This window comes from Eubalaena glacialis, chromosome 20, assembly GCF_028564815.1.
Source record: "Eubalaena glacialis isolate mEubGla1 chromosome 20, mEubGla1.1.hap2.+ XY, whole genome shotgun sequence".
Taxonomy (NCBI): domain Eukaryota; kingdom Metazoa; phylum Chordata; class Mammalia; order Artiodactyla; family Balaenidae; genus Eubalaena; species Eubalaena glacialis.
The window spans coordinates 33,672,081-33,733,028 of NC_083735.1; the positions used below are offsets into that span (position 1 = coordinate 33,672,081).

The 60,948-nt window shown below is 51.1% G+C and overlaps 2 protein-coding genes across 3 annotated transcripts; one reads left to right on the forward strand and one right to left on the reverse strand.

Moving 5' to 3' along the window:
* Positions 1-9,348: 9,348 nt before the first annotated feature.
* GPAT4 (glycerol-3-phosphate acyltransferase 4) lies at positions 9,349-41,231 on the forward strand. 2 transcript variants are annotated; one of them, XM_061177233.1, is made up of 12 exons: positions 9,349-9,575; positions 21,220-22,203; positions 29,944-30,013; positions 30,168-30,468; positions 31,241-31,315; positions 32,099-32,188; positions 32,366-32,459; positions 33,230-33,345; positions 34,295-34,350; positions 34,735-34,820; positions 38,064-38,272; positions 40,576-41,231. In XM_061177233.1, exons 2-12 carry the CDS (start codon positions 22,039-22,041, stop codon positions 40,682-40,684), a joined length of 1,371 nt encoding a protein of 456 aa, XP_061033216.1. In that variant the 5' UTR covers positions 9,349-9,575; positions 21,220-22,038; the 3' UTR covers positions 40,685-41,231. The 2 variants fall into 2 exon arrangements, with proteins under 2 accessions (XP_061033216.1, XP_061033217.1); XM_061177234.1 differs by having other exon boundaries at positions 9,349-9,571.
* Positions 41,232-56,552: 15,321 nt separating this feature from the next.
* Positions 56,553-60,432, reverse strand: NKX6-3 (NK6 homeobox 3). Its single transcript, XM_061177371.1, has 3 exons — positions 60,051-60,432; positions 58,068-58,237; positions 56,553-56,774 (listed from the first exon to the last, which is right to left on the reverse strand). Exons 1-3 carry the CDS (start codon positions 60,430-60,432, stop codon positions 56,553-56,555), a joined length of 774 nt encoding a protein of 257 aa, XP_061033354.1.
* Positions 60,433-60,948: the final 516 nt, after the last annotated feature.

Here is a 60,948-nt window from a genome sequence, read left to right on the forward strand (position 1 = left end):
AGAGTGCCGTGGGAACCCTGGGGAAACTTCTCACTCCTGGAAGCCTGTCTTTCACAGATGAAAGGGGTTCAGTCTCATCACCGTCCTTCCTCTCCCTATCACAGGTGACCCTAAGTCTGCCTGGTCAGGGACGGAGTGCCATCGCCTGCGCAGTGTCTGAGTCACGCTTCTTGTCACCTCCTTTTCATTTCCCCAACCAAGTGTTTAAGGCATGAAAGGCCTGATTGGCTGCGTCCCGGGCCGGTGCTTCAGTGCGGCTGGCCCTCGGCGGGTCGGGAGCATATACGTAGTTCCTGCTGGGGAACCTGGTCTCAGACAAGAGGAGAGACATCTCTGCCACCGCTGCTGCCCAGACCCGAGTGGGGTAAGCGCTCCTGCGTCCAGGAATTGGGAGCTCCCTGGGCGCGCAACGCTCTGCCACTTCCTGCCTGCGCTTCTTTGTATCCAGTTTCATCCGACACATGTGGGCCGGCGACCCAGGGGAGGAGAAGTGCAGTGATGGGGCGAGGGGAAGGGGGTAGGCGGGCTGCAGTTGAGAATGGCTGGCCCTTCTGCCCTGTCATCAGAAGGCCCTTCCTTCTTTTTTCAAAGGTCCCGGTGCTACCGGGTCACCCGCGCGCTGCCCCATGCACCTGTGCCTCCGCCGCAGTGCATCCCCGCAGCAGCGCCCCACGGACCGTCCCAGAGGAGCTGCGTCCCCGGCCATCCTTCCGCTCCTGCCTGGCATCACCTCCTGAAGCCCGGAGACCCAGAAAGCGGGTGGTGTTCGCAGACACCAAGGGGCCCTCGCTGACGTCGGTGCACAGATTTGAAGATGCTGTGGGCGGAGACTCAGAGGAGGACTCCTGCCGCGGGTCCAGCTGCGCGCGCCCTGCACAGCCCAGCTCGCCAGAGCCAAGCCTCTAGGCTCCGGGCTGCCCCGCCACGGGCAGGACTCCGGGATCTCGGGAGGCGTCTGCAGACCCCTCGGGCGCCGGGAGCAGTGCGCGGGGCCGGGGGCCTCCTGCGAGGAGGTGCGGGCGCGCGGGCTGGGATTCCAGAAGGTGTTGCAGATGCGCATCGCCTTGGATGCCTGGGGTCTGTCCTTGAAGCGCCGCGTGTCACACGCCCGGTCCTGGCGGAACGGACAACACGTCGCCGCGGTGTTGCCGCGAGGTCCCCCGAGGCGGGGGGCACCATCCAGTCCTGCTTCTCTTTAGAGTGTGTTCAGAGCTTTCGAGGGACGATGATCAAGGTCAAAATTATTGCTTGGCGCCTAGTTCACAGTCCTGCTCATCGGAATGAAACTGAACTCGGCGAGGGCCCACAGACGGGAGCCCTCGGGGGTACTTTTTATGCGCAAAGCTTGAATCTCTTGCCCAGGACGTGCGCCTTTCCTCTCTCCCCTGGAGCCCATCTCAGACCCTTCCAGCTCCTGCATCACAGTGGGCAGACAGGAATGACGCAACTCCTAATCCTCCAATAAGCCTTGAATGCCTTGCATTCTTATCTCACAAGGTCAGCAAGTAGACCAAAGATATGAGATTTCCTTTAGGAAGATGCCGCCAATGGCGCCCTTCATCCTCTGCAGGGAAGCCTTTGGAGTGTGGAAACAGAAGAAATGTAAACAAAGCTTTTCTATATAATTTGTTCAAAGGCCTGGGAGAGAGTGTCTGTAAGGACGGTGGGGGAGGGTAGGAGGGGTGAGGGAGGGGTTCTTTACATTGAAGGCAGGAGGATGCAGCGCAGAAATAGGCTCTTTTACTTCCCTCCCCGTTTGGAAAGGCCTCGTTTTCTGGTAACTCGAAATCGTCTTGCTTCTTCAACTTTGGCCAAGAGAAATATTTGTTAAAGCATTTTCAAGTTGTAAACACTTGACCTTTCCCCTCTTCAGCAGATAAGAGACAGGGACAAGTTTGTCTACCTTAAAGTAGGTAGACTTTAAAAAATTAATGGTTTAGTACCGTTTCTTTCAAGCCATAATTTACTGAGGCCCAGAAGGCTGACCTTTGCTCCCATGGCCACCCACACTTTCCCTGTTGTATTTACTACCCCGTATTGAAACTGCTGACTGAACTGTGCCTCCGTAAGGTAAAGAATGTTGCCCACCATCCAGCTCTACAAGAATCAAGTCGTTAGCCAATGCAGTCGCTGGCCTACAACACACTCTGAAAGGAATTCAGGGCGAAGATCAGGATGGGGCACTTTGTGCTCTGTGAAAACAGGCCAAATGAGCCCCTAGATAGTTAGAAATATTGCAGGAGAAATTTTTTATGAACCTGGATTCGTGCATCTTCCTCTCCTTAGAAAAGCACTAAAATCATTAACTGAGATACCTGCTCTGTGTAACTAACAGCAACCTTCTGCTGAGATGTATGCTTGAGTGCACATACCCTTTTGCCGAAATCACACGTATACTGATCTTATCGCTTCGGAGCAGGTGCCTCAGAGCTATCTGAGAGGCTGTCTCCCTGGCTACAGTCCTTAATAAGTTCCCCAATAAAGCTGAAACAGCTCTCACGTCATGGGGTTTTATTTCAGTCAACAACTCCCTCAGGTCTGGGAAGGCTGGGACAGGCCTGCCATGTACACTGCTGGCCCCCAGCCTGGCCACCGCTGAGACGCCCAGAACGTATGGGTTGGTATAATACATGAGTATTTGTGCCAAGTATGCTTCTAGCTTCAGTTTACAATATTCTGAGATCTTTAGGCTTTGGAAGATTTTAATCTCTTTTCAGAGTTTGTTCATTCTCTCAGATTATTGTTCATGGATGACAAATTTTAAATAACCGTGCTTTTTAAAAAATCTTTATCTGTTCTGATCCTTGACTTGTTGGGCTACAATTGTTTGTGCCAGTGGCTGGCTGTATAAATGCAGTCATAGTGGTCGAGCAAGCAACATTCTCTTTATTTTTCTCCCTAAAGGGCCTGCCCTGGCCAATTCACTCTGTAAAACAACCAGGTGGTTAACATCGTAAAGAGAGAGGCACCCAAACACACAGGCTTCCAGGGACAGTGTGAACACAGCTGCAACTTCCTCATCTGAAAAGGGATGCTATCGTGACCGCCCCCGTTTCCTCCCCATCCCTATATCCTGCCTCTAGTCCTGACTCCATTAAGGGATGATCAGGAATAGGGTAGGTGGTCCCTACAGGGTATGTTGTCAGGATTGGGGAACGAACGCTCTCTGAAATTAAAGCTGGTAAGACTTGTCCATGAAAAAGTTAATCAACAGTCAATCTAAGAAAGAAATGGAAAATTTTATTCACGCCAACCTGAGGATTATAACCCAGGAGACAGTCTTTTAGAAGGCTCTGAGGACTCTTTCGAAGAGGTAAAGGGGGAAGCCAGTATATGTGTGACTTTGGCAAATGGTTTGTGCAATCAAGCAATCATCTTGGTAGAAGGTTACTGCTATTCATGATGAACAGATATCTTAGTTAATAGTTTTAGTGCTTTTCTAAGTATGGGAAGATGCAAGAAACTGGATTCATAAAATATTCTCCTGAAAATATCTAACTGCCTCAGGGCCAGTTTGGCCAGTTTTCCCAGAGCACAAAGTGCCTTATACTGATCTTCCCCCAGAATTCCTTTCAGGGTGTCCTGTAGGTCAGCGACTGCAGTGGCTAATGACCTGATTCTTGTAGAACTGGGTGGTGGGCAACATTCTTTATCTTACAATCCCCTCCCTTGCGGTCTTAATTTCGACCAAGGTTTGGGAAGCATTTCATGACCAGTTTGTCTCACGTCGCTAGGAATGCTCATTCCCAGGTCAGGCGAGGATTTTCTTGATAGGCCTCTCAATGTGCTATGACTGCATTTGGTCCTGTTAATAGTAGCTCAAAGCCTCTGGATCGCCAGTCTTACTAGTCTCTCATGGTCCAGGAAATGGTTCCCTCTTCTTGCTTCTTCCCTTATCTAGAGTTACAATATATTACAGTCAATGATCTTATAGAACGATATATTTCATCAATCATTTCAAGTCACCTAATAATCATTAACTTTATTGGAGACTCAGTCACACATTTGCAAGAAACAATCATCTTGTAAAATCGGCAGAATACAAGTATCAATAATATAGCTAGTAGCATTAATAAGGTCATAAGTAAGTATTTAAGCTAAGAACTTCCATTAGGTGTGGCCCAGTGTCTCCCCAGGTCATCTGACCAGTCTGTTCTACACCAATCACTATCTTTAAGGGAAACAATCTATTGGCATTGTACAGAAAGCTCACCAAAGGTGTCGGCACATACAAGGTGAGTGGTGGGTCATTATGACCCCTTACAAGATTGAGGAAGGAATGTTATCTTCTAAGGAGTTACATGGCTGGCGCCAGAAGAAGAAAAATGGATCTATATGGCAAGCATTTCTGCCATTGGAGAGGTCTGGTTAGCTCATAATACAGATGCACAGTGCACACTGGAGGGGAGAGAAGAGGCCTCAAAGGACAGATTTTATGTTTAAATTTTGTGGGGTTTTTTTGTTTATATTTATTTTCTATTTTATGTTTAATTTTTTGTTTATTTTCTATTTTATGTTTTGTTTAGTTTTATTTTATTTCAATTTTATGTCTTGCCTTAAAATGTGAATTTTTATTTCATCAGTGTCAACGGAAAAAGTAAGTAGCCAGCTATAAAGGTGACTTACCCCTAGAAATGTGTTGTAATATATTTGTAATGAAATTAAGGTTTCTAAAATCTCATCGATGAGCCTTTGAAAAAATACAACTCATGTCAGAACTCACCACTGGGGAGGGGAAGTCTGGAAGACCACGTGGGTCTGGTCTCACAATTACGGGGACCTGGAATCTAGGCTTTTGATATTATCTCCAATGACGTTATGCATGCCACCACAGCCATAGCTAACAGGATTGAAAAAAGATGCTACTCATCATCATCTGTGAGTTTCCCAAGCCTGTAGTGCCCTTTGAATTAATATTTGGTATTTTATAAAGCCTTATCTTGTAAATTGCACAACTGTGCTCATTGCCCCCTTTTCTGTTAGAATTGTTGATTTTGGAAATACGCACATGTACTATATGTCACAATAATAATCCTGTAATTCTTTCTTTATAGTGACAATCTCAAAAAAAATGAAAGTGGCCCAGGACTCTCTTGACCTCTGAAGACTCCAGACTAAGATAAACTGGTCTAATTTATAACACCCTTTCTTATCTGGGTAATATTTCCATTCACTGAGCTCTGATCTTTTTGCTGTTAAGAACCCCTTTTACTATTTTTCCCACACACAATGTGTGCTGTCTACCAAATTTCATGCATTCAGTACTAGTTCATTTCATGATTTCATTAACTGCGTAAATAATTTGTCAAGTTTCTTATGGTTACATTGTGTAGATTTTACTCATTCAACAAACATTGATTGAGCAAGTGCTATGCGCCAGATACTAACTACTAGGGATGGAAAGATGAATTTAAAAAATTCACAATCCAGTGAGGGAAGCCAGCCATATAAATAGATAATAAAAATGAATAGGGAATTCCCTGGCTGTCCAGTGGTTAGAACTCCGTGATTTCACTGCCAAGGGAGGGAGGGCGTGTGTTCAATCCCTGGTCAGGGAACTAAGAGTGTTAGGGACACGAGGGAGAAATCAGAGACCACTTCCTATTGGAGTTGACCGCTATCACGAGTCACTACAAGCTGAGCAGATGTTTGCCAGAAATTGCATTTTAGTTAGCTTAAGTGGCCTTATTTACATATGTAATTTCCACTAGACTTTTTGAATTAAAGCAACTGAAGCTCCTCTTTTCTTTTCTTGAGACTCTCTGGAAGGCAGCTGTTGCCTTAATGGAGGTGATAATGGCTGATGGGTGTGAATTTTAGAAAATGGAGAGCCTGGGGAAGAGGAGTAGTTTCCCATATTCATCCAAGAGGATGCTTTGCTCCACCAAGGTTTCTTCAGCTACGTGGCAGGTAGAACGCTGTACAAGTAGAATTTCGGGGGTGTATCAAATTGCCAGAGCCTTTTAAATGTTATAGTCAACAACAACCTATTGGTATTGATTTGGTTTCCCAAGTAGATTTCCTACCGCTAAGGGTATGAACTGACCCATGGATTCTATTATCCCAGTTCTATTATTCTATTATTCTAGTTAATTAAGCATTTTCAATTATCCACCTAAATTAATAAATAAGCCTTATCTTGTTATCAGTGTCTCCTGTTGGTTTGATTACTACAGATCAATCCCCAGAGCCAGATCATCCTGCTGTGAATTGGCAAAATTGAGTCTATGTATTTTCAAACTGAGGACCACAGTGTGGATACAAACTGAAAAACCTGTCTTCATTTTGCTCTTAACTGCAAAGTCCTACTTAAGACCGAGTGTTCCTGTATTAATCTGATCCAACATGTATATCATCCATATTCTGATGATTCTTAAATTTATATTACTAGCCTGTATCTCTCCTCCCAACTCCAGACTCATATATCAAAGAATAGCATCTCAAATGGTAGTTCCCCCAAAGTTAAAAAGAGAACCTCCACACAATTCAGCAATCCCATTTTGGGGTATATAACCAAATGAACTGAAAGCAGGAACTCAGATATTTGTACGTTCACGTCACAGCAGCATTATTCACAGTAGCCAAAAGGTGGGAGCAACTCAAATGCCCACCAATGGATGACCAGGTAAAGAAAATGTGGTCTCTACATACAATGGAATATTAATCAGCCTTAAAAAGGAAGGAAATTCTGGATGAAGCTGGAGGGCATTATGCTAATTGAAATAAGCCAGTCACAAAAAGACAAAAACTGTGTAATTTCACTTATATGAGATATGAGTACTCAAACTCATAGAAATTGAGAGTAGAATGGTGGTTGCCTGGAGCTGGGGGAAAAAGATTAGGGAGTATTTGTTTAATGGATACAGAGTTTCCTTTCTTCAAAATGATAAATTTCTAGAGATTGAGTGCACGATAACGTGAATATACTGAACACTACTGAACTGTACACTTAGAAGTGCTTAGGATGGTCAATTTTATGTGTATTTCACCACAATGAAAACATTTTTTAAAAAGAACCCAACTTTTGCTTAATTTGGCCTTTTCTCTAGGGGCTTGGAAATGAGCATCGCTGTTGCTGGTTGTGGATTCACCTCTCAATAAATGTCAAAGGCTGTGCACACATAAAGGTGACTTGGATGGGAGAGAAGTTATACAGCACACGAACGGGATTATTCTACTGGGGGAAGGAGTATCTTTTAAAAGGAGTACCTTCCCAGTTCATAGCACCGTGTGCCACACACACAGCAAACACAGTGATCGCAGAGGCGCATTTTGGGAAGTGAGCTCAAAGTTAGGACGGCGTGGGAGGTTATTAAACTTCTCACTGAGCTCTTACACACTGTGATCCCTTCATCAGGTTTTTTAAATTACTCACGTAATTTTTGTAGTATGAGAGTATATTCATTCTAGAATGTAAAAATACCTTTAACAATAATCTAAAAGTCCAAATTCACCGTGACAAGGAGTTTACTGTTGGATATAAGCTGATCATGCTATAGGCAAGAGGCCTCCTCTAGGTAAGCCTACTTTGTGTCTAACTTTTCAAGCTACTTGCTCATTTTCTCTCTCCCATTTGTATTCCTCATGCCTAGAAATGACCATGACAGAGATGTGACCAGGTCACTGACCTTTGCAAACAAAAGTTTGGAGCCTAAGGGAATTATATTAACCCGGTTCTTATTGGCTTCCTCTTCAGAGAGAAGTTTGATTGCCTTCCTGCACTCAAGAAGTTTAGAGATGGTCTCAGGGAACATGTACATATTCTCTCTCGCGCGTGTGTGCGTGCATGTGTGTGTGTGTGTGTGTGTGTGTGTTGATATCCAACAACTGAGTCTACTATTTGGTTGGGCAAAGAATCAGTCAACACCATTTGTGTTCAGTCTCTAGTATGTGTAAAACATTTTTAAATTTCAAAATTATTATGTACAAAGAAATGTAGTGTATGGTAAGAATTGTGAGGAAATTTAAACATGAATATATATGAGCAAAGCAGGTGAATGGACGACTTCTATATTTTGACTGATTCTGGATCAAGAAAGGAGAGCAGATGTAAGAACCCAAAGAGCATTTATGATGGTGGTGGCCACTTTAAAGCCCTATGCCTCACATTGATGATGTCCAGTTTCTCCTTTTATGGAACTTAATCTAGTTGAAGATTGGACATAGCCATGCATTGTTCGGCTTTGCATCATTGGGACCAAAATTTGTTAAATGAATGGATAAATGATCGAGTTAATGAATATGGGATAAGTCCCACAGGTGTGGTAGCATTTAGCATGGGGATGAGCGGTCCAATGTTTGAGAGCAGAGCCATCATTCTTATACGATGATTTTGAGGTCTAAGAATATGGACTTTACCCTCAAGCCTTACTATCAGATCATTTAGCATGGATTGGCAATCTGACAGCAGTGTGCAGAATAAACTAGGAGGGAGGGCTTGATCTTTTAAGAACAGGAAGGAAAAGGGCTAATTTTTTTTAAGGAGAACCAATTTTAGGACAGATGATACAGGCTTGGGTTAGGCGTTTGAAGTTTAAAGAGATGGTGAGCAATACACATGCAAACTCCAGCAGGCAGCAACTAGAGTTTAGCAGAGAGGTAAGTTACAAGTTGAGGTAGACGTTGGAAAGTTGCAGCTGCGAGGGAACAGGGAGATGCCTACACCAACCCTTGAACTCCTTGGCTTCCTTAGCTGGCAAATGAGACTCGGATGATCGTGGTGGTGATGACAGCTAATATTTCTTGAGCGTGCCGGCCGCAAGCTAAGTTCTTTCCATACCGATCTGTATCTCACTGTATACTCACAACAGCCCCAAGATGACAAGGCCATTTGGTGACTCAAATCTCTTCTCGCTAATCAGGGCTGATTTCACTCTCTCCAGAACCTATAAGAGTGTTCTTTGCGGGAAGCAGCCAGCATTCGGGCCCTGGCGCAGCTCAGAAGCGTGGAGACCTCTCTTTAGGGAGTGCTCCCCTTATCACAGCAGGAGTCTCGGGGGCACGCGCCAGGCTAGCAGCAGGCGACCAGGGCCCGGCGCACACAGTACCGGTCTCTGCAGCAGCTGGCCCAGCCCAGGCAGCGGTCCTCGCCCGCCAGGTGGCAGCTTGGAGAGTCCCGGGCGCGCCCACTTGGGGCTCGTAACGCGGAGCCCCGCCTCCCCGCCTCCTGGGCCCTCAATTCGGCTCTCCGTGTGCCCGTCTCCCCGGCGCCCCGCCCTTCGGAGCCCCGCCTCCCCATCGCCCCTCCCCTCGGCGCCCCGCCTCCCCGCCTCCCCGGCCCAAGACTTGGCGCCCCGTCTGCTCATCTCCCGGCGCCCCGCCCCCATCTCCCCGCCCCTCGGGGCCCCGCCCAGCCCGACCGGGCGCGCGCCAGCGCGTGGGTACGGGGCGTGAGGTTAGATGACGGAAGGGTGGGGACTGGACGCGAGGGTCACGTCAAGGCGGCATAGACAAAGGGCGGGCGCGCGCACGTCCTTACGCACGCCTCGGCCGGCGGCGGCGGCGGCGGCGGCGGCGGCGGCGAGGGCGGGACGGACGGTCCCCGGAGGGATTTGCCGCCTGGAGCCTCGAGGTAGGTGAGTACGGTCCGGCCGGCCCGTTCCTGAAGGTCACGGGCCTCTGGGGGAGCCGGGGTTTGGGCCGGCGCCCGTGAGGGCTACGGTCGGGCGGCCCCGCTCCCTGCGCTCCCACCCTTCGCCCCCGGCGTTGGGAGGCACCATTGCCGCTGCCGGGGGGTTCCCGGCGCCGGAACGTGCCGCCCTCCCTGCGGTGGAGCGGGCCCGCCCGTCCCTGCGGCGCCCTCCGGCCCGCGCCCCCGCGTGTCCTGCCGAATCCCGGCCCCCGCGGCCTGCCTTCCGCGCGCTCGGGAGGGTGCGAGATCACGGGGAAGCGCCTGCACCGTGACTGCTCAAGTTCTTTGGTGTCCCTGGGATGTACGTTTTCCGCTCCTGTTCTCCAGAGGATCCCCATTTTGCTTTCTTCAGGATTTCTTAACCCTCGATATCCCTTGCCTTTCCGTTTTGATTTCACGCCCTGCGAAGCATCCTCCTACCGGAGGGTCTTGTTTATTTCCTCACTCTCGGTGTCACAGAGGGCTTTAACTTTCACAGTTAAAAAAAAGTTAGGGAAAAGATACCATATGAAACATACTGTAGTTCTGTGGAAGTAAGCTCCATGCTGTACTAGATATCAGTGCCTCACTGCTCAAGGCCTCTGTGCCGCGGACCTTCTCGCTGATAAGTTTCTTGAGCTCCGTTGAAGAATTTGCTTTCTGGTTCATTTTTCTTAATTTTGGCTGAAGTTTGAGTACCTCTGTTTAGTTTCATGTTTTGTAGATTCTATCTCAACCCAAGGGAAACGGTATGAAAAGCAATTATCCTTATGCCAGAGATGGTAGAAAAGAGTCCTATTAATGCCAGTTAGGTATTATTTTCTCACTTTGACAGTGATTTTTTTTCAACCTTGTATTATGGAGAATTTCAGACATGGAAGAGTAGATAGAATAGTGAACCAGCATGTACCCATCATCAGCTTCAAGAACTCACCTATGACTGAACATGTCTAATCCACATCCCCCTTCCGCGCGCCCCCATGTCTCTGGGGTAAATCCTTGATGTCAAAAGTAGCTTGAGAGTCAAAATAAAAATCTTACTTTACGACTTTATGGAGTAAAGCCATAACTTACTTTTATTGGGACATAGTCTATTACAAGTCCTTCAAGTCAGAAATACGCAATAGCATTGGAGAAGCACCAGAAAAGGGCATCTAAAATAATTAAGCGGCTGGAGGACAGGTTAAAACAGAAGGTGTGGATGAGAACTTCCAGATCACCTTGTCTTTTTCATTTTTGATGAGCCGTTAAGGCCCAGAGAGGTTCAGTGACTTGTCCAGATCTACAGGGAATGAGAGAGGTCGAACTGAGGCTGGAAAAGACATCTCCCAGCTCCGCATCTAGTCTTTCTCCCGTACCATGCTGCTTGCGTTTATGTTGTTTCCTTTGGGAAAGAGAAATGTGTGGGAGGGCTATGACTGAAAACTCTTCCGATGAAGGGCTTGGGTAGGCAAATAGGAACCTTTCCACCAAAATCTGGAATAATGAAACTAGGGGATAGGCCTTAAATTATTTCTTAAGCTAGATTTGGGACAAGTTGAGGAGTTCTCATCATAGCTTTTAGGAAACATGGGAAGACGCTGACCTTAAAAGTGGAATTCCAAACAGAATAAGCACAAGCTTTAAAAGATTTGGATGACATTCATAGCTACTGAATGAAGAGTGACTAAGGGAAACTGGCATGGTTTTTAGGGGGTGTACCCCTGAGGTTATGCTCTGTGGCCGAGAGAACAGTAGCACCCTGCCATAAAAACATCCTTCCTTGCCGTGAGCAGGTAAGAATCCTGGGCTGGATGCATCATGGGTTAGGCTTTTTTTTTTTAAAAACAAAACCATGGTCTGCATTTTCTAGCACACTTTAGGCAATTAAGTTTCCGTATCTCAAGAAAGACAGCTAAATTCAGTACTTGGACCTCAATTTTTTTTACCCTTAAATGCTGCCCGAGGGATGCTGTGAACAAGGGAATCCTTGTATGTAGACTTCTTGGAGTTTGCTTGTAAGTTCAGTTTATATGATGTGACATAATTGTTTATAAATTTACTTTCAGGATGGACTTTTCTTCTGTGAGTGTGTGACCTAAATACAGTAGTTGTCATGCACATCCAGTTTATGGAAATGCCGCTCAAATGAACAGCATCAGGGTGTCTTGGTAAATCATCGCCCCTGAAGACATGAGGGGGTGGGGGAATTGTATGTTTTGGCGGAGGAGTTGGTGTGTGTTGGAGAATATTTGGTCCTGGTTAAGCTTGAGCTGTACTGCAGAATTGTTTCTTCACGTAAAACAACCTCCCTCATCATGGCATGTCATTTACTTCTTACTGTATCATTATACTCACGGGGAGGACCTGAGCAAATGTCATCAGTTTCCTGTATAATAATGCTTACTCTATAGCATGATGAATACTTTTTAAGAGCACAGAATTTTAGAGTTAGGAGGAGTGTTGTAAGTGCTTGGAGTTTTTCGTAAGTCCTTAAAGGTACTCTCTCCTTTAAAACACATTGATACATGCACACGCCACCCAGCCATACAGGCTGGTTTGCTCTCTCTGGGAGCTCTTTTTATTTTGTGTTCATAATAGTTGTTAGTGTGTTTGCCTTCTATTAAACTGTTAGCTCAAGATCTGCAGTTCTAGAATGATGCTTTGTAAAAAGTAGGCACATGATACGCTTTTGTTGACTTTTTTTTGAATTAAAAAAATAGAAACCAAAAAGCTGGTGAGGAAACTTAAATCCACAGAAGGTGAATGACTTATTGAAGGTCACACAGAGCAGAGAGTAACAGAGCTGGGCCTCCAACCTCAGACGACTCCTGAGTCCAGTTCTCAGCCCCTTCCTTTGCACTGTTCTCTTCACACCTCAGAGGAGTAGGGCGGGGAAGATATTACATGTATGTATTTTTTCCCTTACCAGTTGGAGATACAGTATCTTCAGGGTCTGCCTTAAAAGTTTGTGGTCAGTGCTATCCAAAAGAAACATAACACAAACCACATGTACAGTTTTTTAAATTTTATAGTAGCCACTTTAAAAAAAGTAAAAAGAAACAGGTGAAGTTTAATAATATATTTTATTTAACCCAGATTATCTAGAATATCACTTCAACGTGTAATCAGTGTACAAATTATTAACGAGATCTTTTACATTCATTTTTTTCACCCTAAAGCACTGAAATTCCAGTGTCTATTTTACATTTACAACACGTTTCAGTTTAGACTGGCCACACCTCCAGTGCTCAAGGGTCAGACGTGGTTAGCGGCTGCTGTGTTGGACGGTGCAGAATCACTGTCGGCTGCGCATAGAGATGAAAGAGCATTTTATGTTCCTGGTAATGTACAGGTCTGAGGTTAGAGTTTGTGGTTTTGGTGACTTTTCTTTGCACAATTAGGGTTGTTTCAACCTTGTGGCAAGTTGAACCGAGAAGTCTGATGTTTCACAGATTTTGTGCCTTTGTGATGAAATGCTTTCTCATTGTAAAGAGACTGCTTAGTCTTGGGGGGGGGGAATGTTTGACTTTTAAAAAATGGCTAGTGATAAAACTCAATAATAAAATAACCTGATAAAAAGTAGGCAAAAGATCTGAGCGCTTCACCAGAGAGGATATACAGGTGGCCAATAAGCACATGGAAGATGCTTCATATCATTGGTCATGAGGGAAACATTAAAACCGTGAGATACCACCTAACATCCATTAGCATGTCTAAAATTAGAAAGACTGATCATATTGAGTGTTGGTGAAGATGTAGAGCACGTGGAACTTTCAGACGCTGCTGGTGAGAATTAATGCAAGATGGTACAACCAGTTCAGAAGCCAGTTTGGCCGTTTCATTAAAAGCTAAACGTACACTTACGTCATTCCACTCCTAGGTATTTACGCAGGAGAAATGAAAGTGTATGTCCATGCAAGGCTTGTAGATAGCGGCTTTATTCGTAACAGTCCCCAACTGGAAGGACTCATCACTAGGTGAGTGAATAAAGAAGCCGTGGCCTGTTCTGCCAAGGGAAACAGCTCGGCAATGGGGAATGAACTGTTGACACGGGCAGCAGCATGAATGATTCTCAGAGTGATTATGCTAAGTAAAATAAACCAGACACACATTTTTGAAAAAAGAAGGCCAGGAAGTTGCTTCCAGTTACATATACAATACTCAGATGTCAAAGCACTGATTTTGAAATGGAGCTCTGAGAGCGGTGTTCAGGTTGGGTAACGAAACCTCTTGGCTCTTATAGCCCCAGCAAATGAAATTGTCCTTTCTTAAACTGATGGCCCCAGAATGTCAGTGTATCCTGTATCTTTGTCCTTTTTTTCTTTTCCAGCTATGCGGGTTATGTTGCTTTGGGTTGAACTTGGTACCACGTTTCTTGTTACCCAGGTCCAGCTGACGTGAGGCCTTTCTAGGCAAGGAGAAAGTACGTAGGGTCAGAATGACCTTAGTTAAGACCAAGACCCTGAAACTGACCATGTTCCTGTCTTCTTCCTAGTGAGTTGAGTCATCCTTGAGCCTGACATATCCTGGCTTTGTCTTGGACCATCTGTTTTATCCAGGATTGCTGTCGGCTGTAAGCATGTCCCTGGTTTTTCAGCAGTTCAGGTTCACTTCACCTAGCAGCTCTGTGCTGTCCCAACTCCTTGGAAGCATTTTTACACCTTTCCTCCTAAGCAGCAGCGTCCTATTCAGGCATATTTCTTATACTCCACTACTCTGACATGCTTGACATCAAATTCCCCCCAGCGTACATTTCCTCTGTGTACGTGCATTTATTTACCATCACATCAGAATGGGGGCATTTGCTGGGTCTGTGACCTGACAGAGTAAACTAGGAAAAATGGATGGCTTTCCTCTCAAGTGTAACCTGCCCCAAAGCAAAGGAGAGGCCAGCCTGGGGAGCAGAAAGACCACAAGACGGGGGGTTGGGGGGCAGATGTAAGTTCTAGTCCTGCCTCTGTTACTGGCCAATTTTGTAGCTTGTCTCGTCACTCAACTCTTCCAAGCCTCAATAATTTAAACCATTAGAGGAGCTTGCATTAGAATTCTCAGTGATTCACTAATAAAGTTGTGGTTTGCGCCAGCCACCTTAGGGATTGTAAACACCTTTAGGCAGGCGTGGTGTTGAAAGAGATTTCTTGTCAGTGTAATGTCATGACTTCTTGGGAAATACCTTCCAGTGCCCCCTTCTCCTTCATAATAACAGGAACTTAGTGTAGCAGTAATAACAGTTAATGTATTTTGAACATTTACCTTGTTCTAGGCACTGTGAAATGTGAACAGTCTTTTTAGAAGATGTTGAGCAGAAGTTTAAAGAGATTAAGTAATTCACTCAAAGTCACACTCACACTACCAGTTAAGTGATCGAGTGAGGATTCAAACCCTGATGTGTTTGTTTTGATTCTTGAATCATGAGTCTGTTACCTATTCAAAATGATAAACACAGTTTTAAAAGTACCAAAAAGATAGAGTGATGCCTTCCTTCCATTCCTAGAGGCAGCTGCCATTGCCAGTCTCCTGTGTCTCTTCCCAGAGATGTGTGTCTTTGCAGGTACACACGCACACTGTATGTATTTGTCCTTTTCCTCCCTCCCTCACAGTTGGTATTTGCGGTGGACCTTGTTCTGCATCTCACTGGGAGGTTGTTTCTTCTCGGTGCATATGTAGATGTCTCACTCTCTCTTTTTTTTTAACGGATGACTAGTATTCCACTATATCCTTGACTATCGGATAGTGATGTTTCTCTTGATATTACAGACAGTACTGGAGTCAGTAACCTTGCACATACCTCCTTTTGCACAGGGTTTCTCAGCCTCCGCACTGTTGCCGTTTGGGGCTGGATACCTCCTTGTGGTGGCAGGGGTGGCCTGGGCTGTTTAGGACGTTTAGCAGCATTCCCTGTCCGCAGTCAGCGCTGGATGCCAGGAGCCCCCCATCGCAAGTTAGGACAATCACAAATGTCTGCAGACATTACCAGGTGTTCCCTCCCCAGGGGGCTACAGTCAATCGCCCCTGGTTGAGAGCTACTGTTGCAGTTTATCTTTAGCATAAGTTTTTAGAAGTAGAGTTGCTGGATCTAAGGTTATATGTATTTCAAGTTCTGACGGTGATTGCCGAATTGTTCTGCATAGAGGTTGTACCGTTGTACACTCCAGTCAGCAGTATTTGAGGGTATTCTCTCATTTTCACCAATAGGGTGGGTTATAAGAAACTTTTTTTTGCCCCTCACTGTACTTTTAATTCACATTTCTTGGCTTTACAGCTGACCTTTGTATGAGCACTTAGTGCTTGCTAGGCACCACGGAGTAGTTTTTGGTTTGTGGGTTTTGTGACATACTTTGAAATGCCTTCCTCTGTATCTAGCCCTCTTAAAAAGTGGGGTGCTTAGAACTGCAGGCAGTGCTCTGGGTGTCTTCTGATCGTAATGAAGTGATAATATGTGCCATGTATTGAGATCTAATATATATAACAGACATTGTGCTTAGTGTGCTTTAAAAATGCATTATGCCTGTGTAGCCTAAGCACTTATTTTTAATAAAATGGCATATCTTCTCCTTTTTGAGTTCGTATGTGGCGTGTCTCTGGACATATTCTGGTAGTAGGTATGGTCCCCTGAAGTGTAGGATGTGTCACAGAGTCATGGAGAGCTAGCAGAAAAGAAGTTTCTATAGCTGCAAATCATAATAGTCCCTGCCTTGTGATGAGTCAGAACTGGTTTAGAAGCCCTGATTTAAATTTGTAAGTTCCCTCCTTTATTTTCTCTTCCAGGACTCTTATATTCTTTTTTTTTTTTTTTTTAGTTGAGGTGTAGTTGATGTACAATATTATGTAAGTTACAGGTGTACAAAATAGTGATTCACAATTTTTAAAGGTTATACTCCATTTATAGTTATTGTAGAATATTGACTGTATCCTCAGTGTTGTACCGTATACCCTTGTAGCTTATTTTATATCTAATAGTTTGTACCTCTTAGTTCCCCACCCCTATAGTACCCCTTCGCCCTCCTCACCGATAACCACTAGTTTGCCCTCTATATCTGTGAGTCTGCTTCTTTTTTGTTATATTCACTAGTTTGTTGTATTTTTTAGATTCCACATGTAAGTGGTAGCCATACAGCATTTGTCTTTCTCTGTCTGGCTTATGTCACTTAGCATAATGCCCTCCAAGTTCATCCATGTTGCTGCCAATGGCAAAATTTCATTCTTTTTTATGGCTGAATAGTATTCCATTGTATATATGTACCACATCTTCTTTGTCCATTTGTCTCTTGATGGACACTTAGGTTGCTTCTGTATCTTGGCTATTGTAAATAATACTTCAGTGAACATTGGGGTGCATGGATCTTTTCGAATTAATGTTTTTGTTTTCTTTGGATAAATGCCCAGGAGTGGGATTGCTGGATCATATGGTAGCTCTGCTTTTAGTTTTCTGAGAAACCTCCATACTGTTTTCTTTCGTGGCTGCACCAATTTACACTCCCACCAACAGTGCAGGAGGGTTCCTCTTTCTCCACCCAGGACTCTCTTCTTGTTGGCAGTCATCGAAGTGGGAAGTGATGACTGTGTATGTGCCTGTTTGCTGAGTACTTGTCTCTAGGCACTGAATGCCTAATGCCTAACATGGTGTGTGGCACATAGTATGTGCCCTGATGTCGTCACCCTGAGAACTGAGAAGCCCTGGAAAGTGGGCCATTTGGGGGCCCAGATTTGCCATTCAGTGGGTTGAAGAGTTTCATTAGCTTAGTGGTGGACTGTCACATTCCTAGGATGAGGCCATCTTCCCTCCTAAAAGGCTCAGAACTAGTTGGGTCTTCTGTTTTTCTCTGGACCATGTGGACTGTTGGGGGAACATTGGTCCAAGCGACTCTCAGTGGATTTGGCTGAAAGGTGTGGAATGGAAGAGAAGGGGTAACTAGTGCCTTGAGCTGATAGCTTCCCCTGCCTCCTGCCAAGGAGTCGTGGTTATATTTACTTGAGGCAAAGTGATAGCCTCTCTTACAAAAGCATTTATCTAGAAACTGTGGTGTGATGGAGTTCTCACGTGAGCAGTTTCCCGGTATTTCCAGAGACTAAAGTCTGTGTTAAGGGGCCTTAAGACGCCAGCACCTCTGGCTGTGATGGCTGGTTCGCTAGTCCGGCAAGACGTTTGGAGGCCTGTTTGATAACCACAGCGTGCTGGCCTCGTCTTTGCCTCTAAGAATTCTCGGGAAGATTGTTAAATTTGGCCACAGAACTCATTTGGCTAGTTGCTGTTGCGAGTTCTGGAGTCTCTGGGGGTGCGGGGAGTGGAGGGCAACAAGGGGGAGGTCACTGCCTCGGAGGGGAGGAAAGAGCAGCCGAGACAGAGGTCTGCACACTGTTGCTGTAAAGGTTCAGATAGTAAGTTGTTGAGGTTTTGCTGGCCGTGGTCTCTGTCACATGTTATTCTTTTTTTTTTTTTTTTTTTTTTTACAACTCTTTAAAGATGTAAACACCGTTCCTAGGACACGAGCCTTGTAAAAACTGGCCCAGGTTTGTCCTGTGGGCCTGTTGTGTCCACCTCTGAACTAGGTGACGAGATTATTGCTAACTGTGTTTACTTGGATGTTTTGGGGACACGAACCCAGAATAATCTTGGGAATTCTCAGTTGATTGTGATCCAGAGGAAAGAGATCTAAGCTCTGGCTTGGGACGTCAAAGTGACCCTGGTGTTGGTCACCTTAGGTTCATGGAACTCAAGGTAACCTTGGCTAATGTGACAGCAGCTGTGCAGTGGGACAGGGATGGGAGAGTGGGACAGAGGTGTGACCCTGGAATTAGGCTGGAATTGGACAGGTTTAAGGAATACAGTGACTCAGCGAATTGACTTAAGTCTCAGAAATATATCTAATTTCCTGAACCTCCGTTGGGATGTCATTAGAAATCTGGCATGTACTGTCAGCTTGGCCAGTTTATAAAAATGAACGAGCAGGTTTGTACCTTGGATTCTGAGAACACCAAATTCCGATGTATGAATCCAGATTTGTCTTGTGGTTTTTCTCTGATGGCAAGAAGTTCTATCGAGCAGGCCTGGCGTGAAGGAAGTTTTAATGTAGCTCAAGGTAGTTTGAGAGCTAGGAGGGCCTGGTGATTAAAGAGCCGGGCTGTGAGATAGGCGCACTTGTCCAAGTTCCTCCTGTGCCATTTATAGCTGTGTGACTCCGGGTGACTTTGTCCTCTAAGCCTCCGCTCCCTTACCTCTCATAGCAGTGATGATAACTCCCCTGTGGGGTTGTTGTGAGCCTTCAGTGAGGATGGCGTGTGCACAGTGCTTGCTGTATTAGCTCAGTGTCCGTGCTGTGAGCGGTCAGTAAACATTAGCAGTGATAATGGTCATGTGAAAGTGGAAGAAGTGGAGGATCCCTGCCACTGAAACGTTGTGTTTTTAATTTAATTGCTAGGTGTGTGGGATGTAATGGGAGCCGTTAGGAGTCAGAGAACGGGATCCATGTCTACCTCGCTTAGTTTCCTAACTGGTAAAATGGAAAGAATACATACTGACAGGTTGTGAGATAACTTGAGAAAGGGCTTTGAATTCTAAACAGCACTGGACAGAACTCAAGGTGAAGTCAGTCACCTGTTCATTTGTTCCATTTCTTGAACTTGTAAAAGTATTGGAACCGAGCCAGAAGGTGATTGGCGTGAGGCCAAAATGTTTGCCAGAGAGACGTGATAGGATGCTCCCAAGTTCAGAACTTGGAGTGGTAACTTGTGGTTAAGAATGAGTAATATAAAATAGAAATAGTGAAATTTTAAAAAATAAGTGGCTGTATTAAGTAAAAGAAACCAAGAAGGCTACATACTCTGATTCCAACCATATGACATTCTGGGAAAAGCCAAACTATGGAGACAGTGAAAAGACCGGTGATTACCAGGGGTTGGGGGTAGGGAGGGATGAATAATCTGAGCACAGAGGATTTTTAGAGCAGTGAAAATATTCTGTGTGGTACCTTAGTGGTGGATACATGTCATTATACATTTGTCAAAACCCATAGAATGCACACCACCAAGCGTGATCCCCAATGTAAATAGTCTTAAAGAAAAAAAAAAAGAGTGGCCAGGGTGGCCAGAAAGGCTGGAGTAGTTAATCTTTGTAGAAAATGTGACAATATCTTGTAATATTAAAACTATATTTCCTAAGTCAGAAGCGAAAGACAAAAATTGTGTATTCTCACATAAATGTGGAATCCAGAAAATATGAACTTGTAGAAACAGAGAAAAGAATGGTGGTTACCCGGAATCAAGGGGTAGGAGAAGTTGGGAAATGTTGGGCAGAGGGTGGAAACTTCCAGTTATAAAATGAATAAGTTCTGGGGATCTAATGGACAGTGTGGTGATTATAGTTAACAATACTGTATTAGATACTTGAAAGTTGCTGAGAGGGTAGATCTTAAATGTTCCCACCACACGCACAAAAAAGGTAAATATTTGGCTAATACTCTGTGGATGTCACGTTGCGATATGCAGGTGTGCAATGTGTAGGTGTATCAGTCATGCTTTGTACTCTGCAGACTTGCTCAGTGTTATCTGTCAGTTAAATGTCAGTAAATCTGGGAGGAAATAAATAAAAACAAGAGTTATTATTTTTTTTAAACCTAGATTTCCTTTTCCCCTGCAATTCCATTTCTAGGAATTGATCCTGCAAATATGTTTGCATGTGCATTTTGTATGCTGAATCATGTAGGCACATTCATTACATTATTTATAACAAAAAAAGGGTAGAAACATTGGTGTCCAACCTCAGGAAAGCAGTTAACCAAATCAGGGAACATTCTTACGGTTGAGAACTATGCACCTGCAAAGAGTAAGGGAGCTCCGTGTGCACTGCGGGAACACTCTCCCAAGACATGTTAAGCTACAAAACAAAACAAAAAGCGGTGTTCGTAGTGTGCCGTCATTACTGTTGCCTGGGTGCGAGGTGGGCCGGAGTGATTTCCTCGTGTGCGCGTAGAACGTCTCAGGAAGAACACGAGGCTGATGATGCGGTTGCATCTGTGGACAAGAACTGGGCAGTGGGGGACAGGTGGGAGGCACGTGTACTCCGCTGAGTGTGCCTTCCTTGTCTTTTGAGATGCGTCTTATGTCCGTGTATTTTCTTTTTCTTCTGTTTGAAGTCTAAGGTATTGATTTTTTTTTTTTAATTGAAGTATAGTTGATGTACAATGTTGGGTTAGTTTCTGCTGTGCAGCCGAGTGACTCAGTTATACATACACATTCTTTCTCGTATTCTTTTCCACTATGGTTTATCCCAGGACATTGAATATAGTTCCCTGTGCTCTACATCAGGACCTTGTAGTCCGTCCAGTCTATACGTAATAGTTTGCCTCTACTAACCCCAAATATGCATACATTTTCTATTAGAAAAGTTTGAGCGGCCGCAGGTCGTCGTTTCATCGGGGTTGAAAACTGTATGAAACATCTGTGGTTCTCCTCCACACGCGCGTCTGCCGCCTGCTGCTCTGCGCGGTCCCTTTGACCTTGACGTTGTGAGAGCGGCACAGGCTCTAGGCTGACCCTAAAACGCACCGGGCCCCACCCCAGAGCATCGTGATGTCTCTCCCCTTGCTTTGTGTTTGTGTGACGGATGGTGTTTCTGTCTCCACCTCCAGCTTCGGCAGCATGTGAGCAACTTCTTGCCAAGAACCCGGGTCAGCGCTGAGAAGGGGGCCTTAGGGAGAAAAGTATCCAGAGGAAACCAGCGCCAGACGCGTCTGGAATTCCACGCACCGCAGGCAGCATGAGGCGTGCCGTGCCAGCACCTGCGGCCTCCTGGCGCGGCCTCTAGCTCTCCAGAGAGGAGGGTCCTGGGAGCAGTGCGCCCGGAGCCTCTCCAGAGCAAGCACGGGGCCGGGTGTGAACGCTCTACGGTGGACGCAATTTTCAGCTTATGAAGGAGTTTTAAGGAAAACAGTTATTTAATTTCCACATATTGACGTTCGCTAGCCTTCTGTGGGAAGTGCCAGCGGTCACCCTCCTCCACTGGAGTTATCAGGAATTTTCTGGCACCAAGTTGAACTCTTCTTGGTACTTCTGGCAATGACACATCCTCAGGAGAGATTTATCTGCTAAATGCTCTTGGACAGGAGAAAAAGTAAAACTTCTGGAAGCAGCGCGAGAGTAGCAGAGCCCAGATCGCGCCCTCGCTGCTCACTCGCCCAGACACTCTGCCTGGCCTCGGATGCTGGCACTGAAGACTGACCCTGCCCCGTCCACCCCTGCAGCCCGTCTCTTCTGGGGAGGGCTGGCCGCCTCGGGGGCCCCGTTCTGCTCTCATCCCACTCCCAGGCTCTCTGTTCCGGCCGTCGAGTGACGTGAACTTGGGAATGGAGTTGGTGCCCCTCCCCAGGCCAGTGCTGTCGGAGAGGACCATCTGAGGCCGAGCTTTGTTCGTGGGGAGGAGGGCGCTGGCCTGGCCTGCATCCTCCACCATGTTCCTGTTGCTGCCTTTTGACAGCCTGATTGTCAGCCTCCTGGGCATCTCCCTGACCGTCCTCTTCACCCTCCTCCTGGTCTTCATCATCGTCCCCGCCGTTTTCGGGGTCTCCTTTGGTATCCGAAAGCTCTACATGAAAACTTTGTTAAAGATCTTTGCGGTGAGTGTGCTGTTTACAAACGGTTGCTTCACAGAGGAGGGAGGAAGTGCCATTAGCAATAAGAGTTGTTCTTGTCTGGTTGATTGTGAACTCGCTGCTGGATGTGGAGAGAGTTGGGAGAATGGGAAGGAAGTGGCACTTTGAGTAGAAAGAATAACTAAACGTGAGCTTGTGAAAGCCTTCAGCAGTCTTTCTTTTGAGCTAAGGGACTTGTGTGTTTGGTCTGTCTGAGCAAAGGCACCTACTCCATGACCCCACACCTTGCCTGTTTATTTCAAATGGAGGGACTTAGAATTAAAGAAAAAATCACTGCCGGACAGTGATGTAACAGATATTGCAACTCAAAGCTGCTGCTGGCATATTCCCTGACTGATAAGTATGGGAGAGTCTTTTCGCTCTTTCAAATGTTTATCTTAAATACGTTCTTGCACTTCAGACAAAAAGAAGTAACAGAAAAGGGCATTTGATGAATTTTTCTATTTTCTGAAAGATAGAGGAGGAGAAGTGTATATTTCTTAACATATGTCAGAACTTAAGTCGTTATACCGCTGAACAGAACTGGTCACAGTGGGAAGGAAATGAGTGAGAAGTGATATTTCCTGGAAGTTGATCTCTGCCACAAGCCTTTTAACTATCTCTTCAGAGACGTGGTGATTTATTAACAGGATTTGTTTTCAGTAGTCACCAGATCTTCAGGTTCATCTTTTCCACGGCTGAGACCATAATAGGAAACACAACGCAGTTATATTTGTTCAGATAGTATCTTACGGTTCAGAATAGTCTCACTCATTTTCCTTTGGTTCCCTGTAATTCTGCAGTGGCCCAGGGTATCTATCAGTGATAGATTTAACCAGTGAAGAAATAGTGACTCTGGAAGGTGAAGTGAGCTGTGTGAAATGCTACATTACAGCAGGAAATATTTTTAGGTATATTACTGAATCTTGAGTTTTGGTATTTTATATAAGAATATGACTTTTTTTCACATTAAAAAAATTGAGGTGAAATTGACAGAACATAAAGGTAACCATTTAAAGGGAACAGTTCGCCGGGTTTGCGGTAGTTGCAGTATTGCATGGTCACCACTTCTGTGTAGCTCCACCACACTCTCACCTCTCTGGAAGGAGGCCCCATACTCATTAATTACTTGCCCTCCTTTTTTCCCTCCCCCGGCTCTGACAACCGTGAATCTGTGTTCTGTCTCTGGCTTGACCTATTCTGGATATTTCATTTTCATGGAATTATATAAAGTGTGCTCTTTTGTGACTGGCTCCTTTCATGTAGCATAACCTTGTAACATGTTTCAGTACTTTGGTTTTTATGGCCGAGTAATATTCCACTGTGTGTCTGTACCATAATCCGCTTATCCATTCATCCATTGATGGGCCATTTTCACCTTCCGGCTGCTGTCCGTAATGCTGCTGTGGTGCGCTTGTACTTACTTAAGTACTTATGTTCAATAGTAAGATTTCTGAGCCCTACCTATGGTCTCTGGGGTTGTCTTGCTACTCAGAGAGTGCTCTGAGACCAGCAGCTGAGTGTCACCCAAGACTGGTTAGAAATGCAGGTCACAGGCCCCCTCCAGACCCACTGAATTAGGATCAGTATTCCAGCGAGCCCCAGGTGCACAGTAAAGTTTGAGAAGTAGTAATCTCGTCAGTCTTTAGTGTTTGTTTTAATTAATCAGGAAATGTAATTTTCTTAAACTTCAGTCCCCGAAAATCTTCAGTAGAACCCAGGGTTCCTGTGAACCACGTAACTACCCATGCCCGTTTGCCACTGAAAAACGTACATCAGTATAGAGTGAGTAGAACAGCTGATAAAGTTCTAGGAGACAACAGTGAGTGATGTCTAGCTTTTATTCAAGTTTATAAGCAAGTGATTAATTCATAGACCTATGGAAATACTTATTCTTAAAACATAAAAATAGGAGTAATCAGACCAGAGTTCTTTGGTAGTAGCTAAATTTTTAAAATTTGGATCACTTTGGGTGGAACAAAAGACCTAGAATCCATATACATTCCCTATTCCATTTTGAAAATGTCCCCTCAAATTAGTATTTTAAAGTTCATAGCCAAGTAAATCCTTATTACTATTGACTGTGTTTTTCAGATGTACATTCTTGTGGCTTTTAATGTCGATTATAATTATATATTTTTGGGCCAATCCATGGGACAGGTAATCTTTTTTTTTTTCCTTTTTAATTAATTAATTAAATTTTTTTTGGCTGCGTTCGTTGCTGCGCGTGGGCTCCCTCCAGCTGCGGTGAGCGGGGGCTACTCTTTGCTGCAGTGCGCGGGCTTCCCATTGCAGTGGCTTCCCCCGTGGTGGAGCACGGGCTGTAGGCGTGTGGGCCTCAGCAGTTGTGGCTCGCGGGCTCCAGAGTGCAGGCTCAGCAGTCGTGGCGTATGGGCTTAGCCGCTCGGCAGCATGTGGGATCTTCCCGGACCAGGGCTCAAACCCGTGTCCCCTGCATTGGCAGGCGGATTCTTAACCACTGCGCCACCAGGGAAGCCCTTAGTTGCCGCAGAGCAACTAAGCCCGTGCGCCACAACTACTGAGCCTGCGCTCTAGAGCCCGCGAGCCACAACTACTGAGCCCGTGTGCCACAACTACTGAAGCCCGCACGCCTAGAGCTCCGCAACAAGAGAAGCCACCGCAATGAGAAGCCCACACACCGCAACGAAGAGTAGCCCCCGCTTGCCACAACCAGAGAAAAGCCTGCGCGCAGCAACGAAGACCCAACACAGCCAAAAATAAAAAATAAATAAACTAAAAAAAATAAAATAAAATAAAATACACCTAAACTTGTGGGTGCTTTTTAATAAGGACGAGACCTTTATTTTGCCTTTTTTATCCTCGTCATCCCTTCCTAAACTGGGGTGCTATATGTAATTTTGCAGTTGGAAGGAAGCTCAGAGATCATCTTAATTCCGTGGGTCTCTTCCTAACTACACATCTGAATCACCTGGGGAGTGTTTAAAATATACTTGTTTGGGAGCATTAGGATCTCCCCAGAAATTCTGATTTAATTGGTTTGGGTGGGCATTTTTAAAAAGCTCCCCAAGTGATTCTAACATCTACCATCAAAAGGTGGAGTCTGATTGCCCCCTTCTTGAGTTGGGGACTGCCTTGGTGACTCGTTTCTAACATATAGAATGTGGCCATGACGCTGTGTGACGTGTGAGGTTAGGTTAGAAGTGACAGTGTAACTTCCGTCTGCCTCTGGATACTTGCCCCTGGAGCCTGGCTGCCACTTTGTGAGGAAGCCTAGGCCCCATATAGGTGTTCCAGCTCCCAGTCGCAGGGGAGCTGTGACAACCAGCATCAGCTGACACCCAGCCGATGCCAGACCCTGTGCAGTTTGCAGATTCATGAGCAGAATAAATGGTGGTGGTATTTTAAGCCAGTGTTATGGGGTGGTTTGTTACACAGCAGTAGATGACCAGACAAATAATATAATAGTAAAGAATTTTAAACATTCATTCATGTCTCACAGCTGACAACACCTTAAAAATTTTTTTGTTACCTTTCAGTCTTGGCAATATTTTATGGCTGTGTTAATGGCATGTACATTTAATTTTATGTCTACATTTTCTTTTGGGATCTTATAAGCCGGTTTTACAGTTTAGGAGATAATCTTCATAAAGATGATTCAAGCTGGATGTCTGGTAGTCCGTGCAGTACACATACCTGTGCTTTGGGGGGACCTAGGTCGGCGCAGCTTGACAGATGGTTTCCCATGATCAGCTCATCTCCCCATATAAAGGAACCTTGGGGTACCTGCCAAGGGGGGATGTGTGCGTGGGCGGATCCTCCAGGTCTTTCCTCCTGGAAGACAGCTCAGTGCAGGTCCTTTTAATGCTGAGTTGCGGGAGATGGTCGTGTGTGGAGGGCAGCGTGTTACTTAAAGTACTTTAGTTATCTTAGTGTTTGTGCTTCAGATTTACCCTCAGTACAGCGATGATGGTATTGTTTGGGGTAGAATTCCTAGGAGTGGACTTCCAACTGAGTTGAGAATGATTTGGAAAAGGAGAGAAGAAAGCCTGGGTATAAGGGAGAAAGATGAAAGAAAAAAAAACAAAACAACTTGAGTCTTCTTGCCTGATGTGAAGCGGATTGATCAGGTCAGGTCAGAGAAGATGGGCCAGCTGTAATGAGTGACGTTAAGCTCCACAGCGGAATGGGTTGGAAACCAGTGATGGTTGTGAGGAGGTTGAAGAGACTGAACAGGTCGTGGGATCGTGGTGGGATAGGCGTGACTTTTCTGAGGATTTTTTACCAGCTCTGAAACTTGACCGAAGTCCTCAGACCCTGCAATCTACGTCCTCCTCCGGGGAGTGGGAGCAGTAATGCCTCCTTCACATGGGTGTGGTCTGTGCCCCCGCCCCCCGTCCCAGCATCACCGGGAGTAGCTTAAAGGCCGAACTGAAGGAGATGAGAGTGGGATTATGGCGGGGAGGGTGCTAGGAAGTGGTCTTAGGTTCAGGTCTGTCTTTCATACGGAGACCTTGATGAAGAGAAATATTGGGAGCTGGTGAATTAAATGCAGCCCTTATCGACTGCCTGCGAAGTGCAGGGCGCTTGGTCAGATTCTGCTGGACCGCAGGTATGGCTGGGTTCTGGCTCCTGCCCCTCGAGGCAGTTATAGTTTAGTAGGAAAGACAGATGTCTGCATACAGAACTAATTCAGAATGTGACGCCAGTTAAAATACACAGGCAGAGACGAACTGTGACTGCAGGAATTGGGTAGGTAGCATTTCATGTAAGATTTGGCCTTTGAACTGGATCTTAAAAGGGAGAAAGCATTCTAGAAGTGCAGTGGGTAGAGGCGAGAAAGTGCAGTCTGGTTTAGAGACAGTACCTAGTTCAGAAGAGAAGAGCCTTTGGGTGCCTGGAGGGGGTGAGGTGGCCTATAAATCCAGCTGTTGCATGGTGAGACGGGAGCGCGTGTCCAGATGGCTTGGAGCGAGGAAGGCGGGGGAGAGAGCTGTAGGTAGGAGAAGCAGCGGGTGGACGAAGGGGTGGCCTGACACTGGCAGCCAGGGAGGACCCTTCTCGGGCGGGGAAGCTTGGGGACCGTGGGAGGAGGGCCGGGCGGAGGGGAGCACGTTGGGGTCGGGTGTGTGCGGCTGCCTCTCACTCTCAGGCCGGGTGTGAGGATGGGGGGACTTGCACGCGGTCATGACCAGCAGGTGATTGGAAACGTGAGGTTTATGCCGCTGTGCAGTCAGGATTGTTGATTTGACAGTAGCTACTGAGAGATTCCTGCTGAAGCAGGGAGAGATGTCGTCGCTGCCTGGGCAGCGGACGGTGACGGGTGCTGGGAGCCTGGCCTCTGGGGTCTGGTTCTTTGGGTGTCCCTGGTGCGGTCGTGCGAAGCGCGGTGGAGGCTGACTGAGAGGAGGGGCGGGTCTCCGCTGAGATGAGTGCTGCAGAGACTGTCAGGCCTTCCCCGTGTGCTCGGCCCCTAACCCGCAGTGCTCAACAGAGTGAGCAAGCTGCAAAGATGCACCGTGGCGCTGCCCACACCTCTCGGGGCTGGGCCTGCGTTGTTCCCCTGCGAGGGCTGTGTTGGGTTTACTGTTAGCTCGAGTGCGGCATTATCCTTGCCCCTAACAGTCTCTGTCTGGGAGATGCTGAAAAGGGAATAATTAAGTGATCTGGTCCTGAACATCCCGTATCAAGGGAAGGGAGGAGGCTTGTGGGGAAATGACCTCTGAACCTGGAGCTCTCGCTTTTATTCTGGGCGTCTGGACGCGGTGCTCCTTGAAGTGAAGCCGGAGAAGCCAGTTGCGTAGCTCTCAGCGCCGCTGGCTCCGTCGCCCTCCTGTGAGTCACCGCACCAAGTCACCACAGCAAGGCGAAGCAGCCCGTCGCTCTTCCCCTGCTCTGCTGACCTTGGACAGTTCTCTGCTCAACGCAGAGACATTTTGTGATGTGCCTGAAGTTTGGAAAAGTAAAGCTAAAGTACAAAGCGGGAGGGCAGGAGGAGGAGTATGACAGAGCTAGGGGACTGGAATCTCATGAAACCAGCACCTTTCCAGTTAAAACAGAAACCACAGCCTTCCTGCACATTCCGTCGTGAGGCAGTCCTCACAGACGGTGAGTCCTAGTGCTGTCCTAGCGCTCCAGCGGCCTGAAGGCAGGTGCTCCCTGCCCGTTAAAATCGGATCCAAGTATCAGAAGTTGTCAGTACAGAACCAAGCTTCTCTGGCTCTGTGCTTTGCAGCTCCAGTGCGGAGTCCTGGCCAGAACGGACAACCCTCAGCTCTGGTGTGCCAGGCTTGTTGTAAGCTCTCTCGCCCCTTAGCCACCTCTTCCCTCGATGGCATTCCCAGATGGAATTCATCTTCCTCCATTGTAGGAGCTAGGTTTACATTTTCTTCTAGAAGAAAATCACCCGTGCCAGAAGCCATCAAGGGTTAACTACCTGAAATGGGCTGTGTGAGTTTTCCTGCCTTAGACCTTTAACTGGGTGACTCTGTAAGCTCTGTTTTCTCTAGACAGTGGTGTTTGAAGAAATTTCCAGATGAGGTCAGATGGCTGATTAAGCTCGTGTCCTGCTTCTGGCTCTGCTGCCTTGCTAACACTTCAGGCTCTGCCAGCAGAATCTCACCAGAGGCTGTGTGCCGTGTGGATTCTGCTGCGTCATGGAATGACGGGGTTCTTTTCTACCTTGCAGAACTGTGGAAACAGAAGTTTGAAAACACACCTTTTAAAATGTCCGTTCTGCTTCCTTGACTCACTGCGGTCATAACTTTCTGTTCTGCGGTACCACGTTGCAGGAGGGCGGACGGGAGCTCGTGTGTTGGCCTCTCAGCATGTGAGAGCAGGAGGGACCCAGCCTCTGGCTCTCTTAAGACAGCTAAAAGGTTCTTAATGAAGGAAGGGAGGATCTAGGAAGAGCCTCACTTTCCTGGAGCCCATATTATTTCAGTGGTACTGAGGACAATTCGGGGGGTTTGCCGTTTCCCAAGTTCTGTCACATATGGTCTCATTGGATCCTCGTGAAGTAGGACATTGAAGGACCATCATCCTGTTTTGTGGATAGAGAAGACCAGCATCCAGAGTGTTGGAATGAGTTGCTTAAAAGACACAGCATAACTGTCAAACTTGGGATTTGAACCTAGTTTTGTTTTTGTTTTTTTATCTCCAAATACTGTTTTTTTAACACTTTTTTTTTTTTTTTTTAAACACTAAGCTACTCTCAGGCTTTCTGTGTCAAGTTTGTGGGGTCTCCTGTTAGAGGTTACTCAGAGGGTGAATGGGCAGTCCAGACATATATATTATTTAAATCCTTTATCGACTCGAAAACTAAAATTGTTGCTTTCTTGGAATAATTTGGGAGGCAGGCAGCACCGGGTGGCGGGCAGAAGCTTAAAGGGTGCTTGGTTTTGCTGTTGGTGAAGCGCTGCTGTTTGGCAGAAACGAAGGAACCCCTGAGGTCCGTGGACTGTCTGCTCCTTAAGGACCCAGGAGGCCGTGAGAGGCGAGGCCCGAGCAGCTCAGCCCAGCCCTAGTTCCCAGCTTGTGCCTGCCGGGGACGTGGCTTTCGGTCCAGGTTATCTGGGACGGGTGTGCTCTAGGAGGAGAGGGCTCCGAGTTTCCTTCCAGAACCAGTGCGCTCTCGGCCGCAGTCCGCTCTCGGGGGACCGGGCTTGAGGCTGGCACGGAACGGAAGTGGAGGTGCCCCCGAGCGAGAAAGGGGCTCATCGCGGTGTGTGGCTCTTCCCTCCGCAGTGGGCGACCTTGAGGATGGAGCGAGGAGCCAAGGAGAAGAACCATCAGCTCTACAAGCCCTACACCAATGGTAAGACGGGGTCTCCGTCCCCCTCCCCAGCAGCCCCCCGGAACTACGTGCCTACGCGCTTTCGCCCCGCTCCCACTCGCCACTGGTGAGCACCCTGAGCATTCCCAGCATGCTTCCTCCCAGCGGGCCGCTTGACCGGGCTGTTCTCTTGCAGGAATCATTGCAAAAGATCCCACGTCACTAGAAGAAGAGATCAAAGAAATTCGCCGGGGTGGTAGCAGTAAGGCTCTGGACAACACTCTCGAGTTTGAGCTCTCTGACATTTTCTACTTCTGCCGGAAAGGGGTGGAGACCATTATGGACGATGAGGTGACAAAGAGGTTCTCGGCAGAGGAGTTGGAGTCCTGGAACTTGCTGAGCAGGACCAATTATAACTTCCAGTACATCAGCCTTCGGCTCACGGTGCTCTGGGGCTTAGGAGTGCTGATTCGGTACTGCTTCCTCCTGCCCCTCAGGTGAGGCAGGGCCTAGCCCGACGCCTGATCTGCCCGCCCATGCCCCCGGCCCCTCCGCTTCGCTCTCCCGCTTTAGAGAGGAGGACAGTACCGTTCTGTCCCCGGCCAGGCCATCTGGCTCTCGGAAGGCTGCACTGGGGCTTGTCCTTTAAGGGCCCTCGGATTGCCCTGCGTATCAGACGTAGCTGGGTTTCTCAAAGACAAATTGCTTGTCTGGACTGACTAAACACAGGGACGGGGAACACGATGTTCTTCTGGCCACCCCTCCCCAGGCCTGGCTGATTCTGTTCCTGCAGCTTCCTCTCCAGGACAGAGGCAGTATTGATCTCCCAGTGTTTCTGTACCACGTGCTATTCTGAGTATGTCTTGCCGGCTGCTGGTACCTTCGGGCCCTACTTCCTATTGCTTCACAGCGAAGCTGGGCTTCTGCCAGGGTTTTAAGCCAAAGGGAAGGGTAAGACCACAGGGCAGCAGGTGCCTGAGGGCGGCGCAGCCATCAGTAGACCGTCCCATCCTTCTGGCTGCTGCCACTGCCTGCGGAGAGGGTGTCGGCTGAACGCCAAATCCATGGTGTCCTGCCACTCTGGAAGCAGAACGCCCTCTGGTTCTGATAGGCCTGGCCGCGTTTCTAGGGACCCGGACTCCTGTCTGGGTCCAGGTGATCAGATCTTGCGGGGGGTTTTCGTGATGCCCACTTCCATTTTCACACGTCCAGTTCTGTACTCGGGGCACAGATTTGTCTGCTGTGTTGTAACTTGTCTTCTCGTTACAGGATAGCTCTTGCTTTCACGGGGATTAGCCTCCTGGTGGTGGGCACAACGGTGGTGGGATACCTGCCAAACGGGAGGTGAGCAGAGCGCGGGCATCCGAGTCTACAGGTACTGGGGGATGGCTCCCATCTTGAAGGCCAGGCCACTTCTTTGGGCGTAGCCCAAACCACAGACTCTTAGAGGGAGAAAGTAACCCAACAACAGCAATGACATAGGCAGGAAAGTTTTTTTCCAACTCGTCTTGATCTGTGACTGTGTTCTTTTTGCCCTCCAGCCCTCACACTCTTCCCATTTTAAAGGCAAAAGGGAGAAACCACAAGCCCGTAGTGTCCAGGGCTAGCAGGTTTTATAGCATGTTGTTGAGTTTTGAGCATTCTACTGTGTTGATGAATTGGTAAGAGGATAAGACGTGTAGGTAGGGCCTTTTTGTTTGTTTGCTTTTTTTTTTTTTTTTTAAATAAGAGAAATTGGCTCCTTCTGGGAAGTTATGGGGCTGGCAAACCTCTCTTTTGCCCGGGCTGGTGGGGAGGTTTGACTCTCTGGCCTTTGCCCTGCCTCTGGGTGTTGACCAGCAAGAAGGAAAGGAATCTAGGAGACTCAGGTGTGCTGGAAATTCTAGGGCTGTGAATTCTAAGCCCATTACCTTAGGTGAATTTGAGTAGCCCTCATCATTTCTTTCTTTATCTGTAGACAGAAAGATGCTAATACAGAGTTTTACCATAAACACTAGTATTTATAAAAATACTTGGCAGTCATAAAGGCCATAGGCAGTGATGGTTAGATGGTTGGACTCAGCACCTTTTCCTGTCTTCCTATATGTATGAAAAATAAAAACAGAAATCTCTGTCCTGTTGTCGCAGGTTTAAGGAGTTCCTGAGTAAGCACGTTCACCTAATGTGCTATCGCATCTGCGTACGAGCCCTGACGGCCATCATTACCTACCACGACAGGTGAGGGGGCTCGGGATGGGACAGAGGGGTGGCGCTGGCGGAACACGAGGGGCTGGCAGCCGGCCCGCGGGCCCTCAGAGCGTCGTTAGAGCCGAGGAAGCTGCCGAGGCCAGGTGTGAGTTCCAGATGAATTGTTTCACACTGATTTTTGTTGCTTTGCCTACAATTTAAACGCAGGAAGAACCGGCCTAGAAACGGCGGCATCTGTGTGGCCAATCATACATCTCCCATTGACGTCATCATTTTGGCCAGTGATGGCTATTATGCCATGGTAAGGCCTCTCTCTGTTGCTCCTTTAGGCTGGTCAGGGCTGGGAGCTCTTTCTTAAGGGTGTGAACAGGTAAGCACAGTTTTTATACACGGGCCTGACCTAGGTTGTTGCCTTTGTTTCTGTGGCCTTGGGGACTCCTTGGGACCTGGATGTTGTGAGCAGAGTGAGCGGCGTGGGGAGGGGTGAAGGTGCGGGGAGTGAAGGTGGGGAGGGGTGAAGGTGGGGGGGGTGAAGGTGGGGGGGGTGAAGGTGGGGGGGGTGAAGGTGGGGAGGGGTGAAGGTGGGGGGGGTGAAGGTGGGGAGGGGTGAAGGTGGGGGGAGTGAAGGTGGGGAGGGGTGAAGGTGGGGAGGGGTGAAGGTGGGGGGAGTGAAGGTGGGGAGGGGTGAAGGTGGAGAGGGGTGAAAGTGGGGGGGTGAAGGTGGGGAGGGGTGAAGGTGGGGGGAGTGAAGGTGGGGAGGGAGGATTTGAAGGCCCTGGGCTCGGGGGCTTTGGATAATCCGCCCAGGGAGGGCGTTTGGACACAGGTGTGCTCTGCTTCACAGTTCGTTTTAGGGTTTTCAGCTGTGTTTTTATCAATAGTTACACATCTCTGGTATCACTGATTAGAAGGAGAATTTAAATTGAGAGTCTAATGGTGGTTTCTGAACAGTGAGAGCCTGTGGTTACTGATAAAGCGTTACGGGGTGAGAGGTTGGGGTCCGTGTCTCGGGGGACCTGGGGGCTTGCGTGAGGACGGCTTCGCTGCCCTTGCTCCTTTGTCTGAGAGCAGGTGGGGCAGGTGCACGGCGGCCTCATGGGCGTCATTCAGAGAGCCATGGTGAAGGCCTGCCCCCACGTCTGGTTCGAGCGCTCGGAAGTGAAGGATCGCCACCTGGTGGCTAAAAGGTAAACAAGTGACACACAGTCTGCACTTAGGGGAAGCTGTGCCTCTACAGCCTTCTACACTGAGCCCCAGCTGCTTTCATAGTAGTGTTTTTTTGAAACATGGAGTATAAAAAGTATCAAAATCCTAGTGTTATTACTAACCCAAGGTAGTAATGTTTTTAACCTTTTTTATTCCTTGCACCCATTGTAATGAACACTGTATGAACTTTTAATGCGATTTTATTTTATTTTTTTTCATATTTATTTGGTTGTGCCGGGTCTTAGTTGTGGCTTGCCGGCTCCTTAGTTGCAGCACGTGGGCTCCTTCGTTGCGGCAGGCGGGCTCCTTAGTTGTGGCATGCAAACTTCGTTGCGGCATGCATGTGCCGCATGGGAAATCTCAAAATGAATTCATTGTCACAAATGAAAACACACTTAAAGCAACAGAACAGAGTGCAGCTCTGTTTTCAAGAAAAAAAAAAAAAGTAAACGTGGTGCAAGTGATGGCGAGAGCTTTGCCGTAAATTGAGAGGAAGCAAGCCTCAGCCGAGACCCGCTCCCCAGGAATGGTGGGTTGTCCCTGAATTCCCTGCGCTGCGTCTCAGGGGGGCTGCAGGTCCCACCCAGCATGGCTGTAGGAAGTCGGGGGTGAGCGTTTCTCGAGGCTGCTCTTTGCCGGACTCTGGAGGGTGAGCCCTTTAGACAGTCCTAGGTCTGAGCCATGGCCCCTGTGCACAGACTCACGTACTTCATTGAACAGCTGTGCACATTAAGTAGTAATCATCCGGTGTTCCCTGTCCTTGGGAGTTTTGTCTATTAGCCCGTGGGTTTATAAAAGAGAGGGTCGTGTTTGTTAACGCGCTTTTATACCACATCCAGCGTCACGTCTAGACAGGGTATTGATAGATGCATTTGGATGATGATGGACGTGAGGCTGTCTGACCCTTCGTTTTATTTTCCTCTTGTAAAGGCTGACCGAGCACGTGCAGGATAAAAGCAAGCTGCCCATCCTCATCTTCCCGGAGGGTAAGCGTCTGTGTGGGGAGGCCGTGCAGGAGGGTGAGTCCAGTGTTGTGTTGGAGCCCCGGTCCTCACCCTTGTTGGGGGTACCTGTCTTCACTGAGTAACGTGGGGGCCCTTTAGATTGGTCGTGGGACTGAAAACTCAGAGGATTCAGAATATGGACTCAGAGTGCCGTCATGTGGCCTTCCCCACTGCGGGAGCCCCTTCTGTAGTGTTGCTGATAGGCTCCTTGAGCTTCTTGCAGAGTCCTCCCTGGGCCCTCCCGAGTCGGCCGGGGCCTCTGGCCTCTCATCGAGTGATTTTTATTATTGTATTTAATCCTTGAACTCCTAATCTCTGGGGTAAAGGACCGAAGGAAATAGCATTTTACTCTCTCCTGCGTTTCAGGAACCTGCATCAACAATACATCTGTGATGATGTTCAAAAAGGGAAGTTTTGAAATTGGAGCCACAGTTTACCCCGTCGCGATCAAGGTACGAGCCCTCTGAGGCCACGTGATCGCTGCCACCGCTGTGACGCGCACGGAGGAGCTGGGCCCCCTCTCCATGGAGCAGTCCACACTGCGGAGCTCTGAGCTTGGTGCATCTCCCCCATGGGTTCCTCTTTCTTCCTAAGCCCCGCCGGTATGGAAGGCAGTCCACCTGAGGGGGCTTCCTGCAGGCACGGGGCTGCCCAGCTGGGTCTGTGCCTTTGGTCGGTCAGAGGTGAGGGTGGGTAGGTGCAGATGTGTCCTTGCTGCTAGAGGAAGAGACAGCCCCGCTGCTGTGGCTCCCGTGGCTCCCGTGGCTCCCGTGGCTTGCGTGGCATCTGACAGACCGAAGGCCACTCGTGAAAGTAAAGGGGCCTTAAATGAACCTGTTAGTCTGCCCCACCTTTTAGGAACTTGAACCTCTGAGAGTCCAAACTCGCTTAGGAAGATGGGACGCACTCAGCCAGTTTCCCTTTTTCCTCCTCCTCTCTCTCCCACCTCGTATCCATCTGATTTTATAAATAGATCCACATAATTATTTCTAAAAGAATGCTGTTACACTACTTCCTCCAAAAAAACTCAGCCTTTGTCACTATGTTTAGAGTATTTAGGTTGACGTCTCAGATCGGGGTAAGAGTGAGTCAGAGTTGTTGTTAGAATTTAGTCTGCATACTTTTGCGAGCGTCTTTTGTCTGCAAAGGCTTCTGAAGAAATATTCCTCATTGTCACCTGGCAGCACAGCTGGTGCATTTGGGGGAGGAGGTTCTTCTTGGTTAAGCGAACGCTTTCCCGCCACGCTGCTTTCCCAGGTAGGCCGAGCACCAGGGCAGGGATGGCGAACGAGGAGTGGCTGCACAGTTACAGGTCCCTGGACCAGGGCTGCCCACGGGATTCGTTGAGGATGCTGGGTCTGGAGCAGCAGAAAACGTTCTGTTCGTAGTGTGTGCCACGGGTGTGGGAACAGGGAGAGATGTTTGCATTGCGTGCGTGCCGTCCCGCAGTTTAACGTCCTGGGAGCCCAGTGCCTCACCCTGCGTGTTTATTAAAAACCGGCTGCTGCACAGAAGCCCTTCCTGCTCACTCCAGAGCATCGGTTCTGTGCAGCTGCATCAGCATCACCTGGTGGGGCTGTGCGAAGGCAGATAGTTGGGCCCCACGCCCGGAGTTTCTGAACTTGCGTTTCTGACCCGTCCCTGGGCGCTGCTGACACTGCTGGTCGGGAACCACACTGAGAGCCTGCCCTTCGCCAGTTTTGGAACATGGACCCTTAGACAGTTATGCCCGCTCCAGAACACGGGCGTGTAAATTTTCCTTCCACCCGCAGGTTTATTAAAGCTCACATGTGATTAAGAACTTCTGCTTCCCAGATACTTTTCTAGTTTTTGTGAAGACGTCATTGGTAACCAAACTTGTATGACCTTAGCGGTTTTAAAGCTCTTGTTACATTTCCACCAAAATTAAGCCGTTGTCTGACTTTGGGGAATGTATTGCTGTTTTGAAATTTTGCCTTGTTTTTCTCTCCATGGTGTCTGCCCAGCATGGAATAGAGAATCAGCCCTCAGCAAAGGTTTCTCTCCAATCATGCTGTGTAAACTGTAACAGCACTTTCTTCCAGTCACACACTAGCTCCTGTTTAAGACTCGTTCTTCTCCCACATTTCTTCGTGGTGTTATAACACGAACCGTTTAAGCCTTCTGTAGTTACATCCGGATTTTTTAGTTTCTGTAATTAAGTCTAAATGTCTTCATTTCTGTAGTCAGGTGTGCAATTAGGCAAAATTCTCTACTTTTTTTTTTTTTAATTTTAATTTTTTTTTAATTTATTTACTTTTGGCTGTGTTGGGTCTTCGTTTCTGTGCGAGGGCTTTCTCTAGTTGCGGCGAGCGGGGGCCACTCTTCATCGCGGTGCGCGGGCCTCTCACTATCGCGGCCTCTCTTGTTGCGGAGCACAGGCTCCAGACGCGCAGGCTCAGTAGTTGTGGCTCACGGGCCCAGTTGCTCCGCGGCATGTGGGATCTTCCCAGACCAGGGCTCGAACCCGTGTCCCCTGCATTGGCAGGCGGACCCCCAACCACTGCGCCACCAGGGAAGCCCTTCTCTACTTTTTATTCTGAGAATCATAAAATTTAGGCTTGAAAGGCCTGAAAAAAATCATATAGCTCTAACCGAGCCCCCTCACCCCCAAGTGTAAGAACCTGCACTCGGGCACCTTGGCCGGTGTCCCTTCCCAGGGTCTCCGGGGAGGGGCGTCCTCCACACTGGTGGCAGCTGGGTCCTGTGAGACCGCTCGTGAAACTGTGTCTCCTTTGGTTTTTTCACTGGGGTCCCGGGTCTTTGCGTCGCAGTCACGCACTCCATCTGACGGCTTGTCTCTGAGAGCCCTTCAGACGTGCAGTGGCAGTTCAGCCCTGACCCTTTTCAGGCTTTCTCCTCAGGGACCGGTTCCTCTTGCTGCCCCTTCTGTAACTTCCTGCGGCAGCTCTCCCTCCCGGCTCACCTGCACTTGCTCTTCTGTTTGGGGAGAACGAGGGTCGCAGCTGCGGCCACATGGCCCACAAAATGCCCCTGAGGCACAGCCCTCGCCTGCCTCGGAGCGGCTGGCAGGTGACAGTATCCGACGCCCGCCTGCCCGCCCGCCGTGGCCGCTGCCACTTCCTCGGGGCAGCGCCGCCCCCCCCCACACAGACAGGCAGCTCCGTTAGAAGTGTTGTGACACAAGCAGAGCTTTCTGGTCGTTTTCTCCTTGGTCTGGGCACCAGAAGCGATCTTTGAAAGCTGGCGGTTGTGTAAGAAAGTCTCTCTCTGGGGAGGTACGTGTCGAAGTCTTTGTGAGTGTGTGACGTGGCGGGAGGGGTTGATGGAGCAGGTGGGGTGAAACGCTGGGGATTGTTGACTCGGAATGGATCTCTGGAGGATGTGCTTCTGTTCTGTTTGCGGACGCGCTTGAGGACTTGAAGAACAGACGATAGACACCTGTGAGTGAGACAGGCCCCTGGCTCAGAGAGGGAGGACCTCGGAGGAAGCTGCTGGTCCTCCTTAGTGATCTGCGCTCGGGGGTGGATGTTGCTAGGTGTCACACGTGCCCAGGTGTGGGGTCCCTGTGGCAGTGTCCGCGTAGGGTCTGGGAGCAGCGTCCTAGTACTGACGCTGCCCCGGACGTGGTGGGGACGTTCAGCAAAGCTGCCGTTGATGCGCACACACGTTAGAACTCCTGACTTCTCACCGTCCGGCGTTCCCTTGTCTTGCAGTACGACCCCCAGTTCGGTGATGCTTTCTGGAACAGCAGCAAGTACGGGATGGTGACGTACCTGCTGAGGATGATGACCAGCTGGGCCATCGTCTGCAGCGTGTGGTACCTGCCTCCCATGACCAGAGAGGCCGAGGAAGATGCCGTCCAGTTCGCAAACAGGGTGAAGTCCGCCATTGCCAGGCAGGGAGGCCTTGTGGACCTGCTGTGGTGAGTCAGAGCCGGATCTTACCAGCCGAGTCCAGGAGGACGTGAATGTCTGAAGCAGGTGCTGGGTGGTGGACTCCATTTACGAAGGATCCTCCTCTCCCTGGTGTGGGGAACGAGCCCAGCAGTCTTGGAGAGTCAGCAGTTTGACTCATTCTCAGAAGCCCAGGATGTTTGGACGAAGCGGTGGATTTGGTGCCCCTTCCTGGGGACACAGTCCGCCTGCGCACCGGGACAGCCCTGTCTCTGCGGGCAGGGACTCCGTGCCAACCCGGAAACCTCGGACGGGCATTGGGCTCTCTCATCTCGTGTATTTGGCAAATTGGACCTTCCTTAGAAAGACCAGTTTTGTTTTTTTGTAGCTTGTTACCTACTAGAGCCGGAGTTGGCAAACTTTTTCTGAAAAGAGGCAGTACGTATTTTAGACTCTGGGCCATGTGGTCTCTGGTGCGACTGATTGACTCTGCCATTGTAGCGGGAAAGCAGCCAGAGACAGTCCAGGAGCGGGTCCGTGTGCCAGTGAAACTCTACTTACAGACGCAGGCGTCGGGTGGATTCGGCCCGTGGGCCGTAGTTTGCAGACCCTTACACTAGGGTGTGAGGTGGTTATACTCCAGCTAACGGGAGGCTGATGCGCTTGAACACTGGGTCAGGGGGGCTAATCCCCCCTCCTGGGACCCTTAGGTTTAAGTGCAGGGGTCAGCTCTGGAGCGCATTTGACTGAGTGGGCATTTAAACTGCCCTGTAACCCTTTTTTTTTTAATTAATTTTTTTATTGGAGTATGGTTGATTTACACTTGTGTTAGTTTCTGCTGTACAGCGAAGTGAATCAGCCATACATATGCGTATATCCACCCTCTTCCAGACGCCACTCCCACGTAGGTCACCACAGAGCACAGAATAGAGTTCCCTGTGCTATACAGTGGGTTCTTCGTAGTAGTTATCTTTTATATATCATAGTGTGTATGTGTTCATCCCGGTCTCCCAATTTATTCCTCCCCTCCCCTTTCCCCCTTGGTAACCGTTAGGTTTTCTACATCCCTGACTCAACTTCTGTTTTGTAAATACGTTCATTTGTATCATTTTTTTTTTAGATTTCACATATAAGCGATACCGTGATATTTGTCTTTCTCTGTCTGACTTACTTCACTCAGTATGGCAGTCTCTAGGTCTGCTGGGCTCTTTTTAAAAACGCTGACATTTATTGGGCGCCGACTGTGCCAGACACAGTGCTGCTGCTGCTCTGAGGATCTCTTCTCACCCTCAGAGTAACTCCTTGAGTAGGAAAACTGTTACTGCCATTTTTCAGATGAGAAACTGAAACTCGGAGAGGTTAAGTAACTGTCTTTCAAAGCCACAGAATAAGCCCTGGAGTCGCATGTTGAGCTCAGGTCTGACCGACTTGAATGTTTAGCCACCGCCCCACGTTCCCTGTCGCTGAGGCCCAGCGAAGACAAGGGTGGCTGCTTTCTAAAGGAGGCCTTTGCTGGGGATTTTAAAGGATGTGGCAAGTGTCAGGGCTCCCAGGGTAAGGCGGGTCGGGTGGTGAGGGCTTCACCAGAGACTTTTCCTACCAGCCTGCCTCCACACTCAAAGTGTAAGAGCAAGACTGCGGTGGGCTTGGTTTTGCATCAGTCACTGAAGATGATGATGATTCTAGGGTGCAGGCAAGGCGTTGGGGTGTCAGGTGGGGGGAGACTTTGAAGAAGCGAATCCACGTTTAGAGGATTTCTTTGGGGCTATTGGAGGAGATGGGTGGTTAGCCGCAAACTCTGCGTTACTTCCATTCCCTTATGGGACCATCCCTTGAGCACGAAGCAGTAAGAACTTGTATTTTCCGTTGTGTTCATTTGCATGAATTTGGAGAATCCCGGGATCTGAATTGTACAGATTTTATTTTGCAGATCAGTTTTACAGATTCATTATAAGTCCTAGTATTTCTTAAAGCTTGGCTCACCTTCCATAAAGCCAGGGCCTCCTTTGCTTTCTGTAAGGTGAGGATGAGTGTTTGAGCAGAAAGAACTTTTAACTCCTTGGCAGGTGTGAGCAATTAGAAAGTACCCTGGATAAGAGGAGTGAGCTCTGACCCCAGGGCAGGGGTGAGAGTTGTAAGGCGGAGAGGGTGGGTCCCGCAGGCCCAGGGCCGGTTTCCGAGGCCACCGTGATGAGGGAGCCGCTGCGTCTCTGGCGGGCTTCTCCGGGTGGGAGCGGCGCGGGCAGCCGGTGGGGGGCACGCCTGGCCGGGGCGCGGGGCGGCAGCGGGGCTTCTCTGCTCTTGCATCCAGCCCTTCTCCTTCTCTCGTCAGGGACGGTGGTCTGAAGCGGGAGAAGGTGAAGGACACGTTCAAGGAGGAGCAGCAGAAGCTGTACAGCAAGATGATCGCTGGCAACCATGAGGACCGGAGCCGGTCCTGAGCCCGCGCTGCCGCCGGGCCCCCTCCGCCCGGGACGCAGGCGCCGCGGGCCGCCGCGCGCACAGGCCTCTTCGGGCTTCTTCGAGCCGCCCGGGCCACTCCCAGGACGAGCTGCCTTCTTGTTCCTTCTCCGCCGAGTCCGCGGGAGGAGTGCCATTAAAGTCCCCTCCCCACCGTGCCCGTGCGGCCTGAGTGCTGGGCCAGAGCCTGCCATCCCCACTCGGGACCCGGGGTGTGGTCTGTCCCCGAGGCCCGCGTGCGGGCGGGGACCTCACCGGGCCAGGCCCGCCCCGAGGAAGGCGCAGCCTCGGGGCCTCGCAGACTCGAGAAGAGAACGTGTGGTCTGCAGGGGCCCTCGGCAGACTGACGGTCCCCGGCCTAGGCCGCTGGACCTCCCACTCCGGCCGCACTCTGCCAGCTCGGCCTCGGCTGCCCTGCTGTCCCCTGGGCTGGGAGGGTGGTGGCGACACCTACCTCACCGGGTTGCTGTGGCAGCTCACGCGCTACCACGGGGGGAGGACGGTCAGCTCGGCGTTGCGGGTCCAGGGCGGGGGAGGGGCGGGACGAGGGGAGCTGGAGCCGCCCACGGGGCTCCGGGTTTGTTTCTGTGAGTAAATAAAATTGTCTTCGATGGTGACTGAATTGTGGGGTCCTTTCCTTCACGCGCCCTCCCCTGGCTGGGGGCCCGAGCAGCACGCTTCCCAGCAGCAGTCTGCTTCTCTGACTTGAGCCGTCGCGGGGACTTGGCTTCTGGAACAGGGACTAGCGTGGATGGGAAGAAGGTAAAGCCCTCCTGTTAGGTGTTTGCGCAGCTCTGGGTGATTTGGGATTCCCCACACGGGTGCCGTGGGACTGGAGGTGTGTGACGGCGGGTGGAGGGCGTGCAAGACAGTCTGGAGGTGAGGGCGGGGGAAGCGACAAGAAAATCCGCGGACAGGGCAGCAGCGGGGGCTTTGGGGGTTGGGTGCCCCGTGGGCTTCACGCAGCCGGAGGGAAGCCACTGGCCGCCTGCGCCAGCCTGTGGTCACCTGGAGGCAGGTCCGAAGCCAGGCCCCCTCCCCCTTACGGCTTCAAGGCTCGGCTGAATTCACATCCCTCAGGGGAGAGCTGCCTCTCCCCCAACTTCTCCGTCCGCCTGTCTGTCCGTCCCTCCCCGCTCCCTGCTCTGGCAGAGCAGCCACCACACCCTTCAGGGTTTTGCAGCGGCCACGGGGAGGGTCAGCTGTCCAAGCCGCCTTCCGGCTTCCACGTACGGAGGTGGTGGCAGCGAGCCTGGCTCCAGGGGCTTCTGACCTCAGCCTGAGTCTCCACCCAGCTGCCGGCTGCTCCTGCCCCCTGGATAGCCTCTCATTTCTTCCTACCCGCCCCTGCCAACGGGCGGGAAACTCTGTTTCTCTTTCTAGTCCATTTCTCAAAAAAAAAACACTGTTAGGACAGTAAGAACAGCCTCTTATGAGCTGTTTTACAAAATGTGCAAGAATAAACAGTGAGTCTTTTATAGGCAGTACTGTTCAGTGTTTAAAAGCTATCTGGGGACTTCCCTGGTGACACGGTGGTTAAGAATCTGCCTGCCAATGCAGGGGACACAGGTTCGAGCCCTGGTCCGGGAAGATCCCACATGCTGCGGAGCAACTAAGCCCGTGTGCCACAACTACTGAGCCTGCGCTCTGGAGCCCGCGAGCCACAACTACTGAGCCCATGCGCCACAACTACTGAAGCCCACGTGCCTAGAGCCCGTGCTCTGCAACGAGAAGCCACCGCAATGAGAAGCCCGCGCACTGCAACGAAGAGTAGCCCCTGCTCGCCGCAACTAGAGAAAACCCGCGCACAGCGACGAAGACCCAAGGCGGCCAAAAATAAATAAATTTTAAAAAACAAACAAAACAACTCACCATTTAAAAAAAAAAAGCTATCTGGAATAATCTTTACAAACTGGTCTTAAAGATCAAGTTCCATTTTTAAAAGTTCCCTTTTCTTTCTGCCATTTAGTACATTTATTTCATAATTTTCATAGGTACTTTTAAACATTTTGGCTTTAGTTTTCTCATTCTTTTCAGCACATCTGTCTGTTGCTGATGACATAGCAGAGGACTGCAAGAACCTGGTCTAGAACTGCTGCTATGTAAAGAAATACTTGTGGAGACTAAGTAATGGTTCTTTTTACTGTTACCAGCTGAGAAGGGATGTGAATTACACCCCTATAAATAGAAATCTCTAAAATTTTTATTTAGTGCTTGTTACAAGCGTACAGACTCATCAGACCTCTCCATCCTTTTAAATTATTCATAATTGGTTTGGGATAACTGAGTCGGTCTTGTATGGTTAAACCTCCCGACATTTAGGAATAACAACAATGAAGCATGTAAATCAACGTAACGTACAAAATACGCTCACTTCTGGGATCCCAGCACCCAGGAGGACGGTCTTGGAATGAAACCAAGTGGTATTAAGTAGTGGGATGAGTACTGGCCAGCATCAAATCACCTTCCAGACCTGCTACTCATTTGCCGTTTGGGCTTTATTTCTATTTCCTGATCCATAACTTGGGACTTGGGCTAGGTGACCCCTAAGGCCCTTTCCACATCTGAAATGTCTGTAATTTTTAAACCCCTAGTTCAGACACCTTTGAGCTGTAAAGTCATCTGGGTTCAGACATAAATGAGTTTGAATCCTTTTGCTTCCTGCAGAACAGTGGGCTAGTGAAACTCCTTTGGAGTTTGGAGCTCTCCTTTGGAGAGCGTCACAACGTGTCAGAGAGTCCCCAGGGTGGTAGTGTCAGAGAGTCCCCAGGGTGGTAGTGGGGCTGGGTGGATTTGATTGTGCATCTTGGGAAGACTTTTTTCACTGAAACCTGAGCTATTTTTTTCCCAGCTAGTTGGAGAAGGAACTTTGTGAAAAGGGTGGTAAAATGCCCCTGACGGGAAGCTCTATAGAAGGCTGTCTCCAGGCCGGGGCTCAGGGAGCTCAGCTTGGCCGAGCAGTCTGAGGTGACGTCCAACTTCAGAATTTGATTCTTTACTGGGTCAGACCCCACTGCCGGTGGCCGCCCTGCAGCCCGATGTGAAGTGTGTGTGTGTGTGTGTGTGTGTGTGTTTTGGGGGGACGGGCCGCAGAGGCCTGAGTGCCCAGACCAGGCCGGGACAAGCCCTCGGGCACCACCCCAGCTCAGCCCTTCACGACAGCACCTCCCCAGCCGTGGGCACTAACCCTGCTGTCCTGTGGAAGCCCTCCGGGTCTATAAACCCTGCCGTTTCCTTCCTGGAGTTGACCGAAACCTCAGTGGTCTGGGGGATGGCGCTTCCAGCGGTCCCTGATGACCAGAGTCCATGGCGTGGCAGGTCCCATCCACCTGCTTTGCGTCCCGGGCGGCCAGACTTGATTTCTCTGGTCGCACTTGCCCTGAGTGGCCCGACGCCCGGGCTGGGAGGGCAGCTGCACGCACACTGCCTCTGGACAGGCTCAGAGACCACCATCCCGCCATCCGTCTTGCGCTGCGCTAACCCTCCTCTCCCCCAGTCAATATGTCTCTCTCCGATGGGAAAGTTAATAAATTTTGCTCTAGATTAAAAGTATTGATCATTTCATTTGTAAACGATAAATAAAAAGGGGGAAATTTTCATCGCACCAGGGGTAGCGTCAGGTGTGTTTTGCGGGTGAAATTGCGCTGGCTGTCGGGGGGGTGGGCCTCTTATATGCATTCCAGCCGGCCAGCTGCATTGATTTCCTATTAGTCTCCCAGCACCACCCAGTACCACATCATTCCGGTACCTGCTATTAATGGTCTTTTGATAAATAATCACTTGTAAGTCAATAAATTTTTATTAAACAGTGTGGCTCTTTGATTTATTAAAATCCGACCGTGTTTGTCTGGGAGAAAAAGGATGCTGAATTGAAGTGGAGGTTTTCATACATCTTCCTGACGCCGAGCAGTCACGGCACACTCCAGAGAAAAACAATTGCGTTTTAACAGAAACAAAACAGCCGAGTTTGGAGCTTGGGCCCAGGGAAACTTCATCTCCAGCAGCCTTGAGGCTCACTCTGCAAGGAGCAGCTGCAGGCCGGGGGCGCCGAGCCAAGAACTTGCTGTTTGCTTCCGAGAGGGGCGAGGTGCCGGGGCTGGGTCCCCGCGATTGCCATCTGGGCAGCACAGACCCTCGTGCTGCAGACGGCCCGCCGTGCACCCTGGAGTAGTCACCCTGGACAGACAGACGTTTGGGATCCATGAGAAAAGTTGGACAGCGGGACCTCTTAGCTTCCTTCCTGGTCAAATCACCAAAGTCACATCTTGTGGCAGGAAATGCCAAGAGGTGGTTCATGTGTTAGGTGGAGATCTGACTATATGGATTATCTTAGAAAGTGGGCTAAAGAGCTGAAGATTGGAGTCTTTTTTTGGTGAGATTGTCATTGGCATAAAATTTGCTGTAAAGGGTTTAATTTGCTGTAAAGGGTTTGGCAAATTTTCACTGAGACTGATATGGCCCCAAACAGACTTGTGTACAGAGGCCCAACCACTGGGTACAGAACCAGAACTCCCAGCCCAGAGGGAAGTATGAGACCCGGGAAATGCTCTTATTAGAACTGATGGCTGTCCCCAACGCTGCCCTGATCCAGGCCACTGCTGCACCCTCTTTTCCATTCATAACCAGCATGACAGGTGTTAACGGGAAGGGCTGCTGAAGCGAGAGTGGCTAGTAAGAAGTTCAGCTGAGGGCTTTAATGTTTTTAAACCTATTATAAAACGTTTAAATCACATTTTATGATGTTTTAAAATTTTAATATTTTAAACCTGCTGCAAGGTTTCTCTTGTTGCTTGAGTTCCTTTTCTGTCCTGGTCTTGGGGGCGACAGCTGCAGCATCAGGGACCCTGAAGGTGGGCAGGACTCAGGTGCGCAGGGCAGGTGAGTGGTGACACGGCTGTCCTGGAGCATGGCCCGTTCTGCCCCATTTTGGGGGGTTGCCCGAGATGCCCAGCCTCTCCCCGGAGGAGCTTTGGGTCCTGTCCCTAGGGGTTGGTCCCACCCACCCCTAGCGGGGCGTAGAGGTGAGCCCAGGCCGGGAAGCCACAGGACAGCTGTCTAGAACGTGAGTAACAGTAAGTATATTCTGCACTTTACACGTGCACAATTCAAGTCCACTTTCAAGGTGAAACTGGAGATGTGGCCCATGCTTCACCTGGGGTTCACTTCTAGCCTTCGTTAATTCTCCCCGACTTCCCTCCCCTGTCCTTGTTCATTCAACTCTGCGTTAGGACTTCAGTGGGGAAGCTGGAGAAGACTCATCTTAGGGTTTCTTGCACTCTGTGAGTTGCCTTCCGGGGATTCTGAGTCAAGTACATTAACTTGGGAGAGAAGTGACTCCTGCTGTCTGGCTTCTGTTCCAGCTGACGGCAGGGGTCGGGGGTGAGTGAGGTCGGCACCAGGAGTTAGAGGGGCATCTGGCCAGCGCCAGGCAGGCACCTGCCGCTCCTGTAGGCATAGCCAGGCAGGAGGCGGCGGGGGACGGTGGACCGTGGGAAGCTCTGTTTCCCTAGAGAGTAAGAGTGGAGGCCTGAAGCTTCTAGAATGGAGGACCCGGTGATCCCAGAGAGCTGTGACCCCAGGGTCCGCAAACTGCACTTCACTGCACGTAATGCTCCGCGAACTGCAGACTCAGCGCCGAGGGGCGGGGACTGGGGTCGGGAGGCGAGCTGGTACCTTCGCATCTGATGCCATCCGGAGCCCTGGGGCAAGATGTTCTGTTCCCCCCCCCGCCCCCTCCCGCCCTGTTTTGGGGGTCTGGACAGACACCGCCCCTCCCGAGCTGAGGAGCGGCTCTGCAGGGGGGCCGAGGGCGCCCAGCTCTTGGGGCGCCTGGTTGGGCGGCTGCAACCGGGGCTCGGGAAGGGCTGCGAGCGCTCGGATTGATCCCCCAGCCGTGATCTGTCATTTCTCCGAGGCAGGCGCTGTTTTCTCTTGCTTCAGGAGCCCCTTCGACACCTGCTTTATTTTTCTTCCTGTGCTGACGTGACGGGAGACAGGTGTTAAACTACTTAATCACTTTAAAATTGTTTTAATTTTCTGTTTTTTATTGATCTCTCCAGCACCAATTAATCAGCTCACTGGACCAGGCAGTTAGTACATTAAAAATTGTCAGGGAGGCCGTGCATCTTGCAAAATGTCTAAAAAATATTCGGCTAGCAAATTTCGTTTTTCTTTGGCATGCAGCAGCCCTTGGGCCGCAGAACTCCCACTCTCGAGGGGCCTCTGCCTCTGGGGCTCGAGTCTGGGAGTATTCGGGGTGCAGGGGGCTTCCGGTAGGAAGGATGGAAGCAGGTGCCCGTTTCATCACTGATTTGCATCTTTCCTTCCACTTTGGTTCTCTGCTTCCCGAACAACATTGGATCTCCTTTCCCCAAGAGGGTTGGGAATTTTCGGGGACGCGGTGCTCGCTCTGGACCCCATGTCTGGACCCCCATGGGCAGGACTCCGCCATCTGTAACTGCCCTTGCGACCGACCGGGCACCAGGCCCGCAGCCAGGGTCCCTTTCCCCAGGACGTGGGCACTTTTAACTTGTCCCGATGACGCCAAAGCCACCTCTCTGGGGCAGCGGCGCTGCTAAACTTGGTAAACTCTGTTGGCAGGTGGCTGCGTGTCACGCCACCTTGTCCCTGGCAGCCGGCAGTGAGCCTGAAGTCCGTCCATGGAATGTTCTGCACAGCCCCACCCCGTCGGTCACCCAGTCCTGTGCGGCAAAACTTTGCCACTTGCCTTTTATCACCTGATTAACTGCTTGGCTGTACTTTCTTTTTTTAAAAAATTCATTTATTTTAAATTTAGATTCTATTGGAGTCTAGTTGATTTACAAGGTTGTGTGAGTTCCAGGTGTACAGCAAAGTCATTCGGTTATACATATACGTATATTCATTCTGTTTTAGATTCTTTTGTACTTTCTAAATTAAATAAAACGTGGACCGAATAAACCAGGGGCTTCCAAAATCATTTCTTGGGGGTAGAAATTTGTTTTCTGGTTTTCCCATTTTTGCCATTTTTTGCCGCTCACTTTCCAAAAGCAAGCCCCTTATGTCTTCTGTGGCAAACGAAGTATCAAGCAGCCTGTCTGCGTGGTCTGAGTTGTTTGCTCCCTTCCGGTGGGTACCACCCTCGCAAGCATCTCTCACCCACCGCACCCTCTTCCTTCCGCTCCCAGCTGACTGAGGGAAGCTCTCTTTCTCTTCCTCCCCGCTTCCTTCCCCGACCCTTCACCGTTCAGTCTGGGGCCCCCTCTGGAACCAGGGCCTGCAGCCCCAACTGAGCTGGGGGGCAGGTACAGGCAGCACCCGCCTGTGGCTGGGGGACTTATCTCCCCCAGCACCCGGCCGCACCCGTGCTTATTAATTGGTATATGATTGGGCTCGGGCATATAATCTCATATTGATTTTCCCTCTGGACGCCACAGCTTTATTTGCTCACATCTGCCCTGTGTTTAATTGATGCTTTGCTCTGGAAAGGAGGGATCTTATCGGCCGGTTTGGTTTCTTTTCCTGGGGCACACAGGCACGCACACACCCTCAAGCTCAAGTCAGTGGCCCAGCCCGGCCCCTCCCCGCCCCTCCCTCAGTGAGCCATTCCTGGGGGGGGAGGGCGGGGCGGTGGAGAATGACCCAGAAGGGCCTTCTGGAGACTTCCCGTCTTTACACTTTGCCTCACGCGTTGTGCCTGATCCCCCCTGCGGTGAAAGTGCCTGTGTGAGGCTTACTGGGGAAATGCTGGCTTTGGAGTCGGACCTGGGTTCAAACCCACCTGCTCTCCGTGTGTGGCCTTGAGGCTAACCTATTGCATTTTTCTGCACTGCAGTACCTTCCTTTTTAAATATTTATTTATTTACTTAATTGAAGTATAGTTGATTTACAATGTTGTGCTAATTTCTGCTGTACAGCTTGCAGTATCTTCTTTATCTGAGAAAAAGGCAGCATACCTGCTTTGGAGGATTCTTGGGAAATATGGGTCAGTCACCACACACAGTGCCGGGCACTTAGTAGGTGCTCAGTAAACAGGGGCCCCAGTCAGCCTGTGCTGGTGTGAGAGATCATAACCTTGTGTGCTGGGAAGAAAAAGGTGTCTCTGGCAGCCACTGTGTCCCCGCGGGGTGGGAAGCATGTGTCCCTAGGCCCATGGTGCAGGGAGAGAGTCTCTGCCCCGATGCACTGCTGTTACCACCCCCTTGTCTGAGGCCAGCACCTGGGCTGCGAGGTTTTGTTTTTCTCTTCTAACTACAGTCCCGCATCTGGGCTGGTCCACCCTGGGGTGTTCATAGCAAAGGGAAGACATAAAGGCCAGAGGTAAACACGAATTTCCTATTGACACAACATTAATTCTCCTGCTTGGACAGGTGAATGTGCTTTCACTCACTTTACCAAGATTAATGATGTGTGTTTGCCCACTAAGAGAGGCCTAATGAAGGGCCCTGAATGCGAGCCTTCTGGGTTGGCTGTGGGAAAGAGGCCGGCAAGCTGCTCTACGTGGGGGGCAACCAGCCTCTCCACCACTGCCAACATCACCGCCTTCCCCCTGGAAGGAGCAGGACGAGACAACTGTTGGTTTAAGAATGTGTCCTGGGGGCTTCCCTGGTGGCACAGTGCTTAAGAATCTGCCTGCCAACGCAGGGGACACGGGTTTGATCCCTGGTCCGGGAAGATCCCACATGCCGTGGAGCAACTAAGACCGCACGCCACAACTACTGAGCCTGTGCTCTAGAGCCCGTGTGCCGCAACTACTGAGCCCATGTGCCGCAACTACTGAAACCCACGTGCCTAGAGCCCGTGCTTTGCAACAAGAGAAGCCACCGCAATGAGAAGCCCGTGCACCGCAACGAAGACCCAACGCAGCCAAAAAATAAATAAAAGTAAAAAACAAAAATTTTCCACATATCAAAACATTAAAAAAAAACAACAAAGAATGTGTCGTGCCCCAGGGGGTTCTGATGGAGGTCAGCCCACCCAGCACCCCCGCCTGTCCTCTGAAGCTCTCTTCCCACCTGTGCAAACCGGGTCCTCGCCCCACCTGCCCCCAAAGCTGTCGTCAAAGGTCGGGTCAGTCTCTGGTTCATTGCTCTGAAGAGTGACAGAGTATTGGAGGGGCCAGGTCAGGGCATCTAAGGTGGGGCTTCTGGCAGAGAAGCATCAGGACCACCGAGGATGCTCTGAGCCCTTAGGGCAGAAGGCTTCTGGGCCTGCAAGTGACGTGGTAACAAGACTGGATCTGAGCAGCTTCTGTCCTGTTACTCGTAGGCTCAGCACAGCTCAAACATGGCAAGAAGGGGCCTGCAGCTCGACTCTTCTCAGCAGAGCAGCACCAGACAGATGATAGAGGAGGCTGCAGGGGGTGGCACGGCGGGCGTGGGAGGCAGTTGCTACTCCAAATCCTGGACTCTAGGGTCTCTGGAGGATTTCCTCAGCCTTGGGGGTGGGACGGACAGACCGGCCATCTCCTCCCAGGCAGCCTGAGCCGGCAGACACGCCGCCACCCACCCGCCGCAACCTAAGTGTGGCTCCCCACCAGGGCTAGGCGCTGCTCTCATCAGGAATCCGATCACGGCTCGGAAGAATAAAAGCTGGGGATGGGAGGTTTAACCCGGTCCCTTCCTGTCACGAAGGATGGTCCATTATCGGGGGCTAGAGCCGAGAGAGGAGAGCTGGGGAATAAAGAGAGGAAGTGTGGGGACAGCTGTCGAGGAAGGAAGGCTGGGAAACCCGAACCCAGGGCAGCTCCCCTTTGGCCATCTGTCCCCGTGTCCCTACAGGCTCCCTGGCAGGGCCAGCCTACAAGCAAACAACAGGGTTAAAAGAAACATTTTTTTTACTCCAATAGTGTTCTTTGAGCTGTAAATTATAGAAACCCAGCTCAACCAGACTGAAGACAAAAGGGTGTGTCTTGTCTCCTGAAAAAGCTAGGCTTGGCTGAAACACTGTCACCAGTTCAGTCCCGCTCTCAGATCCTCTTTCCACCGGGCTGGCCCCCTTCCCGGGCAGGCCGATGGCCAGGCCACTTGGCGCTCCAGGTAGAGAAGGAAGCGGGCGCTCCCCAGAGCAACCTGGTCCTTCGCTCATTGGTCGGGACTGAGCCGCGGGCCCATCCCTGGACCAATCCGTCACTTGACCAGGGAGGTGGCATTCGCTGATTGGTTTAGAATGGTGTCAATCATCCGCCCCCGGCGATGGGGGTGGGTCGGCCCGCCCACATTAGATCAATCAAAAATGGCAGGTAGGTTGTTCTCCGTGGAAAATCAGGGTGGCCTTATCAGAGGCCGCAGGGGTCCGCGCCCGGCGAGCCCAAACCACAGAAGCACGCTGTGCCCTTCTCCTCGCAGAGGGGAAGTTGCCGTTCACTGGGTAGTGCACAGTACTCTACAGTTTTCCTGCAGCTGGGCTGCAGAGCCCTCTGCCCTGGCTGTTTCCACCGTGGCATGTGGTGCCCCGGCCAAAGCAGCGCTGGAACTGCAAGGCCAACGCTGCTTTCTCTTCCAGAACATAGAGGCAGCGGGTTAGCAAATTCCTTAGTTAGGGCAGGGTCTCTCCCAAGAGCCCTTGGAGGTTTGAGTGTATTAGATCTTTCCATAGTATCACAGGCACAGGACTGATGCCAGTGGCAGCAGGAAACCAGAAGGGTCCTGCCATCTCTCTGTCCTTCCTGAGGAAGAAGATCCAGACCCTTTGCACCTTTTCTTGCACCCCTGCTGCCTTCCCTGACTATGTGAGTCTTTGTCTCCTGGGCAGGAAGGAAAAGTTGCAGAACTCAACGTGGGTCACTGAACAACTCAGGGAGAGCCAACGTGAATTTAAGTCAAGTTGGGCTTCTAAGATCACCATTTGCCAAATTTGTCCACTCCCAAGTCCTGGGGCACTTGTTAACCAGGCACATTCCAGGGACACACCCACCCAACTGGGTCAGAATATCCCGGAAGAGCCCTGGGTATCTGTATGTCTGACAAGGCCTAGCGTCAGGCAAGCTTAGGAAACTGCCTAAACGAATATTTTCTCTGGCTGTGGCGTATCTGCTCCATCCAGGGACACTGGCCATCAATTATAAAGCAGCAGAAACCATACCAAGAAAAACGGTGTTCACTGTAATCGTGCACTGCAGTGCACTTGATCGGTGAGCCTTTGATGAGGGGACCTCACCTGGTCCTCTTGTGTCCTCTGTAACTTTCAGGTCCTCATACACCTGGCAGTTGACACAGCCCTGGCCTTAGAATGGAAAGACAAGGAGACACAGCCCTCCCAGGCGAGGCCGGAGCCACCTCAGGTGCAAGACTAGACTCAGAGAGGCCCAGAGCCGAGACGCAGGGCGGCGACTGTTAGCAGTGGCTGACGAAGGAGAAAGGGGGATTTCAGAAGCACAGGTCCCCGTGGGCATTTGGTGATGGGATAGAAAGCCCAGCTTAGGTCAGTGCATCTCTATGTATCTAACAGTTTTTTATTGAGCACCTAATTTGGGCCAGGCTCTGTGCTCTGAGAAAAGGAGGGTTGTCCATACACACTCACACGGTCATACCCACCGTCCATCTTCTCGCGCCTACAAACCATCTGGGGATCTTGCTACAAATGCAGATTTGGATTCGGGAGGGTTGAGATGGGGCCTGAGAGTCTGCATTTCTAACAAGTGCCCAGGGGAGGCGGCTGCTGCTCGTCCACGGACCATGTCTTAGGGTATCGAGGCTTCAGAGCAGGACGTATAGACCCACATGCCTTCAGGGATCAGGCAGGGGATGGACCTTGTGGGGACCAGGCCCGGGGATGTGCCAGGAAATCGTGAGGATCACGCACGGAACCAGGCTTGCTTGGCCTACAGACCAGCTGAAGTTTCTGTAAATGCACTGTTCTGCCTCCCAAAGAAACACATCTGCAAACTGAATTCAGCCCTCAGCATCTGACTTGACTCCGTGCCCCAGAGTCCAGAACCTCAGGCTTTTGCCAGGTAAATGAATCTGGTCACACACGAGGCCTTCCACAACCTCCAGATAGCAGTTGACCTGCCGGGGCTTGAGTACTTATAGGAATGGGTAGCTGTGACTTTGAACCTGCCTGTCCCACTGTCAAGAAGACCCGCTTAGGACTGGCTCTGCCACTTCCTGGCAGAAGGAAGGAGAGGGTGTGAGCACGCTGATATGGGAATGCCCTCCCCCTTTTACACCTTGCAGGTGATTTCAGTGTGTCTTCTGCTGGGTCTTGCTGATAACCATATCAGCTTCACTTTACAGATGAGGAGACTGGATTTCAAGAGGTTACCTAACTTGGTCACGGTGACCCAGCGACTACTTGGTGACATGGGGACCCAGATTCGGGACTGTCAGCCTCCACAGCCCTCTTGAAATAACATAGCAGATACTGTTGGGTGTCTGTATATGCCACGCATGCTCGTGAGTTCTGATCTTACAGAGACCGTGCGAGGTATGTATAATTACTCCCATCTTACAGATGAGTAAACTGAGGCTCAGAGGTTAAGTCACTCGCCCAGTGACACAGAGAGTGGTGGCGCCAGTGTTCGAGCCCAACTCTAACCGAACCCAGTCCCCTCTGCCATGCTCAGGCAAAGACTCGGGCTGGCTGGTATCTGGGCTCAAATCCTGGGGGTGGCTGAGAAGGAGGAGGGACTGCCAGCAGCGCGATTTCAGTCCCCAGTCTTTTGATTGTTGCCATCGGGATATGGCCATTCGGAACCTGCTAAGACACTGTCATCCCTAGCTTCAGCCCCGCCCTGCTCAGGACACGTCAGGTCTTTCCTACACTGGAAGCCGCAAGCGGGAGGGCTGTGGACGGGGCAGAATCTTGCTTGCCTTGGGAGCCTCCTGGGCTGCTGGCAGGGCAGGACTCGGTCGCTCTCGGGAGCCCAGGGCTGAGCGTCTTTCTCTTTGTTCATCCCTGAAAAGTTTCTCCTGTGGTCAGAGGGAAGTTGCCAGAAACATGAATATTCTTAAAGTTGTGTAGTTTTGTTTAACTCAGCATATACAAGAAGGCCCTTTGTGACCTGGAATGGAGAAGGAGAAGGGAGGTGCTATGGCTTATGATTTCTTTATGATGGATGAAGTGAAATAGTCCTGAGTTCCTCCCAGCTACAAACACACACACACACACACACACACACACACACACAACACACGAGTGTGCACGCATCCGCAGAGGGCAAAACTTATCCCAAATTACCCTCAGGCATCTGGGCCATTCACCTTTGGCTCTTCTCCTCCTTCAAACTGGGAATCTGGTCCCTTGATGAGGCCTGAGCATTGCCTCTTCCTCGCTTGGCCCCGTACTTGGGAGCAGGGGTGAGGGAGGGGGACTCCAGGAAGGCTGGAGTCCTTGACCCAGAGGTTCCAGTGGCAGGTGTCCCAGAACTTGGACATTGGAGGAGGTTTTGTTTAGCTCAGCAAATGTTTCCTCGGCGGAAAAAATTTTCCCTCCACTTGATATAATACTGACCCCAAACAATGTGAATCAGACATGCAAGAATTATAGCTATAATAGAGTGTTAGGATTGTAATACACTTACGAAGAAGGCAAACGAGCCCAGTTTTCTTGTCCCTGGCTTCTCCCCACACCTGCCTCATGACTTTGCACCTGCATTATGTTGAAAGCCTCCTCTGGCCAGCAGGCCCCAGACTCTCCTCAAAGTGCTCAGGAAATCCTGGGCTCCGCCTGGCTCGCAGAGTTTTTCGTCTCTGTGGCTGTACCCGGAGGGTCCTTGGGTCCTCCCAGGTGGCCGTCTGGCCTGGTGCAGCTCAGGACCCCCGTGTCAGCTTGTGGCCAGGAGCACACAGGGCAGGTGCTTGCTTATTTCCTTCCCACCTTACGTGGAGAGAGACCAAGTGTGGGCCTCATTGTGGAATAAGGATCACAGCTCAAAAGCGTCCTACATCTTCTTGTTATGGCCCTCCATCCTCTGGGTCCAGTAGGGTTATGATGAAGGCTTGGTGCCTCCGTTTCCAAGAGGCCCCGAGCTGGGGTCTCCCTCCCACTCTCTTTCCCGCTCCAGGTGGACTCCACCAGACCAATTCTCCCACCCTTTGGGGCCCAAGGGACCACAGAAGGACTTGCTGGGACAGCAAAGGGGGCAGGCTGCTCACAGCTTGGAGGCCTTGCTGGAGCTGGCATGGATGGTTACAGCTGGAAGGTCCTGAGAGCACCATCTCATCCCAGCCGCTGGTTTTACAGGAGAGGCCTGTAAAAGGCGCTGCCCCTCGCGGTAGACGTGAGGGCCTGGGCGTCAGCTCAGGTGGCCTCATCCCACTTCTGGAACTTGGTTTAGGTACCTTCTGGGCCTGTGTTTTCTCATCCATGCAAGAGGGACAATCCCTCCTCCCGGGTTTCTGGTGGGGTCACGTGACGTAGTCGGGCCATCCAAATGGGAAAAGTTAGTAGGTGTTCAGTCGTTGTCATTGCTGCTATTCTCTGCCCCGGGATCTTTTCCCTACGGTACCGAATTCCCCACAGATAATTTCCCCCATGAGGCTGTGAGCTCCTACAGGTTAAGGACCCCGCTGAACGCCTCTCGGGTTTCTGTACTATGGCGCTGCCTGGCGCGTACCACCGAGACTTGAGACTGACCGATGCCTGCAGGTTTCCTGATTCCCAGAGCCCTGTCCCCTGGGGGCAGAGACGCTGCCCTCCGGAGGGCCCCCCCGGCAGCTGGCACGCCTGGGACCCCACAGACAGTTTTTCGGAAACACATGAGCCATGGGGAGGTTTCTGGGACTTTTATTTTTACTCTTTATTTTTTAAAAGCCAGTGAAGATGGGCAACCGCTTGGTGCCTTTTGTGCTGCATTCCTCTAGGGCCACGCCACTCACCCACCCCCGCCTGCTGCAGCCCCCGTCCTTCCCACCGGCTGGGCAGCGCCCTCCACAGCACCAGCTCCAAGGCCAGGCTGCAGGGCACCCCAGGGAAGGGAGGCTCGTGGGTTCCATGCGAGCCCCTCCTGCCAGGTCCTCTCCTCTCCTGCGGGGGTACCGCGTTGGAGGAACAGGGGGTTCTGAGGTCCCTTCCTGCCCCAGTCCCTCCCCGGCGGGAGGCTCCCTTCTCTCTGGGGGTCCTGTCCTTGCACTGGCAGGTACCGAGGGCAGCCCAGGTGGGAGGCTCTGGGGTGCAGCATGGATGCCGGCATTTCTCACCTTCTCTCTGCCTCTTCCCCCAGTGGGCGCTTCTAATCTCTTCCCGTCCTGGGTGGGGGGATCCCCTCTGAGGGCAGAGTGGAGAAGGGATCACAGGAGGACTGCTCCCCCCAGGGGCACCATCCTTGAGTTGGGGTGTCAGGGGTATTCCTTCTTTGCTGGGACCCATTTCCCCTCCCTGGGGTGGGTTTCCTCCCACCTGGATTAGGTTTGGGGCTCTGGCCCCTCAAGTGGGATCCTTCCTGTGCCAGGGTCCGAGGAGGGTCCCTGGACATGCCAGCTCTCCTTCTGCAGTCAGCCCACAGGGAGACCCTTGCCGGAGCCAACGGTTTCCCTGGGGGAAGGCTCCCCCGCCGCAGCTACCATGGTGGCCTGTCTGGGACCCCACGGCCAGTGTCCTGGCCGCAGAGCCTGATCGCTTTTCATCTACCTGTGTACTTAGAATCTGCAGAGCTGGCAGGGCCAGGCCTGGGCCCACAGAGGTGCAAGACGGCGGAAGGGGTGCCCAGTCTCAGGACAAGTTCACGTCTCCCCCTTTGCCCCCGCTTCCCTTAGGAGACTGGCCTCCTCCCCCGCCCCCCCTTCTTCCCCTCCATCTCCTGCTCCTCCCATTCCTCCTCATCTCCCTCCATCGTCCATCCTCCCCCTCCATCCTCCCCCTCCCCCCTCCTCCTCCTCCGCAGCCCCCGTTAGCCTTTTGGGAACGGCGGGGACGCGGAGGCCGGCGGGGTCAGCCGTGCGCGCCCAGGCTGAGCACCGAGAAGGCGGCGCGGTGCTTGCGGAGCAGCAGCCGGATCTTCTCGTCGTCCGAGTCGGGGTCCAGCGGCTTGTTGTACTCGTCGTCGTCATTCTCCGAGGCCGCGCGGTCCCCGCCCGAGGCCCGGGGCGTGGAGGACGAGGGTTCCAGGGCACTCTTCTTCCGCCACTTGGTCCTCCGGTTCTGGAACCACACCTGGGAGGAGAAGGGCCCTGAGGATCACGCTGGCGCGCGGCGCACACAGGGCCCCTTTGGGGAGGGCGGCTCCACTCGGTGGCAAGTATCCCCCCAGCCTCATCTTTATCGTAAAATAAATGGTTCAGCAATGGACTAGGCAGTCATAGTCACACTACTTTTTTTTTTTGAGGGGGGCAATAAAATAAAAATAAATGTGAGTGCAGCAGCCCTTTCGTCTTAGCTCTAACCCTCCCTGCGGTGTATCTGCCTCTCCTTTGCCATCTGGGTACTTGGGTGGAAGGGGCTGACATGCTTTTAACCTCACAGACCTTCACTGAGCTTCATGAATCATTGCCCCCCAACTATAAAAATAACACACGCTCATACTGGAGACAGGAGCGTGCAGAAAGGACCCAAAGAAGCGGAGTGATACGGAAAGGCCTTCCTCTTAGACTCGGCGCTTCCTCTCCTTCGGAGTTAACATTGGGCGGAGGGAGCTGCCCAGGTGGGTGGCCGGCTGGAGGTGCAGGGCCCTGAGGGAGCCCAGGCCTGGGTCCCCAGCTGCCCCTGTGCTTCCTTCTCCCCTCAAGCCCGTCGCCTTATCACAGTGCCGAGCAGTTACAGCATAGCCCAGAGCTTGCTTCTTTGGTGCCCCCCCCAGAGCCCCTCAGGGAACAGTGAGCCTCTGAGTTGCCAGGGGTGCCCCTGGGAGCCTGAGGGGACAGAAGCTGCCTTACCCACCGAGTTCAGGCCCGAGGTGTGCAGTTTGAGAGGGAGCCTTGCCCCAAGCTGAGCAAAGAGGCTCAGACTTCATGGACAGGCGTGGGGAGGAGTTATCTTCACTTTCGAGTTTGGTGAACCAAGGTGGGCTTGTTTGCCTGGCTAACGGAACAAGCCTGAAGCCAGTTCTGATCCGGCCCAGCGGCTGCCATCAGCTCTTGAAACTTTTAGCCTCGACTGTGCAGAGGAGGGGAAGGCATGAGGTTAGAGCCCTATAATCCAGGGCACTCACTTACCAGCCGGTGACCTGGGGCAAGAGGCTCAGCTGAGATTGTTTCTTCTCCTGTAAGATGGGTAATAAGGCCCACCGCCAGGCTGCTGTGAGGTTTAAATGGGCTGCTACAAATAAGGCTCTCAGAATAGGGCTCAGGAGATGACAGCCATTTGGCGTTAGGGTCATATTACCGTCTCCAGGGTTAGGTGGGCAGGCGGTGCCCAAACACCAGGACGGCTTCCCACTGAGCTGCAGTTGCCAGGCGAGTGCGGCTCCTCGCTGCCAGGCAGACACCTTCTTGTCCCTCACACACTCACCTTGACCTGCGACTCGGTCATCCCCAGCGAGTATGCCAGCCGCGCCCTCTCGGGACCCGCCAAGTACTTGGTCTGCTCGAAGGTCTTCTCCAGGGCAAAGATCTGGTGCCCCGTGAAGGTGGGCCGGGTGTGCTTTTTCTTGTGGATGCTGTCGCTCAGGGGGTCCGGGGCTGGTGGGAGGAAGGAAGTGTGCGGTTCGCGGGGTTGGGGGGTGCCAGCCCTGCCCCGCCTCTCCCACAGGGTGAGCGCCCGTACGGAGAAGCCGCTGAGGTTGCAGGGGCACGGTGGCACCTCTCACCCAAGCAGCATACCTCTGCCGTGTCTGGGTGGGCGGGGACCCCGAGGGCGCCTGCCCAAGGTTTCAGCTAATTAGGGCCAGAGGATGCTTAGAACTGGGTCTCCTTGTGTAACGCCCTCACTACGCAGTGATGCAGCCACACCCCGAGGGGCAGTAGGAGTTTCCTCTGGGTCTCAGGGACGTTCTTTCAGGTCACCAAGAAACGGATTTAGCACCTTCCACCAACCGTCAGGGCCCCAGGGGCCTGGGAGTTCCTCCACTTCCTTGCTCTTGAGATCCCATTTTCCAGGTTTCCGGGAAACCAGAACCCTAAGCTCCAAGTTACTGCTCTCCCCTGTCACCAGGCCTGGGAGTCATGTGGCTTCAACCCCATGGAGAGTCCGGATGCGGAGCCTCAAGAACTGACCCCTGCCCCGCCAGGGCAGCCTCTCAGGTGCTCGGTGGGGGGGCGGGGGGGCGGATGGGGACCAGGGGAAGCAGAATGCCCACGTGCAGGGCCTCGCGCAGTGCAGCCGACCCTCACATCCCGTGTCCTCACTTTACAGGTGAGGAAGCCGAGGCACAGAAAGGAGGCGAGACCTCCTGAGAGGCTGTCACCCTCAGTCCCCTCCCCTTGTGTTAATCCAGCCACTGACGCAGATACTTCCCTGTGTGTATACGTGCATTCGGGGTTGAAGAGCAAGGGTGTGGAAACGGGGTGCGTGTGGGTAGGGGGCATGGAAGTGAGAGACAGGGATAGCTCAAGGCCTAAAGCACCCGCAAACCAGGTTATAGCATAGCTTCCAAGAGATGAGGTCTCGGGCCCCTGTGGGACTCGCCGTGTTTCAGGCTGACGAGGGGTGTGAGGGTCTCGAGCAGCATAGCGGGCGGAAGGCAGGTGTGCTTCGGGCTTTCCTGGGCCGCCCCAAGCCCCTGTGCCAGTGGAGGAGCCCCCAGGTGGGACAGAAGTGGAGGCCCCCTCTGCCCCTGCCTGATCCGGGCCCAGGGGTGGTTCCTGCAGCCACTGTCACGCCCCCTGCCTCCCGGGTGACGCTCCCCTGCCTGTGCACGACCTGCCACCTCCTCCAGGTCTGACTGGCATCCTGGGGGCCCCAGACCAACTCTCTGAAAACCACGGTTTGGGGATGGGTGGGTGAGGTCCCCCGACAGCGAGGGCCCAGTGGGGCTGGACTCAGCAGCTGCTCCCGGAGGCTGGGTGGTACGGGTGCTGCTGTTGACATAAACCCCGAGGAGGGAAGCAGGCCCCCTTGATCGCAGCGGGACCGAGATGGGTTCAGGGTACATTCTGTGTCCCTGGGTGCTGCCGGCGCACGCGCGGTGGGCTCTTTGGGAAGGTGATGCAGTGGCAGATTCTCACTGGGGACGGCATTTGCCTGCTTGGACGAAGTGGTGACACGGGCTCTGGGCGGGAGAAGGAAGGTGAGCAGGACCGTACACAGGGTGGGGTTGAGCCGTGTGGTCTCCCGGGACCCCAGCTTCCCCAGGAGGGCCGCTGGTGAGGAGTGAGGGCGGGGGTCAAGACGCCCATCCGAGCGAAGCCGGGGTGGGAGGGGGAGGGGAGAAGCCCGTGCTGCACCAGGTGGAGGGCCTGACCCTGGGGTCTGCCCCGGGCTGTCGGATGGCGGCCGAGGACCCCCGTGAGCGTCCGTTCCCGTCCCCCGTGCCCCCCTCCTCCCCGTACTCACTGTTGCTGCACGGCCGCCCGCCTCGCCAGTCCTGGCCCGTGTCCGCCCAGCAGTTCCGGGTCCGGGTTGGGTACTCGTTCCCCGCCTTGGAGAAATTCCCCACCTGGGGACCGTAGTAGACCCCCTGGGAGCCGAGCCCACCGAAGCCGGCCACGTGGGGGTAGCCGGAGAGCAGGCAGCTGTTCGGCGCGGCCACGGGCCTGCTGAGGATGTCCGAGATGCCGTGTGGGGTCCCGGCGGGCGGCTGGGGGCCCAGCCCCTGGGGGCTGAGCTTGTAGAAGGCGTTCTGCACAGAGTACTGGCACACAGGGGCCTTCATCTCCGAGAACTGAGCCAGCGGCGCGTTGTTCAGCAGGAACGGGCCCTGCAGGTTGGACTCCATGGCCCCCCAAAGGGCCAAGGGGAGGTGGGAAGCCCAAATCCAGGCCCCTAGAGCCCCCGAGCTGCGGCCCAGAATCCCATGGCAGCTCTGGAGGGTCAAAGCTGCCCGAGCCCCAGGCTGCCCTCCCACCCAGGCATCCGGCCCAGCCCTTGCCCGGGGCCGGGACCACGTCAGCCGCGGGAAGTCAGGTGCTCCCAGGGCAGGTGCGAGCCCTCCCAGCGCCCCTGCCCTCTGTCCCTGCCCGGCCTGGGGAGAGGTGGCTCCCCTCGCCTCAGCTCAGGCCCCTTCTCTGCCTCAGAGTCTGGGGACCCTCCATGAGAAGTTTCAAGTTCAGAGAAGCAACATTTCCCTGATAAAGATGGGGCCCATTAGAATACAGACCCGAGACTGGCTGAGCTGCTCGAGCCGCGTCGCCATTGGTGGAAACCCTCACGGGCCTCACATTGGCTTTTCCTAGACAAATTGCACTTTGAAAGATTGACTGTAAAATCAGCCAGCGTGTGTGTGTGTGTGTGT

Excerpts from the sequence above, each read along its gene's own strand:
- GPAT4 (XM_061177233.1), top strand. The coding sequence starts at position 22,039 with ATGTTCCTGTTGCTGCCTTTTGACAGCCTGATTGTCAGCCTCCTGGGC. Across the intron at positions 30,469-31,240 it reads TGCTTCCTCCTGCCCCTCAG|GATAGCTCTTGCTTTCACGG; the intron begins GTGAGGCAGGGC and ends TTCTCGTTACAG. Across the intron at positions 32,460-33,229 it reads GTGATGGCTATTATGCCATG|GTGGGGCAGGTGCACGGCGG; the intron begins GTAAGGCCTCTC and ends GTCTGAGAGCAG.
- NKX6-3 (XM_061177371.1), bottom strand. The coding sequence starts at position 60,432 with ATGGAGTCCAACCTGCAGGGCCCGTTCCTGCTGAACAACGCGCCGCTG. Across the intron at positions 58,238-60,050 it reads CGGGCGGCCGTGCAGCAACA|CCCCGGACCCCCTGAGCGAC; the intron begins GTGAGTACGGGG and ends TCCTCCCACCAG. Across the intron at positions 56,775-58,067 it reads TGACCGAGTCGCAGGTCAAG|GTGTGGTTCCAGAACCGGAG; the intron begins GTGAGTGTGTGA and ends TTCTCCTCCCAG.